Source organism: Tenrec ecaudatus, chromosome X (assembly GCF_050624435.1).
Source record: "Tenrec ecaudatus isolate mTenEca1 chromosome X, mTenEca1.hap1, whole genome shotgun sequence".
Taxonomy (NCBI): domain Eukaryota; kingdom Metazoa; phylum Chordata; class Mammalia; order Afrosoricida; family Tenrecidae; genus Tenrec; species Tenrec ecaudatus.
The window spans coordinates 85758330-85830418 of record NC_134548.1 but is presented as its reverse complement, the minus strand read 5'-3'; the positions used below and the strand labels follow the sequence as shown (position 1 = coordinate 85830418).

The 72089-nt window shown below is 38.6% G+C and overlaps 1 protein-coding gene and 2 pseudogenes across 1 annotated transcript; 2 read left to right on the top strand and 1 right to left on the bottom strand.

Annotated features, from left to right (window-relative positions):
- Positions 1–20593: 20593 nt before the first annotated feature.
- Positions 20594–22443, top strand: LOC142434225 (cytoplasmic dynein 1 intermediate chain 2 pseudogene; annotated as a pseudogene).
- Positions 22444–23848: 1405 nt separating this feature from the next.
- LOC142433476 (hsc70-interacting protein pseudogene) lies at positions 23849–26404 on the top strand (annotated as a pseudogene).
- Positions 26405–30748: 4344 nt separating this feature from the next.
- Positions 30749–49791, bottom strand: LPAR4 (lysophosphatidic acid receptor 4). The gene is made up of 2 exons (XM_075539079.1): positions 49450–49791; positions 30749–39284 (listed from the first exon to the last, which is right to left on the bottom strand). Exon 2 carries the CDS (start codon positions 39207–39209, stop codon positions 38097–38099), a length of 1113 nt encoding a protein of 370 aa, XP_075395194.1. The 5' UTR covers positions 39210–39284; positions 49450–49791; the 3' UTR covers positions 30749–38096.
- Positions 49792–72089: the final 22298 nt, after the last annotated feature.

The window sequence follows — 72089 nt, the reverse complement described above, 5'->3', positions numbered from 1 at the left end:
TATCAAAATACTTTAGGCTTTGTGCACAACATCCTTCATAGTTCATACCAGAAGGATTAGTTTTGGAAATCCCACTAAGCACACCAAACTTTACCTTAAACACACCTGTAGCAGTTTCTTTAGAAACTGAAATACTCACTGAAACTTAAGGCTGAAACACCCTAGTGTGAGAGGAAGTAGCGGCTACTATACCAAGGTTATGGATTTAGAAGTCATTGGACTTTGGGTCAAATCTCTTGCTTTGAAGGTGCTTAATAAATAGCAATTTAAGACTGCCATATATTTGCTATTTTCATACTTTTTTGCTTTTTTATGACACATCTTATTACAGTATAGTTCTACCTTAATGAATTAGTGCTATTAAAAGCTTTGCCCTATTTCTAATCCTAGTTGTTAGCATGGTGTACAGTCATTTAAGTTTTTAATCTGTCCAAATCACCAACCTAAATATTTTTGGTCTAAGAAACTGCCCTATGCAGATATACTTTTTCTTTCCTCAATAGTATTTTAAATTCTATACCATTGACTAAAATAATGATAATATTAATAGGATTACCATATGTCCCATGGAGATTACTTATAATATTCCTCTATAAAATGATAATGCTGTTTCTAAAATGGACCAGGACATATATAAATCATAGATATATGAATGGATTTTGAGATCACGCTTAATTGTAAGACTTTAAGAAAAATTAGTTCTAATGCTATGGCCCTACTAGATACTTGTCTTTATGAAGAAATCAATGAAGATATGGGTGCTATAGCAAAGGCTGGTAAAGAAATCAGATGGTGCCCAGCTATCAGAAAGAATAGCGTCTGGGTTCTTAAAGGCTTGTCTTAAAATAAACAGCCATTTAAGTGAGGTGTCAGCTAAGTGCACGCAGAAGAAGCACACCAACCAGGATGACCAAAGAATTATGAGCAATAAAATCCTAGATCACAGGGGAGACTGTTGCAGAGATTAAATTCTGAGCATCTAGTTTGTAGAAGACTATGGATGATAGGGAAAGCCAAAATGCCATTTACATATCCCCAACATGGATGACGTCTCCATTGAATTCCCTAGGTCCATTGACCAAGAATATGAATAGTATTGCCTCAGAATGCATTGAAATGTGAATTACTGCAGATATAGTTAGGGTAAAATTTGGCATGTTACTATTTGTTCTAGTTTTCATTGCATTCGGCTTCATTTTGGATTGAGGTTCTTCCTTGTTTTATTCTGTTGTAGTTGTTGGTTTATGTTTGTTTGTTTCTTCTTTTTTTTTAGCTTGAATAATTTTCTTTATATGCAATTCAGGATATGTAAATCTATAAAGACAGCAACTAAACTAATAGTTTCTTAGGGTTTTGACAAGGGAGACTCTTGGGTAATGAGAGGCTAGTAACAATGGACACAAGAATGAAAAAAAAGTGTTCTAAAATTGATTGGGGTGATGAATGCACAATGCTCTTTAATATACTTAAATATTATGTTGTATGAGAAGTTAATCCCAAGTCAATAAAACTAAAGCAAAGAAAGAAAGAAATGATGGGTAATACCAAAGGAATGAAATTTTAAAAGTTCCTTGAAACAAATGAGAACAAGAACACAAAATACCAATACTTTGGGGACACAAAATAGCAGTTATTAAATGGCAATGCATAACAACCAATGCACATGTAAAAAAGGGGAGGTGAGATATATTGAATTAATATGGTGCTTCTAGCCAAAATTCTGAATGTCTATGTTATAATTCGGGAATCTATGGCTGTGGCTATGATCCCATTCTGAGTAGAATTCTTTGTTCCAAGATGAAGGTGGGGTTAAGTCTTGACCTTAGGAGAGGGTATGAATCAAGGCACATCCTCTGTTTCCTTGGGGGCATCATTAAGACTTTACTAGAGGATATGACTTAAGGCAGCATCTTTCATTTTCCTATAAGGTATGGTTGGCTAAAAGACAAAAATCATACTCTATTAAAACTAATTCATGAGTGTATAAGAGCTCTCTGGAACAGGAAGAGAAATCTAGGTTCTTAGAAGAGAATGTCCAAGATATCTGGCTGAAGTGTCAAAGGTTACTGAGAACACATGCACTCAAGACAGTGGCACGGAGACTCAGAGGAGCAGCACAGATTGGGGTACCCTCCTCTCATCTGTCCTGAGACTATGGAACTGTAAGACTGACCAACAGGCAGGTTGGTATCCTGGCTCAAAGAGACAGAATCCAAGGGACCACATGGCTAAGAGGCTGAGGACCAGAGAGACACTTGAATGCTGGCTGAGGAGCAGTGTTGCAATGAACTAATGAAGGTATCATTACTATTTACTGATCCCGACTTGTGGTAACCTATTAACTTCTCTAACAAACTTTTAATAAACCTTTTAATCTTGTGTATGTCTAGGAGTTCTGTGTGGCCATTGCAGTGAATGACTGAATCCAACATAGAAGTATATTGGCATGGCAGGAAAAGGATAGACTATGGAGGTATGTCTTGCCCATGTTTCCTGGCAAAAGAAAATCCAAAAGAGGTCAATGAACTGGCCCTCATGCCATTTCTTGTAGAGGAAAAAAATCAAAACCAATGCCTTTATACAGAATCTTCAACAAGTATGACGTGAGCAACAAGATGAACCCTCAACAAACAGGAGAATAAAATCATAAGGATTAGAGCAGAAATAAATGAACTGGAAAACAAAAGGGAAAAATGAACAAGACAACAAATAAGTTCTTTGAAAGGATTAACAAAATTGGCAAACTTAATAAAGGAAAAGAAAGAGAAGATGCAAATATTTAGAATTAGAGATAAAAGAGTGACATAACAACCGAACCAAATGAAATAAAATTAATAACACACTACCATTAAAGAGTATACTCCAAGAAATGTGAAATCCTAGATTTTTTGGACACATTTCTAGAAACACACCATCTACCCAAATTAACACAGATTGACATAGAATACCTCAAATGACCCATAACGAAAGAAGAAATAGACCAAATCATTGAACTTCCAGCCAACACATCTTGGCCCACCAAGCCACGAAGACGATGTTCCTGCTCAGAACAGCTAATACACAGAAAGGACCATAGGACCAGCCCCAGTTCGAGACACGATATCCCTCACTGACTCACAGCTCTACTAGAGACAACACTGGAGACACAGTGCAGGAATTGTGCCCGATCTGACCCCACCACACCAAGGCAAAACACTAAGGGCATGCAACAGAACAGCAAGGGGAGCAGAGCATAAGTCCCCAGGGAATACCAAAAATAGACGTTGGGGCCAGGGTGTAGTACCCGATCAAACTCAACTGGAAAGCACTCCTAAAGGTCAACAAAAAGACCTTGAACTATTTATAGGCTTTGCTAATTTTGTCATTGTTTTGTTGTTATTTTGTTTTCTTTTGTTGCTTTGTTTTGCTCTATCTTGTTTTTGTGCATGTTATTATCTCTGCAGGTCTGTCTAGATACACAGGATAAACAATCTGGAGGAGAAAACAATGTGACCAACAGTTCTAGGGGGATGTGGGAGATGGGGAGGCAGGGGAAAGGAAGTGGTATTAACAAATCCAGGGACAAGGGAACAACAAATGACCCAAAATCTAGGGTGAGAAGGGTGTAGGAGGCCTGGTAGGGCTTGATCAAGGGCAATGTAACTGAAAGAAATTACTGAAACCCAAATGAAGGCTGATCATGACAGTGGGATAAGAGGAAAGTAAAAGGAAATAGAGGAAAGAACTAGGAGACAAAGGGCATTTATAGAGGTTTAAATACAGGCATGTACATATGTAAATATATTTATATATGACAATAGGGAAATAGACCTATATACATATATTTATAGGTTTAATATTAACGTAGCAGATGCGCATTGGGCCTCAACTCAAGTACTCCCTTAAAGCAAGGGCACTTTGTTCTATTAACCTGGCATTCCATGATGCTCAGCTTCCCGACATGATTGCTGAAGACAAAGTGGGTACATAAGCAAATGTGGTCAAGAAAGCTGATGGTGCCCAGCTGTCAAAAGATATAGCATCTGGGGTCTTAAATGCTTGAAGATAAACAAGTGACCATCTAGCTGAGAAGCAAAAGAGCCCACGTGAAAGATGCACACCAGCCTGTGTGATAACGAGGTGTTGATAGGATCAGATATTAGGCATCAACGGCCCAGAACAAAAAAATCATATCATTGTAAATGAGGGGGAGTGCAGAGTGAAGACCCAAAGCCCATCTGTATGCAACCTGGACATCCCTCTACAGAAGGGTCATGGGGAGGAGATGAGCCAGTCAGGATGCAGTGTAGCACTGATGAAACATACAACTTTCCTCTAGTTCTTTAATGCCCCCCCCACTATCATGACCCCAATTCTACCTTACAAATCTGGCTAAACCAGAGTATGTACATGGGTACAGATAAGAGCTGGAAACACAGGGAATACAGGACAGATAAACCCCTCAGGACCAACATTGAGAATAGCCATACCAGGAGGATTAGGGGAAAGTGGTAGGATATAGGGGGAACCAATCACAATAATCTACCTATTACCCTCTCCCAGGGAGATGGACAACAGAAAAGTGGGTGATGGGAGACATAGGACAGTGTAAAACATGAAAAAAAATTATAAATTAACAAAGGTTCATAAGGGAAGAAGGGTGAGGGAGAGAGAGGAAAAATGAGAAGCTGCTACCAAGGGTTCAAGTACAAAGAAAGTGTTTTGAAAATGATGATGGCAACAAATGTACAAATGTGCTTGACACAATGGATGGAAGGATTGTGATAAAAGTTGTATGACCACCAATTAAAATAAGTAAATAATATTTTAAAAAGAAAACAAAAACCTCCAATCAAACAACAAATCCAGTACCAGATGGATTCAGAGGAGAATTCTAGCAAGTATTCAGTGAAGAATTCTACATAGATTATTCCAGAATATAGAAAAGGACAGCAAACTCCCAACATCATTTTATGAAGTGAGTATAGCCCTGTCTCTAAAACAAAGCACAGACCTCACAAGGATAATAAACTACAGACCAACAAAATAATACATAGTAATCAAGTAGGATTCAAATCAGGTACACAAGAATGATTCAATATTAGAAAAACAAACCTTCTAATTCATCATATACAAAAAACAAGAACTGCATGATTATATCAATCAATGCAGAAAAGATATTTGACAATATCTGATAAAAAAACACTCAACCGTATAGGAATAGAAGGGACATGTGTCAACATAATTAAGGCCATATTAAAAAATGACCAATATCTCACCAAACAGGGAAATTCTGAAGCATTTTCCCTGTGAATGGTAGCAGATCAGGATGCCCCCTGCCATCAATCTTATGCAACATTATGCAGGAAGTCTGCACCAGATCTATTAGAAAAAAAAAACCAAAGGAATCCAAATGGGCAAAGAAGTGATACTCTTATTATTTAGATGATATTATGTTATGTGTAGAAAACCCTAAAGATTTAACAAATAGATTGTTAGAAATGAAAATAGAAATATTCAGCAATATGTCAGGATACAAATTAATAAGCAGAAACCAATCAGATTCCTATATAGGAATGATATAAGCTCTGAAAAGTTTACCAAGAAAACAACACCATTTACAATAGCCACCCAAAGGATAAAATATTTAGGAATAGGCCTAAGCAGAGAAACAAAATGCCATAGAAACAAAACTACAGAACACTATTACAAGAAACCAAACAAATGGAAGAAAAACTTAACATTGTGAAAATGTCAATACTTCCTAGACAATTTAAAAATACAAGACAATCCTGATCTAAGTCCCTACCTCATTATTTAAAGTAATGGGAAAATTAATTACTAACTTCACGTGGAGAGAGAAGAGACTAGGATAAGCAAGAAACTCCTTAAAAAGAACAAAGTTAGAGGCCTCATACTGCTTGACCTCAGAGCCTATTACACACAGTAGTTAAAACAGCTTGGTACAATAATAGGTTCAAAGACCAATGGAATTGAATAGAAACCCAAAAATAAATCCATTCACCTATAGAGAACTGATTCTAGACAAAGGGCACCAAAAAAAAAAATTAAATGGGGAAGAGACAGCTTATTCGACAAATGGTACGATTAAAATGGGAACTTTATCAGCAGAAGAATAAAATAGGACTGACTATCTCATTCCAAGGACGAACATTACCTCAAGACGGATCAAAGTTCTAAATATAAATACCAGAGTTTTAAAGATCCTCAAGGAGAAAACAGGAAAAATTTGAGGGTCCTATTTCAGGGCATACACATACTATCAAATATAACAAAGGAAAAACAGAAGACAAAAGATAACTGGGACCTTCTAAAAATAAGACACTTATTCTCACCAAAAGACTTTATCAAAAGAGTCCAAAAAGAGTACACAGGCTGGGAAAAAGTCTTTAGCAATGACACAATGGACAAAGGACTAATCTCTAAATTCTACAGAACACTGCACACCACAATAGAAAAAAAAATCCGATTTGAAAGCATTCAAAAGACACGAACCAAAATGATATTCAAATGACTAATAGGCACACGAAAAATGCTCATAATCTCTAGCAATCTGGGAGATGCAAATCAAAAGAATGATGTAATATCATCTTACCACTACATTGACAACCCAATTAAAAAACAGAAAACAACAAAAACTGTAGAAAGTGAGGAGAGATTAGACTTCTTATACATATTTGGTGGCCTTGTAAATGTACTAATATTGTGGAAAGTGATATGATACTACCTCAGAGAACTGTAAAGAGAAATCACATATGATATGGCAATAGCTCCGATGGGAATATACCCTAAAGAAACAATAAACATAACATGAACAGACATTTGCACTTCCATATTCATGGCAGCACTGTTCACAATAACAAGAAGTTGGAAACAGCCTAAAAGCTCATAAGTAGATGAATGGATAAAGAAATTTTGGCACATAAACACAATGATCTGTTATGTATCATTAGAATACATTGATGAATCAAAGAAGCACTTCATGACTGGATAGATGTGGAAACCATTATGTGGAGCAAAGTTCATCGATCACAAAATGACAAGTATTCTATGAGCCCATTACTGTAAGGACAAATACCTAGAAAAAGACAGGCATCTGATCTCAGGTCAAGTAATAATTGAATCTGATCTTCCAAACAATATGGTGGTCTAATGCTTGTGATCCGTTTACCACTCCCGTATTTTTCACATTTTAAAAAGAAGTATTTTTAAAAACTACTTCTTCAGAGGAGGTCTTGCCTCAGCTGGATCAGTTTCATGCATTGGGGGTGAGATAAACAGGATCAAATGTTTCCTTTCATATTGCATGATCCCACGGTGTCCCCAAAGTAATAGACACTCATGGAATGGTGGCGGTGTCAAGGATTTTCTTTTCCTTGCATCCACAATAAGAGAACACTCATGGAAGCAGTAGTCATAACTAATAGAACAAATGAATGGTTTATTGCACGATTTACAAACAGGAACGGTGTGTTTCAGGGTTTTATCCTGTTACTGTACTTGTTTAATATGTAAGTTGAGCAAATTATCTGAGAAGATGGAGTATATGAAGAAGAACACACATGAAGATTGGAAGAGAGTTGATTAAAACTAGTGTGATGCAGATCACACATATTAATTTGACTGAAGGCTTAGGCAACATGCAAGGGGCAACCCCTCCCCCCAAAATGGAAAAAAAAAGCTCTACTGGGTAGAACTTTCACAGTACACATTTTTCCTACTGGGAACTCTAGTAACTTGCTCTGAGTTCGTGTACCCAGTGGTGTTGCCTGGGAAGGTTCTCTGGTCAAAGTGAATTCTTTTTGTAAAAACAGTTTCGCTTAATCCACATTTTTTATGATGGCAATTTAAGAGAACAGCGTGTGGCCATGAAATTTTGTTTCAGGCTTGATGTTTGGGAAAATTGCCACCGAAACTGTTGTGGTGATGAACACAGCCTACAAGGACAGAGCTATGGGAAAATCTCAAACATACGAATAGTTTTCTTGTTTCAAAGAAGATGAACTATTGATTGGTAACAAACCTTGGTCTTGACATCGGTCAACTTCTTGAATAGACTACCTGTAGACAAAATTCATGTACTTGTGCTCCAAGACCCTTGGTGGGTAGACCATTGAAGAAATGGGGGAGTTATTTGTACTATCTTGGAGCTTGGTTCAGTGGATTTTAACGGACGATTTGGGAATAAGAATGGTTGCTGCGAAATTTGCTTCTCAGGTTCTGACTGACCAGAAAAAAGAGCAAACAGTGGAAACATGCCATGCTTTAAAAGAACAGCTCCAAAGCAAACCAGATGTTTTCCCCAAGGTCATTACTGCTGATGACACATGGCCCTATTTGTATGACCCTGAAAGCAAATATCAATCAAGACAGTGAAAGAAGCCATCATCACCTCATCCCAAAGAAAGCTCATCAAGGGAAATCAAAATTCAAGAGGATGCTCATTTGTCTTTTTGATTGGAGGAGAATACTGCATTTGGAGTTTGTTTCGCCTAATCAGACTGTTAATCAAGCTTTCTACTTAGAGGTTCTGAAGAGATTGTGTAACAGAGTGTGACCAAAGAAGGCCTGATTAGTGGCATCAGAGTGACTGGTTTTGCCACCATGACAATGCACCTGCTCACACAACCATCTCAGTGTGCTAGTGTTGGACAAAAAACAGCATGCCTCTCTTGCTCCATGCACCTTACTCACCTGACCTCATTCCTTGCAACTTCTTTTTGTTTCCATGAATGGACCATGAAAGGACAGCAATTTGACTATGTTGAAGAGGTGAAGAAAAAGATGAGGGAGGTGCTGTCATTCAAAGAGATGAGTGAAAAATATTTCCAACAGTGGAATAGCAGATTTGACAAATGTATTAAGTGTGATGGAGAGTACTTTGAAGGTGATAGGTTGTTTTGTAAAAAAAATTGAATTACATAACTTTGAAGGACAAAAATTCCAGGTTTTTTGGGTACCCCCCCCCCTGTACAATAAGAGAGAATTCATCCATAAATGGCAGAGGCAGGGAAGACACTGGAAAGAGAATAAGAATTAAATACAACAGAATTAAACACAGTTATATACACAATCCTGCAATAGGGGGGGATCTACAAGCAGATGCTTAGATTGACACATAGGCCGAACAGGTATGGGATAGGCAGTGAGCACATAACCATGAATATATACATTATTTGATAGAAGATATTTTATATGTGTATTTACCAATGTTATAAATATATCCATGAATGCAGTGGAGCATACAGGAACAAAGTAATTAAATCATCTTAAACATAACCATACATCTTCAGGTTATGAATAACTGGGTCTGAGGGTTCAGAACTATAGTCATTTGGGACACCAAGGTCAATTGGAATAACATAGTCCAAAAAGAAAATATTCTACATCCTACTTAAGTGAGTAGAGACTAAGGTCTTAAAATCTTGTGAGTAGCCATTATAGGTGCAACTCTTATCCCTGTCCAGAAGAAATAAGAGTAAAGAAAAAAGAAGTCATATAAAAGCAATCAGTCACCCACCCAAGAGGAGGGTATTGTTTATATCTTCACGGGAGAGGGAGAGACCAGACTTCAACCCGGTACACCAAGATGTGAATACAACACACCAGCATGTGGCAGGGAATCGATAGAGAGGTCTGCAGGACTGGCCCCAATCCCAACTATGTGTGCACACACACACACACCCACACACACCAAGAAGAATGCACTTCAGAGTACAGCACTGAAGCTACAGCTCGGGGAGAGGGACACGTCTGATCAAAGCACACAGGAGAAACAAAGAAGGAAGGAGAGTGAGTAGAACACCTCATGGCCCAACAAGCCCCAAGGACGATATTCCTGCTCAGAGCAGACAATGCACAGAGAGGAGCATAGGGTCAGCCCCACCATGAGACACAAGACACAATGTCCCTCACTGAACCATAGCGCTACAGAGGACAACACTGGAGACTCAGTGTGGGAATTGTGCGCGATCTGACCCCATCACACTGCGGCAAAACACTGAGGACATGCAACAGAGCTGCAAGGGGGCCAAAGCAATGAAGTCCCCGAGGAATACCAAAAATAGGCTTTGGGGACAGAGTATGGCACCCTTTCAGACTTGACTGGAAAACACTCCTAACAGGCAAAAAAGAGACCTGGAACTGTTTATAGGCTTTTCCTTTTTTGTATTGATTTTCTTTTGGTTTGTTTGTTTGTTTTTCTTGTTGGTTTGTCTTTCTTTGTTCTTTGTTTGGCTTTGCCTTGTTTGGGGCCTTATTAATGTCTCTGCATATCTATCTAGATAAGATAGGCCAGATAAACAACTTAGAGAAGAAAACAATGGGACCAACAGTTCTGGGAGTACATGGGAGAAGGGGAGGTGGGAGAATTGAAGGAGGAAGGGTCAACCAACCCAGGGACAAGGGAACAACAAGTGAGCTAAAATCAATGGAGAGAAGGGTTTAGGATGCCTAGTGGGGCTTAATCAAGGGCAATGTCACATTGAGGAATTACTTAAACCTGAATTAAGGCCGAACATGATAACAGGACAAAAGGAAAGTAAAAGGAAATAGAGGAAAGAACTAGGAGGCAAAGGGCATTTATAGAGGTCTACACACAGGCATGTACATATGTAAATATATTTATATATAACAACAGGAAGATAGATCTATGTACTTATCTTTATATGTTAGGTATTAAGGTAGCAAATGGACATTGGGCCTCGACTCAAGTACTCTCTCAACACAAGAATATTTTATTCTAATAATCCAGCATTCTGTGATGCTCACCTTCCCGACATGATTGCTGAAGACAAAATGGGTGCATAAGCAAATGTGGTGAAGAAAGCTGATGGTGCCTGGCTATCAAAAGATATAGCATCTGAGGTCTTAAAGGTTTGAAGATAAACAAGTGGCCATCTAGCTGAGAAGTAAAAAAGCCCACATGGAAGAAGCACACCAGCCTGTGTGATCATGAGGTGTTGATGTGATCAGGTACCAGGTACCTAAGACCCAGAACAAAATCATATCAATGTGAATGGGGGTGGAGGACACTGAGTGGAGGCCCAAAGTTCATCTGTACACAATTGGACATCCCCTTACAGTAGGGTCACAAGGAAGAGATGAGCCAGTCGATGCAGTGTAGCACCGATGAAACAGACAACTTTCCTCTAGTTCTTTAGTGCTTCCTTCCCCCACTATCATGACCTCAATTCTACCTTACAAATCTGACTGGACCAGAACATGTACACTGCTACAGATGAGAGCATGCAACACAGGGAATCCAGAACAGATAAAGCCCTCAGGACCAACAAGGAGAATATAGATACTCAGGAGAGTAAGTGGGAGGTGGGGAGAGAAAGAAAGGAGGAATCAATCATAAGGATCGATATATAACCCCCTCCCAGAGGGATGAACAACAGAAAAGTGGGTGAAGAGAGATGGCGAACAATGTAAGATATGAAAATAATAATTTATAAATTATCAAGGGTTCATGAGGGAGGGAGGGTGGGGAAGGGAGCAAGGAAATGAGAAGCTGATATCAAGGGCTCAAGTAGAAAGAAAACACTTTGAAAATGATGATGGACCTTAGTCACCCTTCAGATGTGGCACTGAATTAATCCTTGTGACTTGGTTGTCAGCCAAATAATGGACAGATCTATAAGGGGAACAATAAGACGAAGGAGTTATGGAGTCTTTGGAATAATCAACCATTTGGGATCAAATGGGCAGCATTTACCTGAATGTAAAATTCATATGGGTTAAAAAAAGGAGGAATGGGAATGGGGAACACAGGTCTATTAAATAATCACCATTGTGTTTGATATATTAGAAACTGGTGACTTTTTTCTCTGAACATATTATATTATGCTCATCTTTGAAAATGCCCTTCCCATTTCTGTTGAACTTAGAGCAATTGTTCTGACAATATTCTTAGCTCTTTGAGAACTTTCAGGAATTGTATAATTCACTCATGATATCTCGTGGGAATTTTGGGTGTAACACAAAGCTGAAACAAATGACATGTCACCCTCTGGTTGTTGACTTTGGCAGTTTTTCTTTTTACATTTTATGTTTGTTTACTGAAGTAACAAACTCAAGGGAACAAAAATGCAGTTATTCATCAAAAGTATAATGAATTTATGAAACGAATGAAAAAATAAGTATTACAAGCATAGTAAAAGCAGAGAGAATCCTGATTGCATGTGCCTTTTTAACAACTGGTTCACCAAATTCAATAAAAAAGTAGGTATCCAGTCTGCCGAATTGGTGCAAACCGACTGAAGCTCACCACTGCCTGCCCTATAGGGTTGCTATAACTCGGCATGAACTCAATGACAGTGAATTGGGGATTTTGGAAGGTCATATTACAATCAACTTTGACAATTGGGAGTTGCCTACACCTGAGTCTCCAATAATCTTTTGCACTAATGTGGCTTGAACCACATTACTTTGGGACAATAGCAAACTAGTATTCCATAGTTCCTGAAATAAAATCATTAGAAATATGATGTCAAAAATAATTAAGACTTTCTTGCATTTTTTATACACATCAAAAAATCGTTTTCATTTTTAATGATTTATTGAGTAAAAACATTCTCCTATTTTCGGTGCTTGCACCTTAAAAAGTTTTTAATCTATTCCTGCCTTGGAGCATACCTGAGATTTGTTTTAAGATTTGTATTCTCCTTTACTCAACACAAGGCCAGAAGGTCAATGTCATCAGCCTCTTTACTGAAAAAAAAAAAAGATGAGGCTGTTTGCTCTGACTACGATTTACAGTCTCAGAGACTCACTATAAGTTGGAATCAATTTGATGGCAGTGGATTTGGTTTAATTTCTTTGTCTATGCTAGTAATATATCATCATCTGCTTTATTACTTTTTGATGAGGCTTTCTATTCCCAAAAAGAGTTATAGTCTCAGAAACCCACAGAGGAAGTTCTATTTTGTCCATAGGGTCACTCTGAATGAGAATTGACTCAATGGCAATGAGTTTGGTTTGGGTTTTTCATTACTTTTTAACTTATTTGCTTGATGTTGAGACTACGTACTCAACACCACAACATAAACTTTAAATGAACAGGGATTTTTGTCTATTATTGGTACGCGTGCTATAGCCTAGAAGAGTACTTGGAGCCGTAGATGTTCAGGAAATTTGTTGAATGAGTAACTTAATAAACTCTGTATCCTTATGAATTCATGAAGAAAATTGGCTTCCCCCAAACCTATTAGCTGCCTTGGACTGAGGCTAATACAGATGCATTAGTGTCCTAACTGAGGAAAGCAACCCATAATTTTGATCTTAATACTACCAGCCTAAGTGAGAAACCTATGCATAAGGTTTTCAGGGGCTTCTTCTTCCAGAATGGGGAGCCAAGTCTTTCTTCATTGTCCGTTCTTAGTCTGGGCGCTTTGCTGAAACCTTTGTTGAATGATCCTGCTGGCATTTGAAATTCCAGTGACATAGTTTCCATCATGACAGCAACACACAGGCTACCACGGTATGACAAACTGACAGACAAGTGGTGGATTTTTAATAAAGAAAACCAGAGGAAAATGAATGCATTTGAATCATGGTGCTGAAAAAGACTATTGAAAGTACTCTAGGCTGCTAACAGAACAAACCAATCTGTCTTGGAATAAGTATGGACAGAGTGCTCCTTAGAAGCGAGAATGGCATGACTTTGTCTTATATACTTTGGACATGGTGTCAGTAGTGACCAGTCCCTGGAAGAGGACATCATGTTTGGTAAAATAGAGGGGCAGCTAAAAAACAGTAACGCCCTCAAGGATTTGGACTGACACTGTGGCTGACCCAATGAACTCATGCATAGCAACAATTGAGAGGATGGTGCAAGATCCAGCACTGTTTTGTAATGTTGTACATAATAAGGTAACTATGGGACAGAACAGACTCAAGGGCACCTAACAACAACAACAACAAGTGAGGAAAGCAACAAGTGTGAAGGAACAGGCAGTTTACTCTGAACTAGAAATAGAAGGGTAGGCTCTTTGTAGCAAGCTTTTCATCTACAAGATTGGAGCTGCTCCTCAACAAATAAGAAGAAAACTTGGTTACTAAAGCCAAGAAAGTCACTTCAATGTTAGACTACCTGATTTCCCTGACTGTCACAATTTAGGTCTCATACTGGCCTTCATTATCATTCAGTATAACTTTGATTACTTGGTATAAAAAATTTCATTGCCAGGCACTCAGAAAAGTGAAGTAGCAAGACAATGGGAAGTGTAGGACTCCCCAGAAATCTGAATCCAAGGAAGAATTTCATTCGGAAGCCTATGTTTTGGCTTCCTGGTTGAAATAAGCTGCTTCATATTTTATGAACCATTTCACCACACTCACTATATGAAATGACTCGAGACTATATGAAATAAGGAGACAGGTTCCCAATCACTGCAGAAAGTATGGGGAAAGAGCTATCTCGGATGATATTTGTTTTGAATTCAGTAGTACAATGTGGTTTGTCAAGAGAGCAGGACAGTGATGGAAAGCAGGCCCATCATAAACAAATGATAAAAACCCTCATTAAAAAGAAAAGTACAGGACCAGACTTCCTCACTGGGGGATTCTATAGAACGTTAGAGAAGAGCTGACTGACACTAATCATGTTCAAACTCTTCCAAAAATATTAATAGAAGAAATACTCCCTAATGCTTTCAATAATACCAGTAGTATTCTAGTACCAAAAACAAATATGACTTGATAGGTATAAAGGTATAGGTATGTTTGTAGACAAATGTAACCACACTCACTGCCACTGAATCGATGCTGGCTCATAGTGACCCTATAGGCAGGGTAGAACTATCCTTGTGGGTTTCTGAGACTGTAACACTTCATAGGAGTAGAAAGCCCAGACTTTTTCCCTTGGAGTAGCTGGTGGTTTTGAACTGCTGATCTTGTGGTTAGTAGTCCAACATGTAATCACTACACCACCAGGAGTCATTCACATAACCATAGTCCACTTTTTATTTGGTGCTCAATTGCATATGCTATATTCAAAACAAACAAACAAGCAAACTCACTATAATTGAGTCACTTCTGATTCATTGTGCTATATGACATAGCACTTACCAAAACATCCTTTTTCCTTGCACATTTATTAGTAACATTGTTTGCCTTGTTCAAGCTGCACACACTTCAGCCACATTTGGTATTATATTTCCCATCAGCAGCAGCAAGTGGCTACAATCCAGAAAATGATCTTCCCACTACCATCTATCCCTGGTAACTACTTATGATCATTAATTTACAATTTGTATCCCTAGTCTTACCGTTTGTGTAATAGTGATATAATACAGTATTTGTCCTTTTGTGATTGACATTGCATTTGACATAATGTCCCTCAGATTCATTCACATTATATTTGGAAACTCATCATTATTTGTTATACCTGAACAATGTTTTATTGTATGTATTTACTCTAATCAGCATTAAAGAGGTAGCATATAAGCAGCAACTAATGGTATTGAAGGAATAATTCTGAGACGCATTCAAGTCATTAGCCACAAGCAAGGCTCCAGGAGTTGAAGGAATACCGATTGAAATGTTTCAACAAGCTGATGATGCGCTCATTCTTCTATTTCAAGAAATAAGAAAGACAGCCACTTGGGCAACTAACTAGAAGAGATCCATGTTTGTACCTATTCCAAAGAATGGTGACCCAACAGAATGTGCAAATTATAGAACAATATCACTGATAACACATACAAGTAACATTTTGCTTTCACATTGCTTGGATCTACAATCAATGCCCATGGAAGCAGCAATCAAGAGATCAATGACACATTGTATTAGGTAAATCTGCTGTGCAAGATCTCTTTCAGGTGTTGAAAAACAAGGACATTACTTTGAGGATGAAGGTATGCCTGATCCAAGTCCTGGTATTTTCAATTGCCTCATATGTATGTGAAATTTGGAAAGTTAGACATTGAATAAGGAAGACCAAATAAAAATCTATGCATTTGAACTATGGTATTAGTGAAGAATATTGAAAGTACCATGACATTCCAAAAGAACAAACAAATCTGTCTTGGAAGAAGTAAAACCATAATGCTCCTAAAAGGCCAGGGTGGCAAGACTTCATCTCATGTACTTTGACTGTGTTATCAGGAGAGATTAGTCCCTGGAGAAAGACATCATGCTTGGTAAAGTGGAGGAGCAGCCAAGAAAGAGGAATGTCCTTTGCAAGATGGTTAGACACAGTGACTGCATCAATGGGCTCAACCTTAAGAACAACTATAAGGATGGTGCAGAACCAAGTGGTATTTATTTCAGTTATATTTATGGTCACTATGAGTGGTGTACAATTCTGGGTGCATTAGAGAAACAAATCTACAGAAACTCCTGTATAAGAGAGAGTTTTATATAACGGTTAAGTGCGTATCAAGAAAACGTCCCAACCCAGTGCTGCCCAAACCCCAAGTCCAACATTAACCCATGAATCCATGTATCAAACACCAATCCACAAAGTTCTCCTCCATCTCACAAAACAGACGGAATGATGCCGAATGCAGGAGGAAAGCAGAGTCAGTGAATGTGTAAACATCTCAGCGTTGGCAGGGGTCTCCACACGTCTGCTCCAGCACCCAGGGCTTCATCGGAGTAGGTCCATATGGCTTTTCCTCTGGGATGTCTTGCAGGAAGTAAGCTTTGCCAGCTCAAGCAGGGAACTGGCTAAGGAAGCTGCACCCCGGTCCGACCATCAGAAAGCAAGAGACCCGAGAACTCAAAAGGCGTGACTCACTGAGCCATTTATCCCTCCGCCCTTCAATTAACCCCACATGTGTTTATTGGCCAGGTTGGTGCAATAAACTAACTACTTCAAGTGGGAACTGACTTTACAGCATGTAACAACAGCAAAATGTATATACCAAATTATGTTGATCTGTTTATCCATTGGCAGGGACTTAAGTTGTTTTCATCTCCCTTGTTATTGTGATTAGTGTTGCAATGAATTTGTTAGTGTTGTTAGGTACCATCAATAGATTCCAAACGGTAGCAAACTGGTCTCATGCCATTCTTACAGTTATTTTGTTTGAGCACATTGTTCCAACGTGCATAGGTGTACATATATCTGATTGTCTCTTTTGCATTAGATCTCTAGGGTATATACTGACATGGGGGATTTCTGGCTAAAAGTTAGTTCTATGTCTAATTTTTTTTCAGGACGTTCCACACCATGTTCCACAGTGGTTGTAACATTTTTTACAATGGATAATGTGCCAATCTTCAATATCATTTCCCGCATTTGTTGTTTCTAGAATTTTTGTTCCATGTCCTTTTAGCAAGGATGCAATGATACCTCATTGCAGTTTTGATTTGAATCTCTGTAATGACTAATGATATTTTAAAACATATTTTAATTTTTTTTCTTGCACACTTGAATGTCCTGTTTGGTGAAGTGTCTGTTCATGTCTCTTCCCCAGTTTTTAACTGTGTTGGTTTTTGTTGCTGACATGTTGATACCTCCTATGTGTTTTAGAGGTTAAACTCTTGTAAGATATGCTGTTCCAAAAGATTTTTCCCCAGCTTGTAAATTTATCCTTTTACACTTTGGATTCAATTACTTATTTAATTTTATGAGGCTCCAGTTGTCTAAAAAGGAGCCCTAGTGGCACAGCCATCTAAGCATTGGCTAACAGCTAGGAAAGATATAGAAAACCCCTAGCAGCTATGAGGGGAAAAGATGAAGCTGTCCGCTCCCATAATAATTTTAAAAGCCTCAGAAACCCTATGTATGGTCATTATGCGTTAGAATCAACTCGATGGCAGTGAGTTTAGTTTTTGGTTTTAGTTATCTAAAAATGTGACTTCGGATGTTTGTGCATTATTAGTTGTAATGGATAACTCAATTTTTTTTTAATCAAGCTTCAAAGTTTTGTCCCTATGTTTTCTTCCAATAACTTTACAGTTTTAGTTTGAACATTTAGGTCTTAGATCCATTTTGAATTAGTTTTTTTTTTTGAATTCGTTTTTGAAAAGTCAGCATCTGGTTTTTATTTTTTAAATTTTAGTAAGATAAAAATACATTTATTCCTCACTTATCAACTCTCTCATTATCTGACATTTTGCACTTATGGAAACTTTGAAAAATTCTAAAGTGGTGCTTACAGTGATCAGGTCCCACAGGGATTATGCCTGGGCCTGCTTCACCCTTTGCTGGTACTGGTTTAATGACAGACACATAGACCAATGGTATAAAATTGAAATCCCAAAATAAATCCAACCCCCTTTGATAAATTAACTTTTTACAAGCAGCCAAATCTTTTCAATGGAGAATGAGTAATCTTTTCAACAATTGATTTTGACAAAACTGGATTTTCACATGCAAGAAAATGAACAAGATCGATTCCGTACACCATACACAAAAATGTGTTTAAAATGGATGAAAGACTTAAATGTTAAATATGAAACCCTTAAGTTCTTGAAAGAAAATACAGGAGGAAAGCCTTAAGGCCTAATTTTTTTTCCTACAGTAGATTATCAAACACAACAAATGCATGAGCAACAGAATAAACAAACAGATAATCAGACCTCATAAAAGTTAAATACTTAGGTTCTTCAAACGATTAAAGAGACAACCTACATACTGTGGAAAAATCTCTGGAATGACAACAAACTGATAACTAAAATATGTAGAAAACTTCTACAACTTAGCAACAAAAACACAACTCAATCAAGAACTATGACACAAAGGCCACAGGAAAGACACATAAACAGACACTTTACCAAATAATGTATTCCGATCGTTAGCAGACACATGAAAAGATTTTCATCAGAGAAATGTAAATCAAAACCAAAGACATATCATGTCACTTCCACTAGCATGGCACAATTCATTGTGCGTATTCGGAACTTGCACCTGGGTCAAGAGACAGCTGTGCGGACAGAACAAGGGAACACTACATTGTTTAAAAGCAAGAGAGATGTGCATCAGTGTTGCACCCTCTCACCATACATAATCAGACTTATGTTGAGCAAATAATTAGAGAAGGTGAGTTATATGAAGAAGAATGCTGCAACCGGATCAGAGGAGAGTGTATTAACAAACTACAGTGTACATTAGCCTTCAGTATGGATTACAAACAGTTGACTGTAAAACCAATCCTCACAAGGGCACCAATAGGTAACCCCACGATAAATGGGAAAAAATATTTAAGTTGTCAAAGTTTTTCTTACTTGTGTCCACAAATAATGTTCACGGAACCAGCAGTCAGATCAAACGACACTGGTAACTCTGCTGCACAACCTCCTTAGACTGTTGAAAAGAAAGGAAGCTACTTTGAGGACTCAGGTTAGTCTGACCCAAGCCAGGGCGTTTTCAATGGCCTCACATGCCTGTGAATATTGCACTCTGGAATAAGGAAGACCAAAGACCCATCGATGCGTCTGAATTGTGGCGCGGGTGAAGAAAACAAAAGGTGCATGGACTACCAAATGGACAAACAGACCTTTTTGGGACAAAGTACAGCTGCAATACTCCTTAGAGGCAAGGTTGGCGAGACTTTTTATCTCACCTATTGGGACATATTTTCAGGAGAGGGCGATATCTGAAGAAGACATACATTATCTTTGGTCCCGTGGAGGGGCAGCCCAAAAGAGGACGGGCTGTGATGAGACGGGTTGACACAGTGGCTGCATCACTGGGTTCAAACAGAAGACCAAGTTTCTGAGGATGGCGCCGGACCGGGTCTTGCTTCATTCTGCTGTGCTGTGCGTAGGGTCGCTATGGCTCAGAACTACCAACAACATACCATTTCCCATAGTGGTTAAACCATCTTCCGCTTATTTCCCTTCTATTTCTAATAACAGCAACACCACCTAACAACTACAACAGCGGCGTGGCTACAGTTTAAAAACCAAGAAAAAAGCAAATCAAAAATAGCCAATGCTGAAGAAAGTAGAACGCTCACGCCTTGCTGGTGCGAAAGAAAAATGGTATAGCTGTTAGAAAATGTAGTCTGGAGATAGCTCAGAACACTAGATGTAGAGCTGCCATATGGCCCAGCAATTCCACCTCTAGGGATCTAACAGAAGTGACACCAACAGACATATGAATACCTGTGTTCTTCACAGCGCGACTCACTATAGCAAAAACATTAAAATAACCCAAGTGCCATTGATGGATGAACGAATAAACAAAATGTGGTACACACATAAAATGGATTACTACACAGTAATAATGGGGAAAAAGGAGTTCCTAAAACATCTTGGAATATGGAAGAACCAGAAAGACATTATATTGAATGAAATAAGTCTATCACGAAAATAAATATTATGTATTCTGAATTTTATCAAATGCCATGAACAGATAATTACACAGAATCTAATGTTCATTCGTGGTTACTGTCGGTGGGGTAAGGAGAGGAGGTTCTACTCTCTAGATAGCATGTTATTTTTGGTGCTGTGAAAGCTAATACTTACTGAGGGTCAAATGTACACAGCTTGACAAAGGTAAATGACGTCGCTAAAATGTACATAAGCATGAACACAATAAAAAAGGACTTGTTGGAGGAAGGCGAGTGACGGACGTGCCTGGGAAGTTGCAGGCGGGCGGACTCTTCCCCATCCCAAAACCTCACAGGGCCTCAACATGTCGGACAAAAGTGAATTCAAAGCTGAGTTAGAGCATGGGAAGCAGTGGTTGGCCCAAATCAGAGAGAAGAAGAGAAAGGAAGAAGAAAGGGAAAACAAGGATAGTGATCAGAAGAAGGGAGCCGTTGCTCCTGTGTCAGAAGAATCAGATGGTGGAAAAAGAGAAGCATGGGGCTGACTCCAGAATCCCCCATTGTTCCTCCTCCTGTCTCCATCCTCCAAATCTGTGAGCACCCCAAGCCACGCTGGAGAAGGCGCCGCGGGATCTAGGATGCTGCATTTGGGATGCATATCCATCAGTTCTCCAGCTTCACTCAGATTCCGATTTGGGTAGAGGACCTATTAAACTGGGAATGGCTAAAATTACACAAGTTGACTTTCCTCCAGGAGAGATTGTCACATATAGAAAGGAAACTCACACTCCAGGTATGGCTCAGCCCAAAGAAGAGGAAGAAGATGACGTCGTGGCACCTAAACCACCTACCGAACCTGAGGAGGAGAAAACTTTAAAGACAGATGAAGACAGATAGTAACGCTCCCCCTCATAAGCTCACTGAAGAAGTAAAACAACAAATTTTGCACTCTGGGGAATTATTACGTTTCTTTGACAATTCTACAAAAATTGCAGAAAGAGCGCTTTCTGAACAGATTAACATCTTCCTTGACTACAGTGGGAGAGATTTGGAAGACAAAAAAGGAGAGATTTAAGCAGGTGTTAAGCTGTCATTAAATCGATAATTTTTTGATGAGCGTTGGTCAAAGCATCGTGTTGCTAGTTGTTTGGATTTGTCATCTCAGTATCCAGAGTTACTTGTTGCTTCCTATAATAATAATGAAGATGATTCCCACAAGCCTGATGGTGTAGCCCTGATATGGAACATGAAATACAAGAAAACTCCCCCCAGTCTGTGTTCCACTGCCAGTCAGCTATGATGTCTGCTACATTTGCAAAACTGCACCCCGACATTGTTGGTGGTGGTACTTACTCAGGCCAAATCGTGCTTTGGGATAACCGCAACAATAAACGAACTCCCGTGCAAAGGACTCCACTGTCAGCTGCTGCACACACACACACCCTGTATATTGTGTAAATGTACTTGGCACGCAAAATGCTCACAATCTGATTAGCATCTCTACTGATGGAAATATTTGTTCATGGAGCCTGGACGTGCTCTCCCATCCGCATGATAGCATGGAGCTGGTGCATTAGCAGTCAAATGCAGTAGCTGTGACATCTATGTCCTTCCCTGTTGGAGACGTCAACAACTTTGTGGTTGGGAGCGAAGAAGGCTCCATGTACACAGCATGCCACCACGGCAGCAAAGCTGGGATCAGTGAAATGGCTGAGGGGCATCAAGGACCAATCATGGACATCCATTGTCATGCAGCAGTGGGTGCAGTAGACTTCTCACATCTTTTTGTCACTTCCTCATTTGACTGGACAGTAAAACTGTGGACAACTAAGAATAACAAGCCTCTGTACTCATTTGAAAATAATTCAGGCTATGGTTATGATGTGATGTGGTCACCCACCCACCCAGCCCTATTTGCCTGTGTGGATGGAGTAGGGACACTGGATTTGTGGAATCTCAATAATGGTACAGAGGTGCCAACTGCCAGCATTTCTGTCCAGGACAACCCTGCTCTGAATCGTGCAAGATGGACCCATTCAGGAAGGGAGATTGCCGTGGGTGATTTTGAAGGACAGATTGTTATATACGATGTGGAGAGCAGATTGCTGTCCCCTGCAATAATGAGTGGGCCTGGTTTGGCCGCACTCTCGCTGAAATTAACGCAAACCAAGCGGCCGCCGAGGAGGAGGAAGCAGCCGCTCGGATTCCTGCTTAGTTCCTGCAGTGAGAGACACAGCCTTTGTAGATTGGGGACGCCGCTAAGTAGATCCTATGAGTATGTGCATGCTTCTGTCTCAATGATAATTAAAAGGAAACCGCGTGGATGTAATGCCGCAAACATATCTTACAGTGCCCTTTTTATAGAACATGCATCTGGTTTGGCATTTGTGTCATTTTTAATACAGCTGACTGACTTTACAAAATGCAGCCTTTTCTGAATTCTTATATACAGTTATATATTTCATATTAGTTATCCTTTTGAATTCTTTTCAATTTACAACACTATTGCAGCTCTTTCTAAAGGACAGATTATATAAGTTCTGCATATTTTTAAATGGTCGCAGTTCTCTGTTAAACTAACCGTAATGTATAGGAACATTGTCTCGCCTTCACCTTGGCATGCATACATCTACCCAAGTTCCACCCTAATGTCCCTTTTCATCTTTATAATTCACATGGTAACGATCTATAAATAAAAAAACAAATATGCATTAAAAAAGGACTTGTTGGTAACTGGTATCGCCTATATAATTTTGGAAAAAACACATAACCTAAAATATATATGGGGGTCCATATTTTTGTAAGATGGCATGTATGCATATTAACAAAGCCCTCTGCCATTGCATCAGTCCTGGCTCATAGACTGTAAATCTTCCCAGGAGCAGAAAGCTTCAATCTTTTTCCTGAAGAGAGGAAGTTTCAGATAACACCCCAATGTATAACCCCCCGAGGTATCCTTTAATATAGATGTCTACGTAGGTAGATACTGTGTATTTAAGCATATGCATATGTATCGAGGTATAATCATAAGTGCAGATATTTATAATCATATGCACATATATGCACGTATATAATAAATCACATAGAAGTTATAGTTATTAATACCTTTAAGGCATAACCAAACAGTTTAAGGGATTAGTTTCCTGGTTTTGAGGATTATAGCAATAATTTCATGGAGTAATTGAGTCAATTTGCATAAAGTAGTTCATAAAGTTATGCTCTGTATCCAATTTGATGAGTAGTTCTTGGGGTGTTAAAATTTTGGGAGCAACCATCTAAGATGCAGTTAAAAGAGCAAAAGAGAAAGGGAACCAAACATTCAAAGAGAAAACTAGTTTACAGGACAAATAGTCTATACACAGCATGGTTTCATCTATCCTTAGTCCAGAAGAACTACATGGTGCCCGGCTAATACTACCAATCATTTTAACCAGGGTCAGAATGGATGAGCCTTGATAGAATAGAAGGAAAATAAAAAATAGAACATTAAATTTCTTAAAAACAACAACAACAACAACAGAATTTTACTGGAATGGTGGGGAACATGGGCTTCCACAAGACTATTTCCCGGAGATGCTCTTTGAATCTTGACCACTGTAGTTAAATGATTATTTGGTGGTATGGTCATGCTGAGCCAACTCCCAGACCTGGAAAGGAACCCCAGCCTCCTCAGCCATGTCCTCTGCTTCCCTCTGCCTGTGGACCATGGACCCCTCAAAGTGAGTGAGCTGTTTGCCTTTATGAAAATGTGCAAGCAAGACTGGAGCCTACTGTACACGGAGGAAATGCGCTTCCTGACTGAGTGGGTAGAGAGCATGGGTGGTAAAATACAACCTACTACTCATAAAGGCAAAACAGAAGCAAAAACAGATGATAGGAAGACGGAAGAAAAGATAGACAAATGATCCACCAAGTCAGGAAAGTGACCTACAAATTGACAGTGAAAGTGAGATTGCACTGGATAATTATGCTCCTCAAAAAATGGGAGATGAAACTGTAGATATAACCAAAGAGATGTTGGATCAGGGAAGGAAAGCATTTTGGGAAACTCATTATGGAAACAATCGTACAAGTTTGTTTGCAAAATTGAACTATGGAATGATATGACATATGTAGTAACCCCCGGGTAAGAACAAATTAATAGGAAAAAATGAATCCAGAAATGGGTTTGGGGCAGTAAATCCTATCTCCAAAGTAAGAACAACTAGTTCTTACATCAAGGCCCTGCTCCATACTCACCTGCAGGAAGAAAACACAGAAGATATGGATGCTATAGCAAAATGTGGCAAAGAACTCAGATCAGTGGTTCTCAACCTTCCTAATGCCGCAACCCTTTAAATATCTCACGTTGTAGTGACCCCCAACCATAAAATTATTTTTGTTGCTATTTCATAACTGTAATTTTGCTACTGTTATGACTCATAATGTAAGTATCTGATATGCAGGATGTACTTTCTTTGTTACAAATTGAACATAATTAAACACAATTAAAGCATAGTGATTAATCACAAAATAAAATGCAATTACATATTGTGAAATATTTTTGCGTTTTCTGATGGCCATAGGCGACCCCTATGAAAGGGCAGTTCGACCCGCCAAAGGGGTCACGGCCCACAGGTTGAGAACCACTGATCTAGATGGTGTCCAGCTATCAGATAAAATAGTACCTGGGGCCTTAAAAGCTTGTTTCAAAACACGCAGCCATCTGAGTGAGATGTCAATTAAGTCCACATGGAAAAAGCACACCATCTTTAGTCACCGTAGGATGGCAAACCACATAATCCGCAGTGGAAGGAAGGACTAGTATCAGAGCCTAAATGTGCGAATCTGGAGTACAGAAGACTATGGTTGATGGTGGGAGCCCTTCATTAGTGGTACTACATAGGAAATAATCTTTGGAGAACTCCTCTCTACAATTGTGGGAGGGGAAGAAAGTGGTGACTAAACGGAGAGCTCTGGAGAGATGAATAAAGAAGATCAAAGCCATAAATCTGCCTTGACCAGTAAAAACTTGGTCAGTAGATTCCCCCCTATGATGCAGGCTGGACCTGATCGGGTTTTCAAAATTTTCTGTATTTTTTACTTGTATTGTTTGGCTTGGTTTTTGTTTGTTCATATTACAGTATATCTCAGATGTGTCATGTCACTGGGGTCACACTCTTTTGAAATTGTCCTATGTGATTTTCCATTTTTCGATAATATTAAGCCCAGGATTGATGAACCTATAGATGCAGCAAGTAGAATAAGGGTTTCGGGGGGAGGTGGGTAAGATGATGGATGGGGGGTGGGGCTCGGGGAGATGATGTCAAGGAGCCCAGGTGGAAAAAGAACATTTGGCAACTGATGGTGGTAGCAAGTGTACAATTCTCCTCGATGTGATTGAACTATGCAATCATTATCTATATTGCAATCATTATATATATTAAATATATATATATATATATATATTTTTAAGAAAGTGGCTGCCATTGATGCCCTAAATGATGGCGAACCATAGAAAGCTATTGATCTATTCACTGATGCCATCAAACTGAATCCTCACGTGGTCGTTCTTTATGCTAAGAGAGCCAGAGTCTATAGCAAATGAAAGAAACCAAATGTTGTTACCACAGTGACAACGCCATTGAAATCAATCCCAGTTCCATTCAGCCTTACTCACAGACTTCTGGGCCATTTGGAAGAAGCCGCACATGATTTTGCCCCTGCTTGCAATCTGGACTAAGAGGAAGATGCTAGTTCAATGCTGAAAGAAATTCAGTCAAGGGCCTAGAAATTTGCAGAACCTTGAAGAAAGTATGAAGAGCAAGAAAGGAAGAATGGAAAGGGTTAAGAAAGCCCAGGAAGAACAAGAAGGAGCACAGAAGGAGGAAGGAGCTAGACAACAATCAGGAGCTCAGCATGGCTCCTTTCCAGGTGGCTTTCCTGGGGGGATGGCTGGTAATTATCCTGGAGGAATGCCTGGAATGGGAGGGGGTATGCCTGGAATGGTAGGAATGCCTGGGCTCAATGAGATTCTTAGTGATTCAGAGGTTCTTGCCACCATGCAGGATCCAGAAGCTATGGTGGCATTGCAGGATGTGGCCCAGAACTCAGCAAATACGTCAGAATACCACAGTAACCCTAATGATATGAATCTCATCAGTAAATTGTCAGCCAAAATTGGAGGTCAAGCATAATGCTCTTTTAACAAATAAAGCCCTTGCTGAAGGAAAGGAAACCTACAGTGTTGGATGTATGTCACAATAATACAAACCCATTTACCTCTGACCTTCTCCTCAAGAAAGCTAGGGTACTGTGAAGACTACTCACCCTGGGACCCCAGTGCCACGGGCACATTTTACAGCTGTTTATCATTAGGATAGTCATTCAGATAGTGTTTTCCTTTTACGCAGTACAAACTTTAAACACTTTAAGTCTTGCAAATACCTAAAGCGAAAGGGTGTCACTAATAATCATTTTGGTTTTGTTCCTTTGAATTGGTTGGATAAAAAAAGATAATGTAGGGAAGATTTATCACTCAAACTTGAGCAAAATAAAGGTATATCAAGCAGAAGCAAATAAAACTCATTTAAATGGATAAAATTTATTATTGTTTGGATTTAATACATATATCACATCATTCCATAGTGCAATTGTTAGGTAGCCCAACATGGACAGGGGAGTTGTCCCTCCCATGCCTGCGCAGGCCCCCTACAGGAGATTGGGAAGGAAATCCGGCAACCATTAGCCACCCATAAAGACCTTAATTGGGCATGCTCCAATTCAGCACACACACACACACACACACACACACACCCTCCAGCCATGTGGGCGTTACACCTGGGTGGCCCAAACTAGACTCAGGTGGGCTTAATTCAGCCAATGGAGTCAACCTTTACCTTCAACCACGCCCCCCAGTCAGAGGTTTGAAATACCCTGATGGTAGGACACCGGGCCCTTCTCTCCCTTAACCCTGCTCCTGCGACTGTTCAGGCATGCTGCATACTCTCTGGCTTCTGTTCAGCAAATGTGGGCACGCAGGCCCATGAGGTTGCCCCTGTTCAGTTGTGAACCCCACTGTGGCTTCCATGTGGTTTGGCATGCTTCCCTGTAATGGTGTGTATTCTTTTCAGACTGTAAAACCTGAAACCTCCCTAACCTTCATAACCCCTCACTTGGATTACAAACAAGAACTGAGATATCCACACAACAAACCTCACACAATCACATCAAGCAGAATGTACAGTTGCTACCACTATCAGTTTACAAACATTTTTCTATATGGGCTCCTTGACATCGTCTTCCTTTTACCCCCCCTCCCCCAACCCCCTTATTCTATTCACTGGCTCTATAGGTTCATCAATCCTGGGTTTCAGATACCAAAAATGGAAACACATATAGCACAGCTTCAAGAGGGTGACCTCCACTGACATGACACCTCTGAGATACACTCTAATGTAAAAGAACAAGAATCAAACAAAACAATACAAACAAAAATATAGAACATTTTGGAAACCAGATCAGGTCCAGACCGCATCGCGGGGGGATGGCTAACAAAGTTTTAGCTGTTCAAGTCAGATTCATGACTTCGATCCTCTGTACTCCCCTCTTCCAAGCACTCAGTTTAGTGACCGCTTTCCTCCCACCCTCAGTTTTAGCTAGGGAGGGTTCTCAGAGGCTTATTTCCTAGATGGTTCCACAAATGAATCTTGTGTACCCACTGCATAGGTGGCGAATTCGGGCATTTTGACTTGTTTTTAAGTGCTCTATTTCTTCCTAAATAAATTTCCTTCAATGATTAATATCTTGGGACCACCAGTATTGTGGTAGGACCTCTGTAAGCACTGGGTGTGTTTGGCAGAGCATCAACCGACCTTAGATTTTAATGAGGTGAGCCATTTTGCAGATTATCTGTAAATCTAACACTGGTGAGGGGATGGGTTTTTTTTAAAATACTTCACTGTAGTTTGATTACTTATTCTGTTCTTGTCCAATGTATAAAATAAATTTTCAGATTATTTCCACATAAAGGAAAATAATAAATTTGCTCACAAAATAATGAATAACCCCCAGCAAGCATGGTGGAACTAAAAAAAATCACCTATATGAGAACAAACATTCACAATTACTTCAAAATAAAGATGAGAGCATAGGGGTAAGAAAACAAAATTAATTAAATGAAATAGCTAGACTGGAAATAATAAAAATTCTCACATATTATGAAGAATGTCCAATATCACTGACAATTTGTATGGAAATCATTGGATTAGAACCTAAACTGCCATATAAACCACCCAAAATATGATAAAATATTATTATACTAAGAGAAAAAACAGTTATAACACATGAAGTTTGGAAAATCATACCAAAGAGAAGTCACAAGAGTTTGAAAGTGGGGATAGGACATGGAAGACTGAGGGCAGGCAGGAATTGAAGCAAAAGACCTCAGACCCCATTTTTATGATGACCTGGCCTATAGAATCCCTAATGACAAATGTCCTTTCATTTTAAATATAGTCGTGAGCTGGTAATCCTGGTCATAATGTCAAAAAATCAGAGTGTATTTGCTGTCACCTCATGGGAAATCAATGTATAACGTGATTCTTAAGATCTCTTTGCTCTTCTTGAGAGCTAAAAATTATGAACATGAGAATAATAAATTCTCTATGATACTAACTTGTCAGCATCTCTTTCGGTTTCATTTATTCATCTATTGGCTACCTGGTTCTTTCTCATCACTGTCAAATGATCTGTTCACCCAGATTTTCCACAGACTTTTCAGCTGTGGCCTTAAGAAATAATATCAAATCCAGGAAATCAGATTAAAAGTCAGTTTAGCTAGAAATCCCAGAAAAATCAAAGTCAAGTTGGCAAAATGAAGAAATAATCATTTATCCAGACCTATGAAGTTACCAAGGGATTTTTCATTTGCCAATTCTTTATTAGGCTTCATATAGTCTTATAAATGAGGTGTTGGTGGACGTCCCCTCACAGTAGGGTCACAAGGAAGGGACCAGTGAGCCAAGGTGCAGTATAGCACCCACAAAACTCACACTATTCCTCTAGTTTTTTAATGCTTCCTTAATCTCACTATCATGACCCAAGTTCTGCCTTACAATTCTTCTGCTACGGTGAAGCATGTCATGTACACTGGTACAGATAAGAGTTCTAGACACACAGAATCCAGGACAGATACATCGGAAGAGTAATGGGAGTAGAGATACCGTGAGGGTGAGGGGAAGGGGGTGAGAAGGGGGAGAAAGGGGGAACCGGTTGCAATGATCTATGTATGACCTTCCTCCACCCTCCAGGGAGACATACAACAAAAATATGGGTGGAGGGAGACAGTTGATGGTATAAGATAAAAAATCATAATAATTTGTAATTTATCAAGGGATCACAAGGGTGGGAGTGGGGGAAGAGGAACTGAAATCAAGGGCTCAAGTAGAAATAAAATGTTTTGAAAATGATGGCACCATATGCACAAATGTACTTGATACAATGGATGTATGGTTTGTTTTAAGAACTGTAAGAGCCCCTAATAAAATGATTTATTTTTCAAAAGGAATGGGGTGTTAGATTGATTTGAGATCACATATACTCTAATAAGTTCCTTCTTGAAGACACAACAAAGGTGCATTTTAATTGCTAATTGATCTTACAACATAATTTAACCTAACAACTGAAATTAACCTACTTTCATCTAATTTTACCTGAGCCTCTCTAGAGTTTTTTAATCTATAGGCCCTCCAATAAAGGCAAAGTTAAATAAATAACTGACCAAATGTAACCGCAAGATAAACTAAATATATTTTACTGCATTAATACTATTTAAAGTCAAGTTGTAGTTACAACTGCATAATTGTTTAGGTGTTAATGTTACTTTGCTCACATAAAAAAGTTTCTGTAATTAGAGACGTATTTTAACTATGTAAAATGGAAACTATGTAGAATAAAATAAAATATGGAACAGTAAACAAAACTAAACAGACATTTCACAAAAGAAAACTAATTTATTGATATATTCTATGTCAACTTCGTTAACAGACTTTATTAAATAATTTGGTGTCATAATATTAAGTTTTCATCACTTTAAGAGCCAAGAGCATAAATAATAGTTTACATATAATTTATATTTACAAGAAATGGAAAAGAAAAAACACCATAGGAAACAAAAAGATTATTAATACTTTGATTGTTAATTGATCTTACAACATAGTGTATTTTAATCTAACAATTGAAATTTACCTACTTTCACCTAATTTTATCTATCTGAGTCACATTAGAGCTTTATCATCTAGGACAATTCAATGCATATGTATGTATTTTTTTAACTTTAGATTATGGAGAAAAAGTAATGACAACATTGAGATTCATTTCTATCAATGTTGTTTTGTTTTATTTTTTAAATTAGTTCCTAATCCATGTACAGATTCAACAGATTTTAAAGGTACATTATGAGCATAATTTTTTAATTTAAAATCCTCGTGCTTTAAATCTATACATAATAAGATCAATGAATTTTTTAAGCATTTGTTTTTGTGAGTGTGTGTTAAAAATATACTTTTGAATGTATTTTTAATTAAAATAAAACAAAAAATGCTCCTCTCATGGAAAGCCTCCTAGCTGAATCACAATCCAAAATCATGATACTTGTAAATTTATAAAGCCTCAAAACAGCAAGTTCTAATTGTTTTGTACTTTTAAAATTTGTTTTCATTTAATTTTATCCATTTATTTTTTAATCAGCTCTAATCCTGGGCACAATTTGATCAGATTTCTAGCTGCATTGGGCTGTTTAATGTAAAAGACATGACTTATATTTTAAAACTCAAATTCTAAATTCATTATTGCAAGTGTTCTGAATATTTTTTGCCAAGTAGACTTCTTTGGTAGGTTTTGTATGTATGTGTCTTTTTATTGTGTGTGTGTGTTATTTTGTTTTTAATTGTTTCTCGGTCTGGGCTCAGTTCTCTGACTATATTGTACTTCAAAATTTAATGAGAATTAATTGCCCAACCTCCTTTTCTTAACAGTACCTTAAACTCTATGCCATTGGATAAATTATTGATGTTATCCATGGAATTCCTTATACCCCAGAAGGATTATTGAGAGATTTTTTATTGTTATAAAATGATAATGAGGCCACTAATGCAAACCTAAATTATTCATAACTCATGGACAAACAGATGGATTCTTGAACCCCAGGTAATTCTAGCCCCAATCCAAGAACCGTTAGTTCTTATAACATGGCCTTGCTCAGTACATGCCTTCACAACGTGATCATTGAAGATAGGGGTGCAACAGCAAAATGTGGTGATGAAAGCAGATGGTGCCCAGCTATTGATTGGAATGGTGTCCAAGGTCTTAAAGGCTTGTATCCAAACAAGCAGTCAACTAAGTCCATACGGAAGAAGCACACCAGCCTATGTGATCCAAAAATGACAATAACAAAATCCAAATACGATGAAGGGGAAAGTATCAGAGCTTAAACTGTGAACACTCAATTAGTAGAAGAGTATGGGGTGGGGGGGGGAGGGAGAGGGGAACAATAGAAGCCCAAAATTCGTCTGCAGAGTATCGCTGTCAAATCCCCTCTGACCACAGTTGAGAGACATGAAGAACTTTACTCTCAGACAGAGATAGTTGTAAACTTGATTATGGTGGATGGAATCAGAGTATATTGTAATGCCTCATCAGTTGACCTACCTCTTGACACAGCTTGTGTTTGCTCTAGATATAAGTATTTCTGACTTTTTCCACGACAGAAATTTTCTCTCTGGCTTATTTTCATATTGTACACAGTCTTTGCTTTCTTCCTCTTCATTTTTACTTTATTTATTTTCTTTCATTTTCAATAAATGTTTTTTATGTTTCCCAGCTCATGAAACACAGGAGTGGATACATAGAGACAATAACTGATGCAATGGTTTATTGGAGATGAATGGGGAGTGACAGGGGAATTGAGGAGCAAATAATGAATGTGGGAAAGTACCCTAAAATTGATTGTTATGGTGTATACATCTCTTTTAAAACACTACTTAAATATGGAAGTATATGATATATGAATTTTATATCAATAACACTAAAAATATATATAACAGCAAAAAAGAAAAACAATTAGCATTTTAAAGTTACAGATTTCTATCCCTCCACCTACCAAGTAATCAATGCAAATTAAAGGATTTTTCAGTTGTACTTTTTATTACTATTATGTTACTTTATTTATGTTTTATTTGTTCCTGACCTGGGTACAACTCAACAGCTTTCTGTCTGCATCCTATTCTAAAAGGTTATATAAAAGAGAAATATTTTCTAGAATCCTGTCTTCCAAAATAAAGGTAAATGGAAGATATTTTTACTTCTTATTGTGAACTGGGTGACAACTTATTTGTTTTCCATTCACCAATTCATACACATTTTGTTTCATGTTGCAATTCCCACAATGTCATAGCACTCACCCTGCACTTTATTTTAATCACTTACATTTTTCCTTCTTTCCCAATCCTTTCTCCCTTCTAAAATTTATCCTTGGGTAAATTCTGCCTTTTTTATCTGAAACGGTTGATTAAGGAATGCGTACCTCCATAGTGTAACTGTTCACCTTATGAACCTATTTTTTTAATGCAAAATTGAGCCACAGGGATGAGTTGACTTCCAAGTCTAAAGGGCCATATTCTTAAGAGATCTACTAGTCTGCATTCAACCAGTAAGCCTGCTCTTCTTTATGACTGAGTTTTTCCTCGTACTCTATTCAGGACCTTCCAATAGAATCCTTTCCAGGACAGTTGGTAGGGTTAGCCAGGCACCATGTAGTTCTTCTGGTCTTATGGTGGTGGAGACTGATATTCATATGGTCCATTAGTACATTGGACTAATTGTTTTCCTGCAACTTCTATTTTCTTCCTCCTCTGGGCAATGAGAGACCAATAGTTGCCACTTGAATGTCCACTCACAAGTTTTTCAAATCCTGGTTACTACTCATTAAAGGAGAATTTAAAACATTGTATGTATGGACCATGTTATGGCTACTGACCCTGGTGAGCCCTGGGACTATGACCATGAACTCCCAGGTTCAGAGACTAATATCCTCAAGATCTTTGGCTATGGTTACAGTTTTTTTTTTAATTTGGCCCCTTGCATGTTCTACTATATTAATGAATATATCTGCAGCACAGGTAAATGCATAGGAAGGCAATTGAAAAATTTGGAGAAATTCTGTTTCCCTGTAATGTAACTTTTCTACAAGCTTTTTGAAGCCTGACACATGCGGTCAGTTTGACATACTGTGGTGGCTTGCGTGTTCGTGTGATGCTGCAAGCTATGTATTTCAAATGCCAGCAGGGTCATCCAACATGAAAAGGTCTCAGTGGCGCTTCCAGACCAACAACAGGCAATAAAGTAGGACTCTGCTACCCACTTCAGAGGAAACAGTCACTGAAAACATTACCCATAGCTCAAAGCATTGTCAGTGGGCAGCAGAACCCCCTGCTTGAGGATAAGCCCCTGGAGTCTGAGGGCACGCGAACTTTGACTGAGAAGGGGCTGTTTGTTCGGAGCAGAGTGGACCATGGTGACGGGAGTAGTGTGAAACGTGTGGGAGTGGAGCCTTCGAGACTTTCCTCTGCTGAGGAGGCGCCACTAAAGGGAAGAAGAAACAGCTGCCAAAACCTCTGAGTAAGAGGAACTTGGGATGTGTGAAGTATGATGCTCCGAAAAGAAAAAGTACTCACAAATTAACAATAACACATCAAGATCGCAGTTGAGAACTAAAATGGACCGGTATTGATCATTTTGATCATAAAAGCATATGAAATATTGTTCCAGGAAAGACACAAGCTAGAGCAGTGGTTCTCAACCTTCCTAATGCCACAACATTTTAATATCGTTCATGTTGTGGTGACCCCTCAACCATAAAATTATTTTCATTGCTACTTCATAACTGTCATTTTGCTACTGTTATGAATTGGGCGACCCCTGTGAAAGGGTTGTTCAACCCCCCAAAGGGGTCGCGACCCACAGGTTGAGAACCGCTGATCTAGAGGACCGGCATTGCGTTCATTGTCAAAAAGAATAGGGCAAAAAATCAATCTTGAAATACAATACTGTCTGTGATAGGATTATATTTATCCCCCTTAAGGAAATCCAATCAATACAATTATTATTCAAATGTATGCACCAAATCACAAAAGCTAGTGATGAAGAAATTGAAAAATTCTACCAAGGTCTTCAGTTATAAATTGATCAAACATGTAATCAAGATGCATAATTATTGTCAATTGGAATGCAAAAGTTGGGGGGAAAAAAGGAACGATAGTTGAAAAATATGGCCACAGTGATAGAAAAAAAAAAAGGTGGAAATCACATGACAGAATTTTAAGACCAATGACTTGTGTATACCTTTTCTCAAAAGGCAACTATGGACTTCCCCAGACATAAATACACATAAATAAAATTGACTACATCAATGGGAAGAGAAGATGGAGAAGGTCAATATCAGCATGTAAAACCAGATGTAAGATGTGGAAAAGACCATCAATTGCTCATATACACATTCAGGTTGAAGCTGAAGAAATAAACATGACTACTAGAGCCAAAATACAATCTGGAGTAGCCCACTTGAATTTTGAGAACATCTCAAGAACAGATTTTCTGCACTGAACACTAATAACAGAAAACCTGGTGAGCGGTGGGAGGACATCAATAACATCATGCATAAAGAAAACAAAAATAATTAAAAAGATGGAAATGAAAGAAAGGATCAATGTGGCTGTCAGAAGAGACTCTGAAACTTGATCTTCATCATAAAGAAGCTAAATCATACGGAAGAAATGAAGATGTCAAAGATGTAGAGATGGAAAACAAAAAAAGGAAGAACACAGTCAGTATACATTATATTGAAATAACTCAAAAAAATTCAAGTCTCAAATTGCAATATTGAACAATTCTATGGGCAAAATATTGACCAATGCAGGAAGCATCCAAAGAAGATGGAAAGAACTCAGACACGGTACCACAAAGAACTAGTTGACCGTCAGACATTTCAGAGGGTACCGTATGAGCAAAACCTAATGGTACTGAAGGAAGAAGCTCAAGATGCACTAAAACTAATAGATAAAAACAAGGCTCTAGGAATTGACGGAATACCAATTGAAATGTTTAAACAAGCTGATGAAGCACTTGAAGCACTTAACTCATCTATGCCAGGAAATTTATGTCAGCTACTTGGTCAATTGACTGGAAGATATATCCACATTTGTACCCATTCCAAAGAAAGTTGACTCAACAGAATGCTCCAATTATAGCACAATATAATTGATAATATATGCAAGTAAAATTTTGCTGAAGATCATCCAAAAACAGTTGCAGCAGTACATTGACAAGGAGCTGCCAGGGGTTCAGGCCAGATTCAGAAAAGGATGTGTTCAACAAACATTGCTGATATCAGATGGATCTTGTCAAACCAGAGAATACCAGAAAGATGCATCCTTGTGATTTATTAACCATGTCAAGGCATTTGACTGCTCATAACAAACTGTGGACAAGAATGGCAAGACTTTATCTTAACTACTTTGACATGGTGTCAAGAGAGACCAGTCCCTAGAGAAGGACATCATGCTTTGTAAAACAGAAGGACAGTGACCAAGAGATGGATTGACATGGTGGCTGCAACAAAGCACTCAAGTATAGGAACAATTATGAGGATGGCTCAGGAGCAGGAAGTGTTTCATTCTGTTGTGCATAAGGTCACTCTGGGTCCAAACTGACTCGATGGCACCTAGCAACAACACACGTAGACATATGCAATGTCAAACCTGTATATATTACCTTCCCCTTCCCCTAAATTAATATGTGTTTACCCTCCCGTGTCATCCTATGTCTTGTAACCATCAAAGAAAACTTTTCTTGATGTTTTATATTAGTGGTCTCATAAAAGATATGGTCTTTCATGGTTGACTTATGTAACTCCATCTAATATCCTTTAGGTTCATCCATCTTGTAAGGTATTTCACAGATTCACTGTTATGCTCGAACATTTTGTAGTATTCCGTTGAATCTACATACCATAGTTTGGGTGTTTTTAAAATTCATCTATTGTAGTGCAATTAGGCTATTTCTGTGTTTTTTGCTATTTTAATAATGCTTCAATGAACATAGATGTGCATATATCTGTGTCATGGCTCTTGTTTTTCAAGCGGAATTGCTATATCATATGGTATTTCGACTTTCAAGTTTTTAAGAACATGCCATGCCATTTCTCACCATGTACATTGTACAATACCAGTAGTGTATGAGGGTTCCAAACTCTCCAAACCACACTTGTTGTTTTCTGTTTGTGTTACTTGTTTGCTTTGAACTTTGCTATTAATGCTGAGGTGAGATGATATCTCATTGTTGTTGTTTTTTAAATCTGTATCACTAGTGGTTAATGATAGAGGATTTCTTCATGTGTTTGTTGGATACCTGAATGTCTTCTTCAGTGAAGTATCTCTCCATGTTCTGTATCCATTTCTAAATTGGATTATTTATTGGTCTTTCTGCTATTTAGGTGTTGAAGTTTTCTTTGAATATTAAATGTCATCCCTTCTCTGATATTACTCTATCGGTGAAATATTTTGAGGTACACAAGTGCCTAATTTTTAGAGGTTCTGCCATCTAGTTTGTCTTCTGCTGTTTGTGTGTTTTCAGTTACGTTTGATGGTGTATTTATGCTATGCATTAGTAACCCTAAGTTTGCCCCTATTTTTGCCTTGATGAATTTTATATTTCTAAGTGTTTGATTCATCTTGAGTTCTTTTTTATAGGCTGAGATATGGGTCCTGTTTCATTCTTCTGCAAATAGTCAGCATTTTAGCACCATTTGTTGAGAGACAATCTATTCCCCATTTAATGTGACCCATCCCTTTGTCAAAGAGTAGTTGGCCATAGGTGAAGGGATTTACCTCTGGGTTCTAAATTCTATTCCACTGGTGTATCGATTTAGAGTTGTGCCAGTACCAGGCTTCTATGACTGCCATAGCCATGTAGTAGCTTTTGAGAACAGGAAGGAAGTGACCTCCTTCTATGTTCTTCTTTAGTAGTGCTTTGCTTATCTATGATCTCTTTTCTTTCTGTATGAGTTGGTGTTTCGTGCTTTTATTAACTTGTCTTTTATGTGGTTTTCCATTTTGTGCCCATCTTGGGCACATTCACCAGCTTTTTGGTTTCAACTCTCCATATGAAAATCATAATGCAGCAATAGAAAAAGGAAGAAAAGTTCTAAAACACGAATACTGCTGGTGACTGCAAATGCATGAATCCTGTTAATTCTCTATGTCTTCTCTTATTTATTCATGCAAAGACTTTCTTTTTCTGCTTTCAAAATACATAAAATACATTTTGTCAGCTTTTTTAATTGGATACATTTCTTGTTAATAATGTTAGGCTATAATATGCCATTGTGATAAAGCAAACTCAATGACAATTCAGAAAAGAAAAGGAGTAGGATATCTCAGTAGTAACACAAAGTTAAACAAAAGACACCTGAATTTGTTCTATATTTATAGGCCCAATCCAATTACTAAATATCATTGAAATGAAAATATACCTTTAAAGATTTTTAAATAATATTCATATCACTAAAATCAAGGCCACTGACCACTTACATAATGTAATACGATGAAATATCTTTCCAGCTGAAGAGTGTGGCAATCCTTTTTGATTGCTGTAATTAGACTTGGCCTATAATTATTGAACAAAACAGAACATGTACAATAATTGTTCAAACAGAAGCATCTGACTATATTAAGTACATTATCCTCTTCTCATTACCATTATCCTCAAATCGTTTTCCATATTCATGTCGTAGGGAAAAAAAACATTATCTTGACTCGGTGACCGTTCTCGTACCTAGAAAGTGGATTCTAGCATTAATTCACCACCGTTATTCATAGTTTGGTCACTACCTTCCTCTTGAGTGGCCGGAATGGAAGGTTTGGGGGTCAGTGGTGTGTCAGTCTTAAATAAGGACTCCATCCTGATATGAGCATTGATGTAGAAGGACTTCTGAAAGGACTCAAGGGTGAAGTAATAGATGAAAGGGTCAAAACAACAGTTAAGAGTGGCAAGGCACAGTGTGATTGGGTACATGACCTTTGCAAATCTTTCCAACAAGCAACTGCTAACCGCTTGGGAACGCACAAGGGCATAGAGGAAAAGGACAGAATTGTAGGGCACAAAGCATACCACAAACACTGCCATATGCACTGTGATCATCTTCAATACTTTTTCCTTGTTGGTCCCAATTTGAGACAGTGTAGCAGGCTTTCGGAGAGTTCTCAGCACCACAGAAGAGCAAGATATATTTAATATTAGAGGAATTATGAACCCAACAACTTCAATAAATATGGTGATCTTGGACAAATAGGTCTTCCATACACGTTTGGAGAAGCCCTCGAAGCAGGTAGTGGTTGCATTGTTGACATTAGTGGTGGAGAACAAAGAGGCTGAAATGCCGCCACTGAGGACTAGGATCCAAACCCCAGCACACACAATGGCTGAATTCCTCCTGGTCCTAATGGTGCGAGATCTGAAGGGATAAACAATGGCTAGGAAACGATCCACACTAATACAGGTGAGGAAAAGCATACTCCCATAAATGTTGGTAAGGAATGCAGTCCCAGAAATCTTGCAGAGAGTGTCGCCAAAAGGCCAGTGACGATTGAAGTTATAAAATATTTTGAAAGGCAGGGTGCAGACAAAGAGCAAATCAGAGAGGGCCAGATTGGTGATGAAAATGGCGGTCTCACTCCTCATTTTCATGCGGAAACAGAAAACAAACAGGGAGGCACTGTTCGTTATCAGACCCAGGATGAATACAACACTGTAGACAGCACCATTCAGATTATACTTGAAGGAATCATCAACAATGCAAGTATTATTGGCAGTAGCATTGCCCAACCTGGGTCTGAGGCTTGAATTTAAATCTTGGAATCCGAAGTCAATGAATCTTCTGTCACCCATGGATTTTGCAGGAGGCCTGCTGGTTGCAGGAGTTCACCACTCTGAGACTAGAGACTGGTAGGAAATGTGTTCTTCCTATGGGAGAAAAGATGGAACCAATAATCAAATATGCCTTTCGTGCATCATTTTTAAGGAATAAAAAGATACTCTGTTCACCCTGATTGGAAGACCACATGCATTTAATTTGACTTGACAAGTATTTTTAAAGCACCTATCACATGTTAAAAGATTCGACAAGAACGTGTTGCAGAAGCGCGAATGACCACATTGGGTAGAGTAGTGCAACACTAGCATTTCAATTAGCAGAAAGGAAGTGTTGGCTACATATAATTCCAAGAAAGAAAGAAAAAAAAAACAATAGTCTAAGAACAACACTCTCTCTTTTTGCTGTAGTCAGTACTGACTCACAGGGGTCTCCTGTGGGTTTCCGAGATTGTAACTGTTCACAGGGTCAGAAAGCCCAGTCTTTCGCCCACAGAACTGCTGGTGATTTCGAATTTTCGACCATGAAGATCTCAGCCCAATGCGCAACCACTACACCACCAGGGATCACACTAATACCTTAGAATTTGTACAGTGTGTTTCAACTTTCTAAATCCTTTCAAAAGCAGTGCTTTATTTGATCCCCATGAACCGCATATGGTAGGCAAGACAGGAATTATAATCCTTTTTAGTAACAGAAACGAAGGCTTATGTAAGTTTGAATTATAGAATATAAGAATCAAAAGAGGATATCAGTGGTATTGTCAGCACCGGAATCAGATCTAAAGTGTACTCTCTTCTCCCTAATTTTAGTAAACTGAACTGTCCTAGTGTGAATTCTATGATGCAAGATGACAAAGAGATATGGGACCATCACTACATGATAAAAAATAAGTTTCGACTAAATTCCTGAAGTTGATTCGCCTTCTTTTTTCTTCTAAAAAACAAATTCAGAACACAGGGCTCTCTCAATTAAAGTTTCTAGAGAAACAATGCATATAACCTTAGTGTTTCCCTTCTGTAGATCATGGTCCCCTTTTCTTATTGCCTTCTACCTTTTTCACTGGCCATTTTAGCAGTTACTTGCATGTCCTCAGCTCCTAAAATAGTCCTGGTCAATGAAGCCTTTTACGGCCAAATAAAAGTGAGATGTGAGATGTAAGCAGCCATCTTTGTCCCCCACTGTGCAATTCTGAGCTGACCTCTGCCTGGCATCATGTGTGCAGTCACAGCCTTAATTTTCTTTGTTGGGGTTCTGAGCTTACATTTTTACAAGGTGCATGTAGAAATCTTATCAATATTCTCTAGGTCAATAGCTGTCACTGGGCAAGGACTGTTTGTTTAATATGCTCTATAAGGAGCCATCAAAGAGCTGGTGGTGCAGTGGGTTACATGTTGGGCTATTAGCTGCAAGGTCAGCAGTTCAAAATGATCAGCTGCTCTGCATGAGAAAAACGAGGCTTTCTACTTCAGTAAAGACTTATTATCTTAGGAACCCACCCAAAAGGACAGCCATTTCAACCCAATAGCCACCATGCAGAAGAAGGGGCAGTTCTGCCCTTTCTATCAGGTTGCTACGAGTCGAAATCAATTCCGTGGTCATGGATTTGGTTTGATTCATACATTATGACCTAGTTGCTGCTGAATGGATTCTTTTAAATAAAGAGATTATGGGATAAAAGTGGTCTTTGTCTTCTCACATATCCAGGAATGGTTCATCACATGATTATATTTGAAAAGCTAAGAGATATTTCTCTGAAGTGGTTCCTCTTTGTGTCACTCTTTCCTTCCACCTCTCGGGAAACACAGCCAACAAACGTTTGTATGTAAGAGAGGAGCAATAGAGGGGACAACCTGTCAGAGATCCAGAGGCCTGTATTAAACTTCAGAGAAAACTACTTAGCTTGGGGAAACTGTCAAACATACAGAGCCCAGTGGAGGATAGGACTTGGACAATATGGAGTGCAAAGCAAAGTGTTGTTGTGAATATCTAAGGTTTTCAAGTTGAAATGAGAGACTTGTTAACTCTGGATTTACCTTGCATTAATTGTCAGGGAGAGCCTAATTCTGTGCCAAGATAGTCTTCCTTAGGCACTTCATATCAGAGACCTGGCTCATCATCTATAAATAGGAATCTCGACCAAATAAGGTTCAGGAGTAGGGGGAAAAAACAGAAACAGGATGAATAAAATATGGACAGAGAGAGAGTATGAGACGAGACTGGAAAGAAAGAAGCCATAAAGAACAACTGGAACATGGCGAAAATGAGAAGAGAAGATCAGGAAAACGAGTCTTGCTCGCTAGAGGTCTGTGTTGCAATCTAATCTGCATCCGGGTCTTGGGAGGCGTTTCCAGTTAACCTCACCTCCACTAATTCCATGCCTTTCACGGATCTTCATCCCGCTCTTTTCGTGTTTCTCATACAAAAGAACAAAATGGTATCATTGCGTCTAAAGGCACTGACATCGATCGACCAAGTATGGAAAGTCTCAGCCAATAGTGTTCAGACATCACTTTGGCAGCTGTACACCAAAGTGTTTGCAGTTTATGCGTTTCCTCAAGGAGGTGACAGAGGGGAAAAAAAGGAGAATATCAAATATCTCAACTATCAAAACCACTTTATATACTATTTTTTAAACACCCCCACCCATTGATTCAGGTCTTATTTACCCTAAGATAATCATACACAATCAAAAAGAAAAATTTCATTATTGAAAAAAAGCTGAAGAAATGCCCCTCTAACATAGTAACACAATCTAAAGAAATTATGAACGTGTAAGACCCCTAACATTAACGTCAGGTTTATTTCACTATTATCTGCTTACATCTGACTTCTTCAATAGGTATTGCCAATAATGAAATCCCTTTCATTTCTGCCTAGAGTTCACTCTGATAACCTGCCCTCCTGACACATTATGCCTCTAACTCACGGAATATGTATTATTTTACACTTCTCAAAGTTATATATTTAACATAGGTGAGCTTCCCACCCCCCAAATGGTCATGCAACATTTTCTTTTGGTTTCGTTTTTTTCTTGGTTCGTATTTGGTTTCTCTCAGATGTATTATGTCACTGGGGGTCAGCCTCTGAAAGTTGTGTTGTATGTTTTTCCGTATGTGAAAGCCAGGATTGATGAATCTAGAGGGACGGCAAGTACAGTAAGGGTTTCAGGATTGGGGCGGCGGTACAGTGATGGTGGGCGGTCAAAGGGCGACGCTGTCAAGGAGTGCAGGAAGGAAAGGAATGTTGGGAACCTGACTGTGCTAGCAATTCTACAATCGAAAATAAAATTAATTAATTTTTTAAAATTGTCACTCAGGTTTATGTCCTCAATTATACATTATAGCCCAGAGGTTAAGTGCTCAGCTGATAACCAAGAGGTTGGTGGTTTGAACCCACTAGAGGCTCCCTGAAAGAAAGATGTGTGGCAATTTGTTTGCTTACAGATTTACAGCTTTGGGAACCTCTGGGGCAGTTCCATACTGTCCTATGGGGTCACTACATGTCAGAATCCACTCAAATGAAACAGGTGGTATATACTATAACCATAGTGGCCATCTGAAAACGCCTGTCACTTCTGTTCTGATGCTTTTAGTAATCAAATTGTGTGACAGAGAAAGAAGCACAAACAAGAAGGTACTACACTCTCTTCTCAATCTTGAAGAGAAAGTATGAAGGAATTGCCACTATGGGCCTATTCATAGCTCTCCCTTGGTAGAACACACAACACCTTTGCTGTCTCGCAGTGAGGGTGTGGTGCTGGGATTTGCCACAGCATTGGGATCAAGGAGTTCTATTTCTGACTCAGACACTGGTTCCCTCTGTAACTTGACTATACTGCTTCTCTTCCCTGTATAAATATTAACTGAACCTCACTGCTGAGGCTAGGAAGCTTCAACAGGGCTTGTGAGTAGCTTGCCAGTATTCAGCCCTCCTGAACCACAAAGAAGCATCACAGAAACTTGTATCCTTCTTCCTCCCCCGACTCCACTGGAAACAGATCTCAATTTTCTCAGTATCCTGGGCTTCATATTAGCAACTCATCCTTCTCCAAATGTCATATACATCTTGTGTCTCCGAGAATTCCCCCGAGTTTCAACATCACGGAATTTACTCATAAGAAGACAGGCCAAGAGGTTCTGCCAAGTAAATACCTCCTATTAACCTATGGTAGAGAATCAAAGAGGCATTTTGCTCTTAATCATATTCTGAAGAAGAATCGATGATATTCAGAAACAAGGTCTCCTTTCTGCCCAGTCCAAGGAGTGGGCTTTCAGCCATGGTACTTCGACGGAAAGAAACAGTGTTTTAGCCACCACATTTTCCTAACTGGCTAGTGGGCTGCCCACGGAATAGAGGCAATGGCCCCTATGTGCTTCAGACGAGATGGAGAAGGGGAAAAAACAGACTGACGGTTCATTACATTTTCCACTGAAAAGACCGTCAGACGGACTTTCTCGTTTAAAAAAACCTCTGTAGCCGACTGTTTCAACAATTGATCAGGTTCAGAGGGTTGAATATATGTATTTTCATTGACAATGGTCAGGAAGCAGGTCACTGGAGGCTGACCAAAAAGAAATCTGATCCTCAATGAATTTTTAACTTTGACCTACACATATGGAGTCAATTAGAATAGTTCGTAGTAGTGCTTACATTTTTCTCCTAAAATTTAGAGTGGTAATAAAATATACCAGGTTTGAGGTTTTAGGGGTTCCTGGAGGAAGTAAAGTTAGCCTTTTGGTCCTATAAGAATGATAAGCTAAAACACCTAAATACCTATATTTCACTAAATGCAAATCTTTAAGATGACAGACCAAAAATAAAGCATTAACTTCTGACATATTCTTAGTAGCTTAAAAAGACTGGCTGGTTTTGCTCTCTGTAAAAGGCAGACCTGAGCTCAAGAAGGCAAGGCCTTGAAGGCAGAGTATAATTAAATTCTCTTGCTTTGCTAACTTATTAATGAGCTGAGTCAAGTTAGAGTGCTTCTGATCCTCAGAGCATTTCCTCTTTCTTCTCTGGTAGAAGCTTATGAAAGTTGACACAATAGCTTTCAGAGGAAGCTGAAACCTATTGTGTGCTTGCCTATAAATATCTAGCAATTAAGTAAACTAGAAAACAAACAAAACCAAACCACACACCCAAATGCTGTGAAAAATAGCGCTTGAAACCACCCTGTGCAGTAAGAGATTAGGTTATAGAATGTTGCTTCTTAAATAAGACAGTATTAAAAGATAAGACACTTATAGGAAATCTTGGTCAGTCCCAGGTCCAAGTCACAATCTTACACATGGTTCCAACTGACCTTCATATACATTGGTAAATGTTTCATAATAACTTTCTAAACACAAAAATCTTATTACCCTCCTTATGAAGGAAACTACAGTTACATTTTTCACTCTGCAACATAGCTGGGAATCTGATCTGTATAACAGAATGTTATCTGTATCAGGTATATCTCAAGCAATCCTTACTGTGTGTCAGATGTCTATACTGATAAGTTTCATTTGTTTTTCTTGATACAAGAAACGTCCTTTTTACATAAGCCCTTCTAAATAGAATCTGGTTTGTACTAAGATTATTAAATCTGTTTGTCCCCCCATTTTATTTTCAGAGAGCAACAAATTAACACCAGCCCTATTTTGATCAGAGCCTCTCCTCAGTAATTAATGTGCCCCCCCCCCCATTTTACCAAAAGATACTTCAGTCTCCTACTAACCCTTCACCTAATGACACAGCCTAATCCTTGGAAATAATGCAGTCTACAGCTAAACAGGATGGAGCCAAAGATTGCATCAGATCTACTAAAGTTGCTATTTCTCTAATGCTTATAGAACAAAACAACTGCAGAAAAACTGTCTTGAGTCTTGCAATTTAACGTCCATATTAGGAGAGACTTCAGACCTTTTGGAGAAAATTTTCAAGTGTCCTTAATAGAGTTCACTCTATTTTTTGAGACTTATAATAGAAATCCAACATTCTTCCACATAACTTAAACATAATTGAGTGGGAAAATTAGTATGTACATAAAAATTCATATAATCTATGTGGAAATTTATCTTGATAATATGAATAAAAATATATATACCTGAAGCAAAAGGTAGGCCAGTGGCACAGAAATTTGGGACCAAAGAATCACTATTCATCTATACCAAAATCTTCTGAATTACTTATTTTTTCCATTATGGATCTTGGAGATATACAATTTGTAACCATATGGAAATTTTGATTAAATGGGGGATTAAATATTAATATTTAATTAAATATTTAAAATCTGGGAGAAGGAAATTAAGTATTTGTGTAGAAATATATTACTAGGATAATAGTACTCAGAACATTTGTTCAAACCTAATGCTAACACCAATTTAATCCAAGTATTGTAGTGAGAACACTCAACCAATGTAGACTGTGAGATTGAATCAGTCACAATTGGTACCATGAAAAGAACATCTCAATGAAATGTGCAGTAAGACTGCATGGTAGAGAAAATTATTTTCTGAAGTAAGTCAATAGATATGAGGGCCAACATATTCAATGATAACATCTAAGCCTTTGTATTTCATTACTGGATACATAGCAATTATCTTCCAAACCGGGGACCACCTTACCATATATTGTTAGTGATATTGATGGAAGTATAAAATCAATGAGTCTGCGTAACCTATAGTCATTTAAAGATAACTAGTGACTGACAAATAAAGGAACCCTGATGAGGTAGTGGATTAAGCACTGGGCTGCTGCTATTAGAAAGGTCAGCTGTTCAAATCCACCAGCTGCTCTATAGGAGGAAGTTAAAGCAGTCTGATCTATAAGATTTACAGCCTCAAAAACCCTTTGGAGTAGTTCTATTCTGTCCTATAGGGTGACTATACATCTCAACCAATTCAAAGGAAATGGGCTTGAGTTTGGCTTGGGTTCAGTGACATATAGACATAAAATTACTTCTTTCATTTCTATAAAATACATACACTACATTAAAAACACATGAACAAATGGAATTTATTTCTTGGCCTGATTTTTTATTTGTTCTTTGACTTTTCCTTCTCTTCTATTTTCGCCCCCTGGCAACAACTGTTATTACTGGTTAGGGGCCTTGAAAGGGAAAAGAAAAGAAGAGCAGAAAGAGTAAGTGAGACTCTCACTCCCTTGCTCTTAGCTGCACCTCCATACCAACTTATTCTCTTTGCCTACTTTAATTACTTGCTATTAGCACTCCGACAATCACTATAACATTTACTAGGCTATCCTGGGCCTACCCAAAGAAGCATATCTATGACATCTTCAGATTACAACTCTGTACAAATACGTGCATACAATCAGAAATTCTGTAAGAGAATTCATACAAGTAGTACCTGTATTTATATCATGTTCATTATTGTCAATATTTCTAACTCTAAAGTAGGATCAAAAATAACAATAGAGTAGGATCGTGTACTAATGCCAAATGTATACTATTATCATATCTCACCCTCTTTTGAATAATTATGACATAAACAAAGCAAACTGTGGATAAATATACCCACTTTTCTGAAATGATATTTCTCTACTCTTAAAAAAACAAAATAAATCAAATAAAGGTATTAGCCAATTGTAAATACACTGAGATAACCTTAATCATAGTATCATAGTGGGTACTGATTTTCATACCTCACCAGAAAGCATTATTCCTGGGGTGAAATTAATATTCTTTTATTGACTTATCTTAAAAGAAAACAAAAAATGTTCACATTTTTTTCTTCTAGCACTTTCAGAGTTGATATAGAATAGATAGAAAACGTCTCATTTGGAATCCAGGCAAACTCCAAAAAATTCTCACTGCCACTGATTCTCTTCCCATTCATAGTGACCCTGTAAGATAGGGTAGAACTGCCTCTGAGGGTCTCTGGGGCTGTAGCATTTTATGGGAGTAGAAAGCCTCACTTTTCAACCATGGAGTGGCTGCTGGTTTCAAACTGCTGACCTCACAGTCAGCAACTCAACTTTTAACCTTTAGGCCCTCAGGATTCCTCCAAGCAAACTTGGAAGCTCACATGCCCCAAAGTTTTTTTATATCTGGTGTTTTTGTAAGCTGTTGAGTCCATTCTGAAACCCTCACTCATAGAAATCCTGCAAACCCTCACTCATAGAAATACCTGAGGCCTGAAAATATTACTGAATTAGGTTTCCGGGCCTATTTTCCTGTGTTGCTGTTGAGTTACTTCAAACTATCAACATTTCCTTAGCAGTCAAGACCTTAACCACTGCCCCACCAAGGCCCCTTCATATCTAGTATTAAAATCAATAAAGCCATATCCAGTCCCATCACTGCGTGAAAACAAGTCACAGTCCCTCTCCATACTTCAGTTTATGTTTTCCTCCGAATTTTAGCCTTGACTGAGAGTAACCTTCAGCTGGTACCAAGGCAATGGCCTGATTGTGTTCTTGTTGTTATCTGCTTCTGCTTGTTTTCTGTTATCTTTTAATTTAAAGTCCCTTCTTACAAATAATTTTCATCCCCCAAAGCCTGAGATGAAGGACATTAGTTTTTATTAGACCCGATAAAATACTTGCTAAATAAATATTTATTTGAAAGTAGATGCTTTATCAGTTAATGCCGGAATGTAAGTCAGCAAGATGGCCTTGATAGCCTAGCGTCTTCCTAACACCCTAATTTTCCTCCTCTCTTCGTTCTTATGGCCATGTCAGCTCAAATTGTTCAGGTCTCAATCTTGCACCCTTCTTCCTGTTCTGTCACCTATCCCCTCAAAATGTGGGTTGTCACCATACTTTAGAACATAATAATAAAGATCAGCAGATTACTTATTCCACACAGTTTTCTGATAATCAATTACTTCTCTACTAAAAGTGAGGCTGAATTACCAGTGGAGTGAGGCATTATATCAAGCTCTCAATTTTCAGTACCAACAGTCACAAATGTACTAGTTTTTTTTCCCTCCTCCATCAGTTGACCAAGAAAAGACTATGCTGATGATCTTGAACAGAAAAAAGGCAATTACCCAATTAGACCCTCATCAAATTATAGCAAAGGCAAACATAGTAATTATATTTTCACTCAGAGAATTAATAAATTAAGCTTTACCTAAACTTGGCCTGTTGTTTCCTCTGAAGCATCTCCCCAGTCCTCTCTAACTTTCAGAGCATCTACATTCTGAAAAGCTGGTCAGATCCAATAGAGCTTTCATTTGCATTTCTGATTGGCAGAACGTGTTGTTGGATGGGTCCAGAGTTGTAGTGACCTTATGTACAACAGAATGTAAACAGCATCAAGTGTATCAGCTGAACCCTCCTTCTGAACAAGAATACAACTTTTCATGTGTGACAGCGTGATTTATAGTCTATGTTTATGGGTTATGTTGTCTGGAAGTTTGTTCTGAAGGGAAGAAAGCATGTTCAAGACCTCTGAACAATTTTGAGCATGGACAATTCATGTTAGTCAAAGAAAAAGAAAGTGTGATTTGGTAAAGTTAAAACTCACTGCTATTAAATAAATTTTGACTCATACTGACCAATGAATAGCAATCAACAAACTCTGAAATGTTTAACTTTTGGAGTTGTTCACACTGAAATAGTGCTAAATTACACTGCTATGTTTCCTAACACAAAGTAACTGCAATGTAATATTTATCAATTCTACAAGACCTTTTCACTAAAAATCTTTAAAGTATTCAAGTTAGAACAAGAAAAACAACACAAAGATTATTGCATTTGTATGGCAACCAGCAACTAATTTCATATAATTGCAATGTTTGCCAGAATTAGTTTTTCATTGAAACCCATTTCTTCCCTTCTGGTCAAGCTCATGAATTATTCATTATAACAAATGTCACGTTTTCCATAAATCAGTTAAGCATCAAAAACTTGTCCTATATAGTTTGACTAGTAGAAAACTCATCAAAATAAAACTTACTTTAGTTTGAAATTAATAGTAATCCAAAGAAATATAAAGCGAGCAAAAGAGTTCTAAATTGCTCTACTTTCTGATTTTAAATCAACTTCTCAGGACAACGATGTTTACATCAAATAACAGTCTGAAAATCCTTTCTCTCTTTCACGGAAGCAATCGGATAGCCAAAACAATAGAAATTCTTTTTGTTTTGGTTTCTTTTTGCCATTCAACACGTCAATCTCTGATCAGAACTTCAGAGTTGAAATCGAATTTCTTTCCCAAAATACGGAAAGCATCGGTTTTTCCACTGGTTTGTTCTGCCGCTCCCCCACCCTCAAAGCCCGAATCAAATCATTCTCAAAGAGACTTACCCAAAGAAAGAGTATGCTAGATGAGAGAGTGTGCTCATGCCTGCAGACAGTTAGCTAGTAAACATGTAAACGGGCAACTCGCACTGTGGAAGCACAGATCCATGAAAAAAAAAACACACACAAAAAAAAATACCAGGGAAAGGTTAGTCCAGCCCCAAAGCAGCAGACTCTGAGCTGCCGCAGCTTCTCACTGCAAACTTCTCATTCTGAAAATGTAAGCCTATTTACATTGATCTCTTTCTCTTTGTTAAGCACTGGCCTCTAGAAGTTGCCAGCAAGCCATTAACAAACGGAACACAAGAAAGGGCCTGAAGTCTGGGCTGGAGCCGAGAGCTGGGGGAACTCTTGGGGGTCTCAATAGGAAATGCTTTTCATTGGATAAGGAGGCATTATTAGGAGCCAAGATCCCGCCCAATCCCCTGTGCTCCATCGTTCCCTTAGTCACCAATCACTGGACTGAAAAAGTTTTTCCTTAAAGAGCATTGCCCAGGAAAAGCAGTTTTCACAATCAAGAATTAACAGCTTAAGTGCCACTTGACAATATGAAAAGTGTCTTTTCTGACCAATTAATTTACAAAGAAAATGGCGTGCTTGTCCTTCTGGCAGGACTTCCATCTCCTTAGAATTTTAATGAGAACATGGAGACAAAACTTTAAACTGAAAGGAGTCTTTCAATTATGAGCACCCCATGTTTTTTCCAACTTGTTTAAAACAACAATATTGATAAGAGTAAGTAGGGAACAGGGGAAAGGCAAAATAAAAAGGAACCATAAGCACATTCTGATGCTATGCAGAATTAGAATTTACCACCACCAACAACAAATAAAATTCAGGACTGTACTCACTGAAGTGGGGTCCCAGAGCTCTCACACCCACCTTCCAAGGACAGGGAAATGCTTTGTAGCAAAAGGAGAGTCTATATTTCTCTTAATAGCTGCTTGGTAGGCAATCTAATTATCACGAAAATTTCAGAGGTTTGCTAAAAAACAAAATAAATAAGACAAATGCAATCTGTTTATGATAGGCAGTTCTCATAGCCAGAACAGCTCCCCCACCCTTGGGCAAGTTATTTTTTTGTGTAGTTTTACAGCCTTGGTCACTCACACTGCTTCCCACCCCACTCCCACCCCCTAATTTTCCTTTTCCCTCCCCTCTCCCTGATCTGAATTAACTGACTAAATATACTGCCCATCTGTAACTTGACTGCTTGCTGGGCCAGGACCACTTTCCAGAGGAGGCAGAATTTGAGCTGGATCTTAATGGATGACTGGCATTTAAGTAAGTCAAGAAGAGGATAGAGGAAAGTGAAGGCGGGAAGGATGCTAGTTTATGAAGAAAAGGGGGTGGGGAAAAGAGCCTTGATGCGAAGAGGGGTGCTCTACTGCAGCAACTCAATATACTATAATCACTAACCTCAACCTATAGCCGGGTTCACTGTATGTCTACGTCATGGGCTCACTAGCTGTGTCCTCTTTGGTTTAATCATCTCTCAGTCTTCCAATTCACGTTCCATCATTTTTTCCCAAGAGAGTCAAGGGATACAGATTTTACCCTTCAGTTTCACTGGCTTTTTTCAGCTCCTTCAATGAGATATGACCACATTCAGTACAGAAATTTTCACATGATGTTCTTCCTGCTAGAACACTCCAAATTCCCACTGATATTATCCAAGGTTATTCTTATTTTTTAAAGAATTTATGATCTCAGGGAACACTTCCTCAAACCTTATTTTAGGAAATATCCACTTATATGTTCTTAGAGCATCATAAAACTTTTCTTCAAAGAATTCAACACAGGTATAATTTTACATGTTGAGGTGTAAATATTTGTGTGATTATTTGATTTAACGCAGTTTCTCCAAGAAGATAAATAGGGTCCCTTTCTGAGAAATCCAAAATTAACATTAGGTGAATCACATCAAACATGATTGTAGGCCATAGCTCACAGAGAGAGAGAAAAAAAAGTCCTATGGACAAGAAAGTACTAAAGCATAGTCACAAACATTCCTTTTATCCCTCACCTCCCTCTTTCATTGAAAACCTAGTTCTGCTTTGTCTCATATTTTCAAAGTTAAAGAAGACAAATAAAACTTGTCCAAGGTATTCTACAAACAACTAGTGTATAACCCACAATTTAACCCAAATAATCCTTTCAGAAAGCCTTCATCGAGTTTCTGCTATTCATGACACTAGAGTGAGGAGTGTATGTAACCCCCCAGTATGTATTTAAAAATATCTGAGAGAGTATACGTCTAATTTTTATCTGTTTGAAAATGAAGTAACCAAAATATGTCTAATTTCCAACTGGGAATTTATACACTTAAATAAGAACAGCCAGATGTTTCAGACCTTCACATTCCTAACTCAAATCAATTTTTCCTTCTGCCAACAATATCAAAGGTCTGGATATATGCACCCCAAATTCCAGAGGCTCAACACTTAATTAGTTTCCCTAGAAACATTACAAATGTAAGCAAAGGATTTTAAGTATTTCTATGGATTTGGGTCTAAGAGTATAACTACATCTCATATTGTCAATGTTTTAAGAAAATGGAGTCATTTAATTATTAATTTTGCATTACTTAGTGTTTGGTTTAATTTCTTTTAAAAATTGCCAAGTGTTTATTGCTATAGCCTTGGTTTTTTATTCTACAGTCATACATCAATGGGGAATAGAGCACAAGCTCAGGTTTCAAACTTATATCCCTACAACCCCGAAAGGAGGGGAAACATTTTTTTTTCAAGCATAGTTCCTGGAAGATTTTTAACTCATCCTTCACATTGGAACACAATCATTCCTAGCTGTTTCTCAAACAATTGAGTCCACCATTTCATTTGCTGAACAGGCTTCAATAATCAAAAGTTTAAGTTGCTCAAAGCAGAATTGGCAGAGAAAATAAAAGTTTTAACCAATGATCTTTGGAAAGAGTGTTGGCTGTCTTAATAACTTGGCCTAGGTTAGAAAAATATTCAACTTAATAATAATAATAATAATAATGACAATAGTTGTATTCCTTGAGCATTACAATATATGAGATGCTGCTTTAAGTAGTTTATTTTTACCTAATCTGGGGAAAAGTGGATACTATTAGTCCTATTTTATACATGAGAAAAATAGGGCGTGGCCTAAAAAAATCTTAGCTGCATGTTCCTTTGAAAGAATATTCACTACTTTGTCCAACTCAACTAGTTCATGGACAAACAAAAGAATTTCTGCTTTACTGATGAAAATTGGTCATAAGATGTTGACAAATTCTAAAAGAATTTATGGCTTTTGAACAGTTGTGAATAGTTTTAAATTTTGAAAATCTCTGGATCTGTTCATTTGCAATCTAATATAAAAGCCTGACTCTCAAAGGCATGGGACAGAAGGTTGCATATGATTTAACTAAATCACAAAGTTAATAAATAGCAGAATCAAATCCAATAGAAGTTTTCTGGAATTATGTTAGAATAAACCCAATTCAATTTTGATAAGATAAAAGTTGAATTCCTAGAGCAACAACTAAGGAAATACCTCAAAATATAGTTAAATCATTAAGAGAATGAAAACTTACACTAGAAAATATTCATTCAAGAAGAGAGATAGGACTAAATGAGTCATGAGACACAGAGAACACAAAAAGAATTATGGTGTACTGAAAGTCAACTCTATCAACAATAATAACAAAATGACCAAAATAAACAATTAAATAGAAATATATATTATAAAACCAAGGTGCGACTTAATGCTGTTTGTAGGACACGGGCTTTTTATTAAAACACACCCACAGTTTAAAGCTTAAAAGGACAGAAAAATATAAAAACAACAGCCAAAAATAGAGTAAAAGATCAAATAAGGGATGGATGAAATTGTGAAATTCCTTGAGATAAATAAAGATAATAATCCATCCCACCAAAACCCTCGGGCCACGGCAAAAGCAGTTGTCACAGGACAATCTACAGCTATCGACACACAGATGAAAAAAGAGGAGAGATCTAAAATCAACAGCTTAGCTCAAGAACTCCAACAACTCTAACAAGGGCAACAAAATAAATCCTTTAACAAGAAAATAAATCATTAAATTAGAGCAGAAATAAGCCAATTTAAAATACTGGGAAAAAAAAGACTTTTTTTTTAAGAATAAACAAAATTGACAAATCACTGACAAACATAGCAAAGGGAAAAAAAAGAAGATACAAACATACAGAGTTAAAGATGAAAAGTATAAGTGATATCAAAACAGACAAATAAAATAAAAATAATAGTAACACAGTATTACAAACGATTGTACTCCAACAAATTTGATGAACTAGAAGAAATGAACAAATACTGGGAAATACACTATTTACCCAAATAAATGTAGGTGGATGTATAAAATCTGAACAGACCTAAGAAAAAAAGAAGAAAAATATAAGATTCATCAAGAAATCTCCAACCAAAAAAAGCACAGGACCAGATGGCTTCCTAGAGGAAATCTACTAAGTATTCAGGGAACCACAGTCACCAATTCCACAAAGAGTATTCCAGAATATGGAAAGAGAATGCAAACTCTTAAATTCATTCCATGAAGTCAACATAACTCTGAAACCAAAATGAGGCAAAGACACTACAAACACAGGAAACTAAACCTAACCTCACTTAGATGGCTGCTTGAACACAGCTTTTAAAACCTCAGCCACTATTCCAATGGATAGCTGGGCATCATCTGCTCTCCTCACCACACTTTGCTGTAGGACCCTTATCTGCCGGGACCGCTTCATGAAGGCAAGTATGGAGCAGGGCCAGGTTATAAGAAATATAACATGACCCTGGATTGGAAAGAAAGAAAAGGCAGAAAAACAAAGAAATAAAAAGAAAACATTGTCAATCATCCCCCCTGGGGTATAAAGTGATTGCCTTAATAACATTAATAATTGGTCCAATTGCATACAATTTAAGATACTGCGAATATGAGTTTATATGAGCATAGTCCAACTGTGAGCTACAATCCATGAGGTGTTGCTTTGCATAAATTGATTTCATAATTGATTGAGCTCTGTTTACACTGAGCATGGGGTTGGTGTGGTTCTAGACAAAAATTTCCTAGACAAAAATTTCCTGTATCATTTCTTACCAGTTCAGATCCTTGCCTATCAGATTAAAACCTGTTGCAGTAATTCAAAGGGAGCATTGAGGTACTAAAGATATGATGGTTCTGCCCTTCTCAACTCACAAGAGGTGCCCACTCAATTTTTTTGAAGTAACTCTGTGCTTTAATAAAATAAAAATGTCTTTCCAATCTGTGGGACCTTGTTTCAGTCTCCTGATGAAGTCTTTTGGTGTGTATAAGTGATGTAATTTCAACAAGTCCCAGTCATCAATCTTGTCTTCTGCTGTGTGTACATCCTTCATTATATTTGTTAGTCTACACTGCAATGGGGCCCTTAAGTTTGTTCTAAGTTTCTCACTGATGGTTCTGATAGCTCCGGGGTTTAAATTTAGGTCATTAATCCATCTTGAGTTCATTTTTATGCATAAGGAGAGATATGGGTCTTGTTTCATTCTTCTGCATATCGGAATATAGTTTGTCTAACACCATTTGTTGAAGAGGCTGTTTTTGTCCCCTTGGATTTTCTAGGTTCTTCATCAAGGATTAGTTTCCTGTAGGCTGATGCTTTTATGCCTGGGTTTTCTGTTCTCATCCATTGGTCTATATATCTCTTGTTGTACAATAACAGTCTATTTTGACTACTGTAGCTATGTAGTAGTTTTTAGGTAAAATAGTGTGAGTCCTTGTACTTGGTTCTTCTTTTTAAGAAGTTCTTTGCTTAGCCTGGGTCTTTAGCCTACCCATGTGAAATTGATAAATAGTTTTTTTCCCTCCTTTTCGTTAAGGAATGTATCTAGGGTTTCGATTGGGATTGCAATCAATCTATATATTGCTTTAGGTAGCATTGACATTTTCACAATATCAAGTCTGCCTATCTGTGAGCATGGGATATTCTTCCATTTATGAACATCTTTGAGGGGGTAGGGGCTTCTTGTAGTAATGTTCTGTAATTTTCTCTGTATAGGTCCTTTGTTTCTTCTGTTAGATTTATTCCTAAGTATTTCATCTTTTGTGTGGTTATTTTACATGGTTTTGATTTCTTAATTTTTTTCATAGCTCTTTTTGCTAGCATGTAGGAATCCTTTTGACTTCTTGCTTTTAATTTTTCATCTTGCTACCTTGCCAAATCCCTCCATAGTTTCTAGTAGCCTTTTGGTGGAGGTTTTGTGGAGGGTTTTCTATATATAGGATCATACCATCTGAAAATAGTGATAGTTTCACATCTTCTTTGCCTAGATGCATTCCCCTTGTTTTCTTTTTGCTTTCTGTTAGTTCTATCCAAGACCTCCAGCACAAAAAGATCCATACTTCACCCTATGCACACAAAGGAACTCAAGACAGATTAGAGACCTTGTTCAACCCCAGAGCTATAAGACCATCAATGAGAAAATTGGGGCAAACTTAATGGCCCTACACAGAGTCACTGAACCAAAACAATGATTGGAAATCTCACCATTTCAGGAGGTTGCATATGAGCAAGAACCAATGGTGCTGAAGGTAGAATTTCCAATTGCATTGAAACCATTAATCAAAGACACGACTCCAGGAATTGATGGAACACCAATTGAAATGTTCCAACAAGATGATGAAGCACTGAAAGCACTGACTCATCTATGCCAGGACATATGCCAGGACATTTGGAAGACAGCTACTTGGTCAACTGACTGAAAGAGATCCATATTTGTACACATTCCAAAGAAAGATGAATGCTCAAACTACAGAACAATAGAATGCTCAAATTCTAGAACAATGTCATTGATATCACATGCAAGTAAAATTTTGCTGATTATCCCACAATGGTTTTAGTAGCTGCCAGAGGTTCAGGCAAGATTCGGAAGAGGACGTGGAACAAGCGGTATCATAGCTGATGTTAGATGGATCTTGGATGAAAGCAGAGACTATCAGAAAGATGCTTACTTGTGTTTGATTGACTATGTCAAGCCATTTGACTGTGTGGATCATAACAAACTATAAATAACATTGAGAAGAATGGGAATTGCAGAATACTTCATTTTGCTGATTGGGAACTTGTACATGGATCAAGAGGCAGTTTTGTGAAGAGAACAAAAGAATACTGCATGGTTTTAAAATTAAGAAATGTGTGCTTCAGGGTTGTATCCTCTCCCCGTACGTACACAATCTATATGCTGAGATAGCTGGATTTTATTTGTAGCTTTTCAAAACCATTTTTATTGGGAGTTAATACAGATATTATACTATTCCATACTTCAATTACATCAAGTAGTGCTGTGCAGTTGCTCCCACAATCAGTTTCCAAACATTCCTTTCCTTCCTGGACTCCTTGACATCCGCTCTCTTTTAACCCCACACCTCTGGCCCCACTGTATCCTCCAGAAACCTTTATTCTATATTCTGTTCCAATAGGTTCATCAATCCTGGGTTTCATATACTGAAAAGCAGAAAAACAAATACAAAAATTTTAAAAGGTGACCCACATTAACATAACGCATCTGAGGTACACCCCCACATGAACAAACAGAAAAACAAACAAAATACAAACAGTGGTGAAAACCAGATCAGACCTAATGTGCATCAGGGGCTAGGATCAACTGACAGGGTTTTAACCATTCAAATCAGGTTTCTCATTTTGATCTTCTATAGTCATCTCTCCAATGTATTTTATTTGGTAACCATTTTCCTCCCATCCCTTTATTATGGATAGAAGGAAATCACCAGAAACTTATTTCCTATGTAGATCCCTCAAATTTCTCTTGGGCTCCCACTGACATTCATAGCTTTCTGCAAACCTGATTCTCACAATTTAGTCTCTGATACTATTCCCTTCTTCAACTTTCAAGTATATGATTTACAAGCCAAGAATTTAAAACCCACGGATGTTGGTGTGCTTCCATGTATACTTAGTTGATAACTTACGTAGATAACTGCTTGTTTGGAGACAAGATTTTAAGACCCTAAATGCTATTTTATCTGATAGCCCAGCACCACCTAATTTCTTCACCGCATTTTGCTAAAGCAGCTGCCTTGGCTTCCCTTTCAAAAAACTCCTTGCTAATTTATGCTACAGAGGCTAATTTATCTTCCTCCAGGGCATAAGATCTTCTGTTAATATTGTCTTTGTTTAGCCCCTGGTATTAATTTTTTAAAGCACTGTGGAGAGAAGAATATTGGGACAATGATAAGCTGGATTTTACGAGGATGAGAGGATGGCTTATTAGCAACCTGAAATGTGCAGAAACCCAGCCTTTCATTGTGATAGTGAGTAGGACTTGAAGCACTTGCTGATGAAGGTCAAGATTTGCAGTCTTCAGCACGAATTGCAACTCCACAGAAAGACCAAAATCCTCACAACTGGATAAGTGATACATGGAGAAAAGCTGGTGTTGCCAAGAATTTTGTCTTTTTTGTATTCACAACCATTTTTCATCAAACTGGCAGTCAAAAGATTAAAAACATACTATATTAGGTAAATCTGTTGCACCAGACTTCTTTGGAATATTGAAAAGCAAGGATGTTCCTTTGAGGACTAGTGCGCTCTTGACCCAAGCCATGGTCTTTTTAATCGCCTCATATGCATATGAAAATATGACATTAAGTTAGGAAAAACCAAGCAGAATCGATGTGCTTGAATTGTAGCACCGGTGGAGTATATAGAAAGTACCATGGACTGCTAAAAGGACAAATCAATCAGTCTTGGAAGAAGTACAGCCAGAGTGCTCCTTAGATCCAAGGATTGCAAGACTTAAAGTTACGTACTTTGGACATGTTGTCAAGATAGATCATTCCCTAGAGCTGGGTATCATGCTAGGTGAAATAGAGGGACAACAACCAAAAAATAGGGCCTGCAAGAAGACAAATTGACACCATGACTTTAACAATGAGCACAAGCATAGAAACCATTGTGAGGATAGTGCAACACAGGGCAGTGTTTAGTTCTGTTGTGCATAGGGTTGCAATGAGTCAGAAACTCCTCAATGGCACCTAACAACAACATACAATTCTACAGCTCCCCAATAAGAAAAAAATCAAATAATCCAATTAAAAAGTTGGCAAAATACATGTGAATAAACAATTCACAAGGGTTGACATTCTAGTAGCTAACAAGCACATGAAGAAATGCTCACGATCATTAGCCATCCAGGAGATAGAAATCAAAACAAAAATGAGATGTCATTTTACACTCAGAACGATAGCCCAATTCAAAACAACTGCTGAAGAAGGTGCAGACTCCTGGGATTTCTTATTGATTGCTAGTGGGCTTGTAAACCTGTACGACAATTGTGGAAATTGATATAGCGATACATAAGACAACTGGTAATCGAAATATCAAATAATCCAGAAATACTTTTGTTGAGTATATGTTCCAAATTCATAAGACAACACAAACAGATATATGCTTCCCGTGTTCATTGCAGCACAGTTCACAGTAGCAAGGATCTGGGAACAGTCCAAAAACCCATCAGGAAAAGGACATATAGACACAATGAAATATTATGCACCACAAAAAAACAGCATGGAATCATTAAACATCTCATAACATGGGTGGAATGGAACCCATCATGCTGGGTGGTGTTAGTCAATCACAAAAGGATAAATATTCTGTGAGTCCACACTATAAGGATAAACATCGAAAAGAAGGCAGGATTCTGCTTTCAGGTCATATAATGTTCTAATGCAGTCTCTCAAGCAACAAGGTAGCACCCATGAAACATATATCACCTCCTTTATAGGAAAATGTTAAAAACCACTTTGACAGAGGAGGCCTCACTTTCGTTGGGGTCAGTTTTATAAGTTTGGGGAAGAGAGAGAAGACCATTCAGTTGCTGCCATACAGCATTGTGATAAGGTCCCCCCCCCCCCCCACACACACACCCAGTCAGTAGAAACTCATACAACAGTGATAAGCGAATTGTACTAAAAATTCAGGTCAGAATGAGGGGATGGAGGCATGTATGTCTTGCAGAAGACAATTACATTTCTGTTGGTTGGTAAACCAGGAGGAGTAACCTCCCATCGGGGGGGTGGGGTAACACAATAATACTTATATAGAACCCACGGGGGGAATATGCCTGGTACAATGTCCCTAATAGAACACTTTTGACCTTGTTTCTATCCATTGCTTGGTGGCCCAGGATGTGTGCCTACTAGGACTTCACACTCTATCCTTTTTAGTCGCACAACATCCTTCATTGGCCATAGAAGAAGGATTTGATGAGGAGTCCCTAGTAAATGGACTGGGATTTACCTCAAGCTCGCCTACAGATTTATGGAAATTACATATTCCATTAGACATAAGGCTGAAATGTCCTAGTGTGAAAAGAAGCAGGTGGCTGCTATCCCAAGGGTATGGACCTGGCAGTCATTGGACTTTGATTTGGATCTTTTGCTTAGAGGGTGCCCAGTGAATGGTGGCCTGGGACTACCATATACTTTCTATTTTAATGCCTTTTTGCTTTCTTGTGATATATATCAATCTTTTAGGCATGGTTTTGCCTTTGTTAATGAGTAGAATTGTTATTTTTGCCCTATCATCAACCTCCATTTTTTTTGTAAATAGTGTGCAGTCCCTTAAAAGTTTCATCTGCATAAGTCAACAATTCATTTATTGCATTCTGAAGCCGCCCCATACTTGTATAATTTTCTTTTATCAATAGTATTTTAAATTCTATACTACTGGATTAATTAATGACCCTATCAATAGAATTCCCTTATGCCCCCAGGGATGATTTATAATGTTCTCTATCATAAGATGATAATGATTTCTCTAAGGTGAACCAGAGACATGCATAAACCATTGATATGTGAATGCATTTTAGGCTCACACTTAATTATAGCCCCAATATAAGAATACCTAGTTCTTATGACATGATCCTGATTGATGCTAACCTTATGAAGAAATCAGTGAAGATATAGGTGCTGTAGAAAATTGTGGTGAAGAAGTCAGCTGGTGCTCAGCTATCAGAAAGAATAGCATTTGTGTCCTAACAATTTGTCTTCAAATAGCTGACCCTCTGAGGTGTCAACCGAATACACATGAAAGAAGCAAACCAGCCTGTGTGATTCAGATTGTAAACAGTAGAACCCAAATCCAATGGAGGGAATTCTATTAGAGCATAAAGTGTGAGCACCTATTTTGTGGAAGGGTATGGATGGCAGTGGCAGCCCAAAATCCATTTTCAGGGTCCTCATATGAATTAGGTCTTTGCTGAATCCCTCTGAGCATAGTTGATTCATGTGAATAGCCTTACTATCACGTAGAGTGCATTGTAAAGTCGACTTAAGCAGATGTAGTTAGGTTAAAATGTAAGATCCTGTCATTTGACCTCCCTTTTGACTGATTTAAAGTTGTTTCAGTTTTTAATATGTTCTGCTTTCTCTTTGATGCTTTTCTATGTTTGGTTTAGTCATTGTTGCTGGGTTTTTGTTTTGCACCATTTTGTATGATTTTGGTTTGTTTTGTATGATTTCCTGTATATGAAATCCAGGCTAGGGAGATCTATATAAACAGTTACTGGATAGGGACATGGCAGGTGATCGTGAGAGGAAATGGAGGGCAAACAACAATGAGTACAAGCAGAAAATGATCTGAAATTGATTATTTATTTCACAAGTCTTCTTATTATGACTGTACAATTAAACTTTATGATGTGAAGTATATGCCCCAAAACTATTTTTAAAAAATAAAGTGATATTTATAATGATAAATTTTAATTCAATTAGAAATATATTATCATTATAAACATATATGCACTTATATACAGGGGCTCTAAATACATGAAGCAACAACCTTTAGAAATAAAGGGGAAAATAGGCAATTCTACATTATTTTATTAATTTAATACCTGACATTCAATAATTAATATAGCAACAAAACAGAGGATTAGAAACCATACAGAATAATTAAACAACACTATATACCAACTAGTCCTAACAGGTATCAATGCAACACTTCCCCCAACAAAAGCATGATTCATACCTCACCCCAGGGACAAAAATGAGCTCAAGGTGGATCAAAGGCCTAAATGTAAAACCCAAAACTACCAGGATCATCAACGAGAACATTGGGACAAATCTAAGGGCTCTAGTGCAGGGCATTCACAAGCTACCACATGTAACAAAGGACGCACACACCATAGAAGACAAAAATGGAAGAATGAGAAAACAAAACACTGATTTTGTCAAAAGATACATAAAAGGGAGCCCACAGATTGGGAAAAGATATTTAGCAGTAACATAATGGACAAAGAATTAATTACTAAATCTAAATAATACTGAAAGCCTACAAAAAGAAAAACAAAAAAGTAAATAACCCTCTTAGAAGGTGGGTGAAGACCCTGAATTGACCATTTACAAAGGATGACCCCAGAGTGACTAACAAGTACACGAGGAAATGCTCTTGTTCACTAGCCATCCAGGAAATGCAAGGCAAAACAAAAATGAGATACTATTTAATACCCATAACAGTAACCCATTTTAAAGAACAGAGAACAACAAATGCTGGAGAGTATGTGAAGAGATTGGAACTCTGATACACTGATGGTGGACTTGTAAATAAGTACAACCAGTGTGGAAAGCGCTGACAATTCCTAAAACAGATGGTAATAGAAATACATATGCTTACCATTTCTGGACATATACCCCAAGAAATAAGAAACAGATACGGAATGCTCTCCCACACTTTCTCCTATTCTTTGATGCACAGTTCACAATACCAAGAAGTTGGAAACAACCTAAATCCTCATCAGTGGAAGAATGGGTTAAAAAAAACCCTTTCGTATATACACACTATGCATTCCTAAAAAGAGTGATGGGACCATGAAACACTTCATGCCATGGAGGAATCTGGAAAGCATTATGCTGAGTGAAGTGAGTCAATCACAAAAGGACAAATACTGTATGATTCCATTCCTGTTGGGTCAAGCAACAGGATGGACACACAAGCTCAAACTTGGAGGGCATCCAGTCTCCGAGCCAGGGCAGCCAGACAGCCTGGTGCCAATGAACCCTGCACCATGCTCTCTAGGTGTGTTATCTTGAATGTTGCTTTGTCAGAGGGCTCCTCCCAACAGCTGGGATCAAAATGCCAAGGGAGGGAGAGGGGTTGTTGACTTCTTAGTGGCTGCCATGAAAACTTGTGATGAGGTCCTCCAGAGGAAGGTAGATGTCCCTATCAAAGGGATAGTGACTGAAAAGACAAGTCAGGAGAGGGGAAAGGGAGGAAACATGTCTGGGAGAAGACAAGTGCATGTCTGTTGGTAGGAAAATGGGGAGGACCAACTTTCCAGTAGGGGGAGAAATGACCAGCAATACTTTTAACGGTCCTTAGGGGAGGCGGGGAGTATGCCTGGTAGTATTCACTGAGTAAGCCACACTAGTCTGAGTTTCTGCACACACCCTGGGGACCCATGCCAAGTACAATAGAACACTGGGGCATTGAATCCTGGATCTTGAAGGCACACAGCATAGGCCATACCAGAGGGATCCGATGTGAAAACTCTACTTGGTGAAATGGACTCTACCTCAAGCACACCTGTAACCTGAAACTTAAGACCGAAAATTCATGGTGTTTGAAAAAGTAGAAGGCAGCTAAACCAAAAGTATTGAACTGTCGGTAGGTGGACATACATTGACATAGTCCATCAATGCTCTACTTGCTGTATTAAGATATATATTATTTTATCAGACCTGTGATCAACATTGGCAGTGAATATTATTGTAAATTTTGCTTGACAACTAAGTCCCATTGTTGGGAAAATAGCATTCTGCCACATAAGAATTTATTCTGTACAAATGAATAATTGAGGTATTGCAATATGTAGTTAGCCAACTTGGGTCCAGTATCCCTCTCTCAACTCTCTCTCAAGTGTTTTAAAAATTAGTACCAGGGGCTAATCAATGACACTACTAACAGAAGAAGATCCTTATGCTTCGGGGAGATAATTGATAAGATTTTCTACCATACATTAACAAGGAGGTCTCTAAAGGGAGTCAAAGACAGATAAAAGACGTGGATTAAGGAATGGATCTGGGGCTCACACTAAATCCTACCTCTAATTTAAGAACACTTATATGACAACATGCTCTTGCTTGATAACTCTGAGGGCTATCTTAAGGAAACAGAAAAGATATAGGTGCTATAGAAAAATGTGGTAAAAAAATTAGATGGTGCCTTGCTATAAAATAAATTAGTCTCTGCGGTCTTAAAGGCTTGTTTCCAAATAAGCAGCCATCTAAGTAAGATGTCAACTAAGTCTACATGGAAGAAGCACACCAACATCTGTGACCCAAGGGTTGTAAATTATATAGTACAAAGGCAAAAGGGAGAATAGCATCAGAGCTTAAATTTTGAGAATCTCATTTGAAGAAGGCCATGGATGGCAATGGAAGCTGAAGATGTGTTTATGAAATCTACACAGGAAATAAGCCTCCCGTGATTTCCCTCTATCCATAATTGAGGGATAGTTATAAACGTGTTACCACACAGAGCGTATTGGAGAGATGACTATAAGAGATCAAGATTATACACCTGACTTGAACCTTGTCACTTGATCCCCCCTTTGATATACTTCTAGCCTAATCTGGTCTTCAATATTTTGTTTTGTTTGTTTTTCATATTAGTTTTTATCTCTGATGGGTTTTGTCATTAAAGGTAGCCCTTTTGAATTTTTGTTTTATGTCTTTCTGTTTTTCGGTATATGAAAGACCGATTGATGAACCTATAGAGACAACAAGAATTAGTGTTCCTGGGGGGTATGGTGGATGGGAGGGAGAGGTTCGATGGGGCCTGATATCAAGGACTTCAAGAAAGAAGAACATGTTTTGAAACTGTAGTAGCAATTGTACACTACTGCTTGATGTGATTGAACTATGGAATGGTATGATATCTGTAATATCTTTCAATAAAATAGTTTTGAAAAAAAGTAAAATGACAATCTACAGAATGGAAACAATATTTCCTAATCATACATCTGGATAAGGGACTAGTATACAGATTATATTTTAAAAACTTTTACAACTCAAAATATAAAAAGTAAAATAACTCCATTTAAAAATGCACAAATGATGCAAATAGAAATTTCCTCAAAAGAAAAATAATTTAATAAGAAATACATGAAAAGATGTTTAATGTTATTAATTTTGTTGTTCTTATGTACTTTCAAGTCAGTTCAGACTCATAGAGATAAAGCTATGTATGACCCAATTTTGCATCATCTTCAAAATCATTATTACATATAAAATTTCTGCAATATGCAAATCTAAAGAGAGAAATGGTTGTGTAAAACAGGTTTGAAGGGAAGAAAGGAAATCAGAGTTATATCCTGGCACACCAAATACTGGCTATGTGATTCAGGCAAGTTAATTCAGCAGTCTGTGCCTCAAAATCTTATTTGTAAAAGTAAAAGAATAATTAGACTTTATAACAAGGATATGAAGGTTCAATGATAAGCTGACATATAATAAGTATTTATAAATATTAACTATTATTATTATTATCAGGCACCAAGATTTATCAACTCTTTCTTAGACTCCATAGTATTTTCTTTTTTTATTTACTATAGATTTTATTTTATTATTTTTTAAATTTTATTGGGAGCTCTTACATATATCATAACATTCCATCAATCACATAAAACAGGATTGCACAATTGCTACCACAGTCAGTTTCAAAACATTTTCTTTCTTTTTTTTACATAGATGGCATATTTTAAAAATACCATTAAACAATGTACTATTTAAGGTTAAGTATAATATGAGGGGATTTTTTTTAAGTGTAAAAAAATGAATTAAAATATAATGGCATCTTCCCACTTTCCCCCACTTCTTTTTTTTAAAAATAATTTTATTAGGGACTCATACACCACCCATCTCGATCCATACATACATCAATTGTGTAAAGCACATCTGCATGTTTGTTGCCCTCATCATTCTCAAAACTTTTGCTCTCCACCCAAGCCCCTGGAATCAGGTCCTCATTTGTTCCCCTCCCTCCCCCACTCTCCCCTCCCTCATGAACCCCTGATAATTTATAAATTATTATTTTTTCATATCTTGCTCTGTCCCACGTCTCCCTTCCCCCACTTTTCTGTTGTATGTCCACCAGGGAGGAGGTCAAATGCAGGTCCTTGAAATAGGATCCCCCATTCCAACCCACCTTCCCTATACCCTCCCAGTATTGCCATTCACACCACTGGTTCTGAGGGGATCATCTGCCCTGGTTTCCCTGTGCTTTCAGTTCTCATCTGTACCAGTGTGTCCCTCCTCTGGTCTAGTCAGGCTTGCAAGGTAGGATTCGGATCATGATGGTGTGTGGGGGTGGTGGTGGTGAGGAAGCATTTAGGAACTAGAGGAAAGTTGCATTTTTGATCGTTGCTATGTTGCACCCTGTCTTGTCTCCTCCCCAAGACCCTTCTAAAAGGGGATGCCCAGTGGCCTACAAATGGGTTTTGGGTCTCCACTCCGCACTCTCCTACTCATTCACTATGGTAAGATTTTTGTTCTGATGATGCCTGATACCCGATCCCTTGACACCCTATGATCGCACAGGCTGGTGTGCTTTTTCCATTTGGGCTTTGTTGCTTCTGAGCTAGATGGCCGCTTGTTTACCTTCAAGCCTTTAAGACCCCAGCTGCTATATCTTTTGATAGCCAGGCACCATCAACTTTCTTCACCACATTTGCGTATGTACCCATTTGTCTTCAGCGATCATATCAGGGAGGTGAGCACAAAATGATACAATTTTTTTGTTCTTTGATGCCTGATAACTTATCCTTTCAGCACATCTTGGCCACACAGGCTGGTATGCTTCTTCCATGTGGGCTTTATTGCTTCTGTGCCAGATGGCTTCTTGTTTATCTTTAAGCCTTTAAGACCCCAGACGCTATCTCTTTTGATAGCCGGGAACCATCAGCTTTCTTCACCACATTTAGTCATTCACCTACTTTGTCTTCAGCGGTTGTGTTGGGAAGGTGAGCATCATAGAATGCCAATTTAATAGAAGAAAGTATTCTTGCATTGAGGGAGTACTTGAGTGGAGGTCCAATGTCCCTCTGCAGTCTTAATACTAACCTTATTGATATATGCACATAGATCTATTTCCCCATCCTCATGTATAAATATATTTGCATATGTGTATGTCTTTATCTAGACCTCTATAAATGTCCTCTGCCTCCCCTTTCTTTCCTCTATTTCCTTTGACTTCCCTCTTGTCCCACTATCATACTCAGTCCCCACTAGGGTTTCAGCAATTCCTCTTAGTTATGTTGCCCTTGATCATGTCCAGGCAGGCCTCCCACACCCTTCTCATCACCAATTTGGATCGCTTGTTTTTCCCTTGTCCCTTGGTTTATTAACACTACTACCTTTCCCCCCACCGCCCCATCTCCTATGTCCCCACGGAACTATCAGTCCCATTGTTTTCTCCTCCAATTGTTCATCCAGCCTATCTTATTTAGACAGACCTGTGGAGATAGAAACATGCACAAAAATAAGACAGAGCACAACCAAGCAACAATATACAACAAAAAAAAACAATGAAAAAAAACAAAACACAAGAAACAAAAGCTTGTAGTTATTTCACAGATTGTTTGTTGGCCTTTAGGAGTGTTTTCCAGTCCAGTCTGTTGGGGTACCATGCCCTGGCCCCAAAGTCCTCCTTCAGCATTCCCTGGGGACCTTGCCACGCCATTCCCTTGCTGTTCTGTTGTACCACCTTAATGTTTTGCCTCGTTGTGGCAGATCTGATCAGGTGCAATTCCCTCACTGTGTCTACAGTGTTGTCGCCTGTAGGGCTATGGGTCAGTCTGTGAGGGACATTGTGTCTCATAGTGGGGGTGGCCATGTGGTCTTCTCTATCGACTGGCTGTTCTAATTGGAAACATCGACCTACTGGCCTGGTGGGCCTGGTGCTCCACTCTCTCCTCCTCCCCTTTCCTCTGCTCCTGTGTGCTCCGATCAGATATGTCCCTCTTCCAGAGCTGTAGATTCAGTGCCATCCTTTGATATAAATTCTTCTGAGGGGAGGGGCAGATGTCCCCTTAGTAGTTGAGGTTGGGGCCAGCCCCCCAGATCTCTCCACTGGTTCCCTACTCCACACCGGCATGTTTCATTCACATCTTGGAGCATCGGGATGAAGTCTGGTCCCTCTTTCCCTGTGGAGACACAAACAATACCCTCCCCTTGGTTGGTTTAGTACCCTGTGCCCCCTCTACCCTTTTCTTTTTTCTTTTTTCCACCTCCTTTTTTAGTTGTCTACCATGTGTATCCCTGTATTTGGTCTGGTCCCTGCCATATTACCTGGTCCTCACCGCAGGTCCTCACCGCAGGGATATTTGTATACTGTCGCTTTTTCCCTATGCCCCATTTGCTTTTTTTTCTTTTTAAGCTTACTTCAGTAGCCTTTCAAATATTTCTATATTTAAGTCAATGCTATCATGAAGGCTGTTTTCTCTTTTTTGCCCTCTGGATGAGGTTGTTCTATGTGGTGGTCTCTTATTTATGCTTGATGAGTGTGTTCTTCTGCCCATACTGGGTTGGGAAGGATCTTTTGTAGGGCTGGGTTTCTTCTAACGTATTCTTTGAGTTTTTCCTTGTCTGGGAAGACTCTTACTTCGTCTATCTTGACCGATAGTTTGACTGGGTAGAGTATTCTTGGGTTTACATGGTTTTCCTTCAATTTTTTTGAATATGTTACTCCACTCTTGCCTCTTCTTCATAGTTTCTGCTGATAGGTCTGAGCATATTCTTATTTGGGAACCTTTATATGTGATTGCTTGTTTTTCCCTAGCTGCTCTCATGATTTTCTCCTTTTCCTCAAAGTTGGATAATTTAACTATTATGTGCCTTGGTGACTTCTTCTTGAAGTCCCATCTTGCTACGGTTCTTTCAGCCTCCTGAATGGTTGCCTGGTTTTCATTTACTAAGCTGGGGAAGCTTTCCTCCAAGAATTCTCTTGCTATTGTTGCAGATGACTTCTTTGTTGTGTCTTTCTCCGGTAAACCTATAATTCTAATGTTGTTCCGCTTCACAGCATCAGACATAGCTCTTAAGTATTTTTCAGCTTCTCTGATGATCTTATTAGATTTTTTTTCGCGTTTGTTAAAGTCTGCTTGGCTGCCCTCCAAGTCACTGATGCGGTTCTCTGATTCCTCCAGTCGCTTCTCGAGGTCCATGCGTGTGCTATTGGTTTTTGTTATCTCTTCCCTAAGCTCCTGTATTTCTCTTTGATTTATGGCTTTTACCTCTTCTATCATTTCATCCTTTTTCTGTATTATTTCCCTCATATCCTCTATGACTCCAAGTAGCATTCTGAAATGTTCTTTCTGTGGCAGCTCAATGTCTGCTTCCTCTATGCATGTCATTATGTTCAGGACATCTTCTGGCATTGCCTTTGGTTTCTCCCATTTTTTCGTTGAGGTCGTTGGGGCTGATGGATGTTTGCATTGCTTTGTTTTAGATGAGCCAGGTGCCATTTTCCAGGGAGTCGTAGAGCACTGGCTCTCTCTGGGAGACTTGTAGGAGTACTTCTTCGAACTGCCTATAGCTTATTTCACTATGGAATTAACCTACTACTTTATCCTCCTTTGGCTTCCCTCTCAGGGGAGTGCCCCAGAAGGGTTGCCTGCTTTGGTGTTGGGGAGGTTGGGCAGACGTTCCTGCTGAAGCTTGGAGAGTTGAGGAGTGTAGGCTGAGCTGCCTTATGCCCCCAGGCACACAGGCAGGAATTTCCCAGTAAGAAGTTGAGCAGAGTATCCCCTGGTGGGAATTAGCAGGGATTTTCCCAGGCTATCTAGCTACCCAGGGTGGAGCTCACCTAGCTGGGTGTGACCCAGGTGTAAATGCCCTAGGCTAAGGGGAGTGGTCTGGAGGTTAGCAGTAGAATGTGAGAGACCAAGAAAGAGGGATAAAGGAGACAAAAAAGTTAAAAAGTAAGCTGGGGGAGCCTGAGGATTTTATTTATTCATTCATTCATTTATATCTTCCTGACCAGCTAGCATATACTCACATGTAATTGTCTCTATAGTCACTGGGCTGTAGCTCCTTACTGTTTACAGCTGACTCTTGTTACAGCTGGTCTTTGTTATGCTAAAAGCTGCCAGGCCCTGTAGCTGAGTTCTGACATTCCTTAGCTAGGTTACTTCTTATGCTGATTTATGTTAAGGGCCTCCCTTGCAGTTGAGCAACCAGACTTGGATTTGATTTTTAAACCAATAGTATATATTTCACCCCTTTTTAATTTTTGCTTGTGATGTGCTTGGATTTGGGGGCTGTTAGACTGGCCCCCAGCGGGTGAGATCCAGCTTATTAGGGGGGCTGCTTCTTTCTTGGCCAATTGGAACTAAATTTCCTCCCTGGACTCCCAACTTTCCTCTTATATTCTCCCACACCGTGATCTTCCTAAGGTAATACTTTTTGATTTCTTTTACTGTAAATTATGGCTACCTGCTCAAGGCAGCCAACCACGCGGAGAGCTCCGGAGAGAGGTTCCTCTGGCGTCTGAGATTCTGTCCCCTCTCCGCCATCTGTCTGCAGAGATTGCTGCTAGGGGCAAGGGCACAGCCTTGCACCTGTGGGCTCGCCACAGCTAGAGCGCTTTAAAGCGTTCTTGGTTTGTTTTGTGAGGGGAAATCCCACACAAAAAGGGGTTCAGGAGAAATCCTGGTACCCTAGTTCTACTTTCAGGACTCCACCTCCCCGTTTCCTTCGCCTTACCTCCCAGTTTTCTGGTCTGACAGCAGGAACTCCGGAGGGATGAGTCCTATCTGGTCGCCATTTTCTTCCCTCCCTCCCTCCATAGTATTTTCTAGATATCTCTCCAACCATCTATGAGTTTTCAGTTTTCTCTATTTTTTGCAAGCTAATTCCCTCTTCCTCTACGCTATATTATTTATATTCTCTCAGAACTTTTTTTTGCACATGGACCTTTGGCTTTCTGTGCCTCAAACAGATGGTCTTGCAAACTAACAAATAGGAGCACAGACTTTGCAAACAGACTCTGGGTTTCACTCTTGGCTCGGCCTGTGTGTCCCTGAGCAAGTTTCTCTGTGATCGTATTTACTAATTTGTTAAATGGTAATGATAATAAAATCTACTACATGGGGTATTGTAAGGACTGTATTTTTAATATTTTGCCTGACATATATGTTAGTCTGAATTGACTGGAGAAACAAATCCAGAGACACTCATATGTATAGGAAAGAGCTTTGTATTAAAGAGTAATTGTATATTAAGAAAACATCCTAACCCTGTCCAGTTCAAGTTCATAAGTCCGATGTTAGCCCATATGTCCTATAACAGTCTGTAAATTCCTCTCCAGACTCCCCCAACACATGCAATGGCACTGAATGCAGGAAGAGCACAGGCCAGTGAGTGGAAAGTCTTGTGGATCCAATTGCAATGGAAGCATCTCAGCACTGGCATGGGTCTCCATGTGGCTCCTCCAGCTCCAGGGTTCTAGCTCCATCAGTGAGTCTCCATGTAGTTTATCAACAGGAACGTCTCGCAAGGAGACAAAGCAGAGAGTGTGTCCTGCCTCAAGGAAGACAGAAGTTCCCAGAATCCTCAGGAGAAGACCATGCCCACACGGAGGCATGATAGGCTATGACCTCAATGACAAGCTAGATTCCACCCCTTTACAACTTGACAGGAAATTATGTAACTGCCACAGGTGAGTTAATTTGGTTCGGACCCATAGTGACCTTATGTACAACAGAGGAAAACACTGCCCAGTCCTGCACCATTCTCACAATTATTCCTAAGCTTGAATCCATCGTTGCAGCCACTGGAATCTATCTCACAGACACATTTCTTTTTCACTGTCCATCTATGTTACCAAGTATGATGCCCTTTTTCAGGGGCTGGTCTCTCCTGATAATATTTCCAAAGTATGTGAGACAAAATCTCTCTATCAATGATTCTAAGGAATATCCTGGCTGGACTTGTTCCAAGATAGATAGGTATGTTCGTTTAGCAGGCTCTGGGAGTTTCCGTGTTCTTCACCAACACCATAATTCAAATGCATAGATTCTTCTTCTGTATTCCTTATCCACTGTCCCACTTTCATATGCACATGAGGTGAGTGAAAATACCATAGCTTGTGTAGGGCAACCTAGTCCTCAAAGTAGCCTCTTGGCTTTTCAACACTTTAGAGAGATCTTGTGTAGAAGATTTACCCAATGCTATGTATCATTTGATCTCTTGACTACTGCTTCCATGATCATTGATTATGGATCCAAGCAAGATGAAATCCTTAATCTTATTTCCATTTATCATGATGTTACTTTCTGTTCCAGTTGTGGGCATATTGGTCTTCTTTGCATTGAGCTATGATACATACTGAAGGCTGCAATCCTTGATCTTCATCAGAAAGCGTTTCAAGTCCTCCTCACTTTCAGCAAACAAGGTTATGTTATTTGCATATCTGCAGGCTGATAGTAAGCCTTCCTCAAATCCTGATGCTGCATTCTTCTCCATATAGACCAACTTCTCTGGTTATTTGTTCAGCAAACAGATTAAATATGATTGACTACTTTGGGAAGACAGCACTTCCTTAGTCATATTTTAAGTGACTTTTGACATGAAGAGCTCATCTTCT

Coding starts and splice junctions, on each gene's coding strand:
- LPAR4 (XM_075539079.1), bottom strand. CDS start 39,209: ATGGGTGACAGAAGATTCATTGACTTCGGATTCCAAGATTTAAATTCA.